The 72,089-nt window shown below is 39.8% G+C and overlaps 3 protein-coding genes across 3 annotated transcripts; 1 reads left to right on the forward strand and 2 right to left on the reverse strand.

Moving 5' to 3' along the window:
- Nucleotides 1-3,164: 3,164 nt before the first annotated feature.
- LOC127364577 (ankyrin repeat domain-containing protein SOWAHA-like) lies at nt 3,165-5,456 on the reverse strand. The gene has a single exon (XM_051402209.1). The coding sequence runs from the start codon at nt 5,168-5,170 to the stop codon at nt 3,737-3,739; it is 1,434 nt and encodes a 477-aa protein (XP_051258169.1). The 5' UTR covers nt 5,171-5,456; the 3' UTR covers nt 3,165-3,736.
- Nucleotides 5,457-6,683: 1,227 nt separating this feature from the next.
- On the forward strand, nt 6,684-43,862 carry septin8a (septin 8a). Its single transcript, XM_051400521.1, is given in 11 exon segments — nt 6,684-6,931; nt 17,370-17,484; nt 17,833-18,028; nt 20,900-21,086; nt 25,972-26,133; nt 27,532-27,579; nt 27,581-27,629; nt 33,999-34,167; nt 34,340-34,472; nt 35,476-35,645; nt 43,062-43,862. Coding segments are annotated over 11 exon segments (1,425 nt in total). The 5' UTR covers nt 6,684-6,901; the 3' UTR covers nt 43,228-43,862.
- Nucleotides 43,863-46,259: 2,397 nt separating this feature from the next.
- On the reverse strand, nt 46,260-49,556 carry ccni2 (cyclin I family, member 2). Its single transcript, XM_051402204.1, has 5 exons — nt 49,226-49,556; nt 48,315-48,471; nt 47,537-47,671; nt 46,816-46,890; nt 46,260-46,673 (listed from the first exon to the last, which is right to left on the reverse strand). The coding sequence occupies exons 2-5, from the start codon at nt 48,426-48,428 to the stop codon at nt 46,260-46,262; spliced, it is 738 nt and encodes a 245-aa protein (XP_051258164.1). The 5' UTR covers nt 48,429-48,471; nt 49,226-49,556.
- Between the last annotated feature and the right edge of the window lie 22,533 nt (nt 49,557-72,089).

A 72,089-nucleotide genomic window follows, 5' to 3' on the forward strand; every position in this document is an offset into this window, starting at 1 on the left:
GAAACAGCTGGTCTGGCTTTGTCCAAAGGTAACGAAATCTGCCTACCAGCCCCTCTACAGCTCTATATTTAACACTTTATAGCTTGTTAGTTTAATCTGCATTGTGGTTTTACAAGAGATTGTAAACTATCTTTTGGAGGGTTCTAGGAAGTCACTGCTGCCCAGCCAAGAAATTGTTTTGCACACAATTTGTTCTTACACCTAGCATTTGTACAGATTAAACAAACTAAATAAGTGTGAATTAGCAAGCTTTAGAATAGGGCGTATATTGGGCCTCAAGTCGGGAGTAAATCATGTATTGAGGGGGATATATTTTCAGCAGGGTGTCTTCCTCCTCTCTTTCATGCTTCTCTATCCTCGTTTGTTCAGCCTTGCAGTGGAATGCCGTCCAGTTTGTTTGTCAGCAACAACAAATGCTTATTAAAAAGGCATAGATATACTGAGAAGGAGAAGAAAAAAAAGATTTAATTTTGGCAAGCAGCAGAGGAAACCCCAGGAGGACAGTGAGAGACACCACACAGCACTTAGTGTACTTTACAAAGTAAAAAAACACTTTCAGTCAGATTCCCACTGAAGCCAGCAGGCACATAAAGCACAACTCAGGGAATTCTTAACAAGAAAGATCTTTGTCGGACACTAATTGCATGGTAATTAGGTTTAGCGTCATTACAAAGACGAGTGTAAGTGAAGGAGCATTTGGTGGTGTATGCTGCAGACAACAGACAGGAGGGAACAGGACAGCCTGAACACCGCAGCAGCAGTTCTGTCTCCGCTCTGGATAATGAGGAACTTGTTGATAATCACTGACTGTGTCCTTCTGTCTCAGGGAAAACAGAAAATGGTGGATGAAATAAGCTCCAGTGGGGAAGCAACATCTACACAACGGAGGGGCATAAAGGGAAATTTCTTCATGTCACCAAATAGCTGTTCAATTGACCACAATAATACATTCTCCACATATCGATGACTCAGCGATTACTGGGCCAGGTGCTCAGATTTGTGGCTTCAAAGCTTCACTTTTCAACCTGAACTCTGAACTCTCCCCGCCCACAGGAATGTCAGCACACCTTACGGTTTCCTCCCCTAACCTCTGGCAGTCATTACACAGCTCAGTTATGACGACTCTAACAAAGCCTTGTTCTCGAGCCAAAACACTCACTCGATTTATATCGCCATGATTTATAGTGTCTTTGTTACAGTATATGTTTCTGTTGGAGCTCCTCGCTAATTAGGCTAACTTAAGCCCTGTTCATAACTACCTGACACACGCATTTTACGATTAAAGTGCTTTCCCAGGCCCTCCTCGTTATATTTCTCTACCTCCAATTTTATGACAGAAATCATAAAAGTTATAATTACAAGTAAAATGTGTGTAAACCCACGTTCATGTGGACCTTCCGTGGCAGGCGGGCCTAATTTGTGCTGTGATTTTACTTTTACAAATGTAGAGATGACAGATTTACACTGGAGTGTGTCCAATACTTGAGTAAGAGGAGAAGGCAAGTTCAATCAAATGCTTTTCAACATTTGCAGATGTGAGGCGGATATTTCGACATGGGAAATAACCATATTTCCTTTCTTGCTGAGAGTTAGATATGAAGATTGATACGACTCTCGTGTCTGTAGGATGTGTATGAAGCAGCCAGTTCGCTTAACTTCAAATAAAGGGCTCTGTCCAGTGGTAACAAAGTCTGCCGGTTGCCTGGCAACGTCATGGTTCTAGAGGTGCTGGGAGGCATGCTAGCTGTTTCCCTTTACTTCCAGTCTTTAAGCTAAGCTAGGCTAATTGCCCCCGGGTCCAGGTCCATACTTAATGCACAGACATGAGAGTGGTATTGATCTTCTCATTGATCTATTGGCAAGAAAGTGAATAAGGGAACTATTATTTTACACCTGCATTTGTCTGATACTGCATATTATTGTGGTAGTGAGAAAAAAATTTTGTTTGGTTAACCTTCATTGCCAGTTCTAACTCAAAGAGACTAATAAACAAGTACCAATTTCAAAACAAGTATCTCTACTATTAGCACTGCAGTGTACCACTCACATTTTCATTTTTCAAACAAGCGGTTTCCTTTAATAACAAAAATTCAACATTATGCTCTTGCAGTTTCTTTTTTTTTAATCTAAAGCGAGTGCTCTTGTTTTGCTTGTTCCTGACCTTGTGCTGGCCTTTCCCCTCACAGCAGCAGCAGAAAAGAACATGTGCTAAATAAAACCCAGAGGCTCTGAAATGAAACATCGTCATCGTTGACGTACAGATAATGAATGCTGCTGGGGAAGTGACATCGTGAGACAGAGGGCGACGACTCGAGGCGGGGGACAGTAGGAGAATGAGACATTTCTTCACACTTCTTCCTCTTTTACTCATGATTCTTTTACCACTCAAACAAGTAACAACTGTACAATTCATCTTGAAATAATCACAACTTTACTTTTATTATACTCTTTTTAACATCTGTTGTCTTCAGGTCGCCGGGGGGCCGATGATGCCATTAACACACTACTTTCAGCCACACACATGCAAGCACAGACATTCCTAGTCAACTGCGTATCTGGCTGAACCACAGCTGTCTCAACAAGCCAGAAGATGGACCAGAGCCACAATTCAGAGAGGTTTTGGCACGCAGAGGGATTGTAATGATTTATAGAGCACCTGCACACTCCTTTGTGAATGACACACCCTTTATCTTTTCTAATAATTGTAATCCAGTGTTTGCTTTCTTCCAGGGCATTTTAGTGGGATATTTGCTTCTCCTAAATGCTTCACAGTGTTTAATAATTAATCTCTTACAAAGTGGAGCGATGATGAAGAGGCAAGTTCTCTAAATCCTCCTCGGAGGCAGAAACATTTCTTCAAAGTTTTGGTTTTATTTATTTAAGTTTAATTCACCCATAAGTCGGCAAGCACATCCTCGGTTTTTAGTTTGTCTGCCCCTGGAAGTCGAGAGGATGACCACTTCACGTCTTACTCAGAGGTGAAAAGACAGAGGAACACAAGTCAAATCTAAGTAACTGAGAGTAACAGTAAATCAATGGCAGACATTGATTTCCTATTAGTATTGATTCATTTTGACTAAAGGGGATTTAAAAGGGACATTTTTAAAAGAGAACAGACATTTAGAAATCAAGTTTTGGGTGTGTGCAAACTTTGTAAAAACAAGTAGTGTAGAGTCTGATTTATTCCTTATGTCATGGTGTACAGTTCATTTAAAATCACAGTTAATGGGAATATATGACATCTGTGCAGCTACCGTACTGGTTTAAGTGCTAGGTACAGTTTTTTTTTTAAAAACTGAAATGCAAATGGAAAATAAAAATGATTTTTCATTTAGAAAAAAAAACAAAACAGGAATTCATAACAAACCAGTGATTAAACATACATGGAATCTAAATAAACAATGTTTCAGTAATATTGTTAAGCTCAGTGTCGAGTTCCCCTGAAGGTGAACTGCAGAGAGACAGACTGATGAAGCCACAGACAGTGAGTAACAGGACGAGTCACAAGACCTGCCGGAAAATCTTCTGAATCATGTTTTATTCACACCTGCAAACATCTGAAACGCTCCGTCTCTTATCTCAGAATCAATCAATCTCCTTTGACCCCACACACTCAAACTCTGCATATCACATCTGATAAGAATTCAATCTTTTATGTCATCTGCCAAATATGAATGTCAGAAAACATAAAAACAGGAGGGACTTTTTTTCTCATTGTTGAAGAAGAGTTCTGAGTTTAGTTTGAGTTAAAAACATCTGATGCCAGTCTGGGTCTGCTGCTGCTGCTGTTGTTGTCTTCCCGTTCCTCGCTGGGGTCTTCGCCCACAGAGTAAAATCCTGGTCTCTGCTTGTGCTTCTTCTTGAGGCCCGTCACATGGGGCTGGAAGAGACGGCTTATCGAATGCAGGCTCTTGGAGAGATCCGGTAGCAGGTCCAGCTCTTCTTTCTCATGCAGGGCCCTCTCCTGGGCCCTTTCCTGAACCGGCTGGGCCTTGGGTTCACCCAGCATCTCTCTCATCATCCCAGAAGTGCCTTTGTGCAGATAGTGGTAGGCCCTTTTCCCGCAGTTGTCCCTGATGCTTGGATCGGCCCTGTACTCCCCCACCAGCATGGCCATGATGTACTCCTGGTTGTGCAGGGCGGCGATGTGTAAAGGAGTGTACCCGCCGTGCGTTTTTGCATTAATGTCAACGTCAACCCCTCCTTTTTTGGATAGGTCGATAATCTTCACGAGCATTTCTCTGTTTCCACATTTGGCTGCCCAGTGCAGGGCGGTGAACCCTGACATGAAGTCCCTCTTCTCAGCCAGCTGGTTGTCTCTCAGCAACAGGCCGTAAACCTGGCTCCACTTGCCAGCGGCACACTTGACCAGCCATTCATGCTCCGACTGCTCCAGGGGAACCAAGGAGGGCAACCTCGTCTCTTTTGGCTCCTCTGTCGCCTTGGTGCTCTTCACTGGCCTCCCCAGTTGGGGGGAGCTGATGCTGCTGCTTCTCTTGTTCCTGAAGGCGTCTGGTTTGGGGCTTCCAGGGAGGTCATCTGGGTCCCCTTTAAGTTTACGGGTCTCGACTTTGGTGGCGCTGGGCGGCATTCTCAGAGGTAAGGCGTAAGGTTTGCTCTGGTGGCCGGTGGGCTCATTTACTGCGCCCCTTCTCGGGCTGGTATCCCCCTGCGTGTCCTGCCTTTGGATCTCAAAATTCAGCATTCTTTTAACTTTCACATCCATAGATTTGCTCCTTTGCAGTGCCAGCTGTATGAGGGAAAGTGACTCTGCAGGGTTTTCACTGCTTTCACTGCTTGCCTGTTCTCTATCAGGCTCAGAAACAGCTGATCTCTCCCCTCCTGCATCGTCAGTCTCCTCCCTCCGCGCAGGTGGGCGCTGCTGCTCACCTGTCAGTGGGATCTCTTTGTTATCAGTCTTTTCCGCAGGGTGGACCCCGTCCAGCAAATGCTGATACATTTTCTTGACGACAACGTACCGGACACCGTCGATTTCTTTAACAAAGGCGACGTTGTTGACAAAAGTCTTGAAAAGCTCCCTGTTCCGTTCTTTCTGTGCGGGATCGTTGCAGTCTATTGAACCCTTGAACTTACCCACTAAGTCGGATTTCTTCACTTTGCCCCCCTCCGCTATCAGCAGGAACAGGACGGATTCCTGGGTCAAAGACATTGTGAAAGCTGTTAATTAAAGTTAAAACTTGTTAGCTTCCAACCGCCCGGCTGTATCCAGTTACACCTTTGTCCTGGTGACGGTACACTAGCCTTCACCTGGCCGCTCTCTTCTCTCCTCCCCACCTGGAGGAGTCTCTTTCCGGGGAGAGCGCAGACGTCGATGCAATTTGAATAATATATGCAGATGTTTTCCCCATAGGCAAAGTGGCTAGGACTTTTCATCCGAAAACATTAAGGCCACAATTTGTTTGTTTTCAGAATAAAAGTAAAAAACAAAAAGAAAATCAGTAATTCTGGCTGTTTTTTTTTTTTTTTTTTTAACTTTTAAAAGAAATAAAAACTATAACTCTCATTCCCATTGAGAGTAAAACCAAGCAGATTTAAATAAGATATAATTTTGGATAAGACACACACACACACACACACACAAAGAAGAAAGACATGCAAAATGTGTTTAAAATGTCCTGTTCCAATTATATTATGATCACTATTAATATCATTTTATTTTAATATGTTATTTATTGTATTCTATTTGATCTTTTATGTTTTTCTGTTAGTTTTATTATCTTTTTCTCTCTGTGTGTGTGTGTGTGTGTGTAAGTATGAATGAACTACAAACTTTAATTCCTATATATTTAAGGATTGTATAAAACGTTTGTTGGGTCGATCATGAACCACCAAACTCTAAAATATCAATATGACCTTCAAAATCCAGTATTAGGTTGGCCTGAGACACACACACACAGAAAGTTTATAAATGTTTCATGTAAACTGGATGCCAGCATAAAACTGCAAAAAGTACCAGTCCCCAGGGCATCAAAGCACGTTCAAACAACACCACACACACACACACACACACACACACACACACACACACACACACACACACACACACACACGCACAGTAAATCAGACACAATATTGCAACATCATCAGATGGCTTGCTCTGATTGGCTGAGTTACATCCTAGTAAAACCAATCTATCTCATTAATTCATTTAAATATTAATGTCCCATTGGGAAAAACACTTCCACGGTTGGCTACACTCAACCCATGAGCTGACACACATATTTCTGTCCCCCCCCCCTCTCTCTGTCGCTGTGGTACTGCTCACTCTTGTCCTGACTTGTAATATGTGCAGCATGACATTCCTGGACTGAATGGGAGTTCCCGAAAGTGGCCATATTGGAACGTATCTGTCCCGAGCCAAAGATGCAACCTGGACGTCAAGATAGTTCACGTCCCACTTTAAACGTAACGTAGAAAACGTTAACCATTACATTGCCTGGAGCGGCGCCGTTGCTACTCCGACCTCAGAATATATTGATATATCTTTGGCAAGCATTTTTATTAATTAATTAATTAATACATAAGTACATTTTAAGAAAAATCGTTTGTTTGAATTAAATGTATAACATCCGTACGCATGCGCTTAACAGGAGTATCTCCAAAGCCCACAGTCTCGTGCTACATACGTTAGTTGAGCTAGCTTAGCCCCGAGTGAGCGAAACAGTAGCGAAGCAGGAGTGAATGCTCTTGTCGCCTAGCTAGCAAGCCTTCCCTTGCCCAGTTAACTAACGTTAGCTCCTCTCCGTCTTGTGTCCCTCTCTTCCTATCTCTGTCACAGCTCGGCTCAGTAGTTTAGCAGGCTAGTACGGAGAGACGAGGGCTGCTCCCTTTCGCCTCTGCTCAGTCTGCCCCAGCACAGCAACACCATACATCCCGCACCATGGCTGCCACGGACGTTGACGTTTTTTCGGTGAGTAAAAACGTCCCTTGTTTTGTTTTTTTTCACCCCCCCCGTACTCCTTATTTGGACCCCGAAAACGTTGCAGCCGCGGGAATTACTTGGTTGTGATCAGTAAAAGTGTGTGTGTGTGTGTGTGTGTGTGTGTGTGTGTGTGTGTGTGTGTGTGTGTGTGTGTGTGTGTTAGCTGGATGTGAAGCTTAAGCCTCCCCCGCTTTTGGAGCCTATAATGTGGGCTCAGCCGAGATGGTGGAAGTGATTTCTGTGATGATGACTGGGTTTCTCTCAGTTAAGATAAATTGTAACAACGCTGCTGCTGCTGTGGACTGTTATATTTTTTATTTTTTTAATGTCGTGACTTGTAATGTGAACGGGGTGTGTGTGTGTGTGTGTGTGTGTGTGTGTGTGTGTGTGTGTGTGTGTGTGTGTGTGTGTTGCTCAACGTAAGGGTGTAACGTATGGCACCATTCAACTATTTACTGTTGACGTTATTAGAAGTGGCTGCAAACTTGAAATACAGTGGCTTGCCAGAAAATAAAAAATGCTACCCAGTGAGTTAACGTTGCTATATACTCCTTGTTTACCACAGACACACTTGAAGTGAATGTGTATTACTTGTGCTGTGTAAAACTTACAATGCTGTGATGAAATAACGTTATTAACTAACCTTTAGATAGCAGTAATAACACGATGAAGAACCTCTGCCCTTACAGAGTGTGGACATGTGGTTTTCGTTTTAACTTCCTGTTCAGGCTGTTCAAAATTAAAAGTTGTTGTTCACTTTCTTGACCCATAACGTGGTATTTACACATGAGGCCATGTCAGTTTTACCAGCCAGATGCTAAACAAGCATTACTAATGGCCTGTGTTTTCACTATACCGCACCCCTTGGATATCACAGTAGTAGGTACACAGCAGTAGGTTTGACATACTGTCAGGTGAGAGAGGAAGTTATCCATTGTTTTTATAATGACAAGCCTTGTATCTCAGGTGTGATCCTGTGTGTAGAGCAATGTGATGCTGCAATACAGGCTTAAGAGAATACCAATAACAACGTTACGGTAAGACAGTCAGCCCTCAAGAATTCACACAATGCCTGTCATGGACAACAAATATTACGGTGATGAAGTGAATGCACAGGAGGGGATTGGAAAAGGGTGATTAACTTTTTGGCAGATGCTTAAAGAGATCCTTGCGGTGGTGAATTGGACAGTAAGCAGCACTGAGTTGCAGGGATAAAGAGATTAAGAACACACTCCGGGCCGCTCCTACAACTTATTGGTGCAACACATGTCTGCAAAGAAAGGTAAAGACCCCCCCCCCCAAAAAAAAAGAGGTCACACAGGATAATGCACACTTAGCATTTCTTAATTTTAGGAGGATTTCCAACAGGGCAGGGGGGTGCAGGTTGCAGAACATATTGCAGACTTGCGATTTCTAAAATGTCTCTTTTGGAATAGACGAGTAAAGAATTGATTAATGAGAAAAGTGCTGAGATTGCAGTGAAACAGGCTAGGGGAGCGACAGCAGCACAGTGTTGGGCTGACTTCCTCCCTAACTTTTCGGAACTAAGTGAGACCATATTGAACAAACTAACAGTTTGTGCAAAGGGCACGCTGTTAATTATGTGCAGCTATTGATAGGGATGTGTGGTTGGGTTGCATTGTTGGCACACGTCAATCCCCATGATGCTTTGGGTAAACTTTCTAGGCCAGAGCCACGGGAGGCGATCAATGGAGCCAACTACCCATCTATTGTTTTCACCCATTGATTGCATTCGAGTGTGTAGCATATATAAAAGGATGCAGTTCATTTAAATGGTTACGTAATGAAATGCCCTGTAACATGTTCAGCATGTACAGTGCTTACTGACCCTGAAGAATATTGTCTCTCCCGTGAAGCCGGCATGCATAAAATGAAATTAGCTTCATAAAGTGCTTAAAGGCAAGTGATGAGGAATGAGGAATTATGGGGGCAAGTTGCTTGTACTTTTAAAACTGCAGCTTTTGCTTGTTTGTGCAGAGGGTGATGTTAACTTGTGAATACATTATCTACATATGTGCTCTAGTTACAGATTTATGTAGTGAATTCAGTCTGTATTTGTTCATTTTAAGGCACATTCTAGCGTGATAAACAACTTCCTCCTATCCTTAGCCACGGTCAGATTGCATTGGCGCATATACTGACTGTTGTGTGTCATCAGTGATGTTAGCTGTTTATAGAACATATAGGCCAGAACTGCCTAAAGGCGGGTTTGTCAAATCAAGTGTTGAAGATGAATAGTGACAGCTGAGCTGCAAGCTCTGTGGTAATGAGTCAATATCCATCTATAGAATAGGTCCGATTCAGAGCTGAATTGTGAGGCTTGAAGATTAAATTAGCTTTTCAAATAATGTTGGCAAAAGCTGAATGACTGATGATTATGAAGCAGTAATGTTTGTTTTGATGTTGTAATGTGGTCTGTGTTCTCTTTTAATGAAGGAACAAAAGTTTGATTCTTGTTGCAACCATTAAATCTGTCAGCAGCCATATGTTTAATTGAAAGTATGTGTCTACAGCTCAAGGTGCCCTAATTCTAATGTCTGATTTTCTACACATAAGGTATAGCTGTGTTTGTTAATCAGTATGAATAGTAAAAAGACTGCGGTTTGTTCGTGCTTGTTTGTACTTTACGTGCAAATGCAGTTGATTGTGAAGTCATAAAAAAAGAAGAATGCATTAGCTTACTGTTTTCTGAAGTCAAAACTGCATGTATGTGTACACACTGCAAGAAATCTCTCTCGCTTTTCCGATTAATCAGTCAAATAAAAACAGAATTTACGGCACCCAGAAAGGACTCAGAATAATATTTTCCATAGATGCCTTATAGTAACCCACATAAGAGTTTTTCTTACCTAGAGTCCACATTTTCAAAGTGTGTAGCCTGTGATTAAATCAAGTTTGGCTCCTTGATGTCATCTTTACCAATAGCAATAATAACATGCATAACTAGGCTGGATCTTGAAACAAGAATGCTTTTTATCTTTCTTTGCTTGTGTGAAAGCTTTGACTAAATGTGAGAACTAACCTGATCCAGATAAGTTTTAGCTCTAATCCATACAAAATAAAAAAAAAAAAAAAAAAAACAGCCAAAGATTTTGGGTTGTGGCAAATAACATGACAGCAGTATAACAATAATTGTTTCAGGATCAGCCATTTTCTTCCTCTGTTCTGGATAATGAGGAAACTGTATTTTTGAAAGGCTCTGTAAAGATGAGGGTGCTGTATATCTGCCTCATAAAATGGTTCCTGTCTCATCTGCCATCTGTCTCACAAATTTTTTTGTCTTTCCTGTTGGACATAGATGAGTCTGTTCAGTACTGTGGCCATACAGTTGTTGCGCTTGAGTGTGTACACACACACAGGCACACACACATCATCATATCTCAGCCATCAAACATTTTTACCATTACAACATCACCACTAGCACAAGTAGCAGCAGGAGAGTGGCTATAGAAGTACACAAATCTGTGGGTGTGGTTAGAGCTGACAGTGTTGCAAAATTATCTTATACAAGTATATTTCCTGTTTGATCACACTTTACAGTTGAAGGCATCAGGCACTTATGATCTACTTGACCGTTATTGGACAGGAAGCAGCAGCCACCCCCCTCCTCATCTAAAGAGTACTGAATGTGCGTGTGGGTTTGTCATTGAGGACATCGTGTGGTCTGCTCCTCTCGCAGATGCTAAATTGAAATAGGCCCGTGGTGTCTCCAGAAGCACCCAAACCGATATCCTCTCTTAAACGCTAAATTAAGTGCGTGTGTGCAGTGAGTACACTTCAACAAATATACACTTTTGTCAACCGACCACAGCAGGCTGCTGATGGGATGACTCATCCTTTAAAAAAGTATTTTTTACAGAAGTCATTTTTAGTCACAAAAGTAATGTCATTAGTTTCATATGTTGTTTTCATAATCCCTTTGACACTCATCTTATAGAGGTCTCTGTTTAAGTGCATATTCTGCAGTCAAGTAAAGTCTAGGATAAAAAGGCAGGTCAGTGCCACTGGTGTCAAGTTCAAGTGCTGAACTTGAAAAAGGTAAGTCAGAACAAGAAGCAATTCAGTAAACAAAAAACAAAAGACAAAATAGGATACCAGTACACATTTTACATGTACACACACACACATTAAACATATACTTTTATACATACACATCCAAACACATGCACATTTGCCGGATTAAACTACAATCACAAGAGCACTTGACAATAAAAGTAAGCTTTCAGGAACAACTTAAAAGAAGATATTGATTTGGAAAGTCTTTTCGGGCGGGTCATCCCATAGTAATGGTTCCCTGACAGAAAAAGCTCTGTCCCCTTTAGCCCTTAAGCTTGCCTTAGGAACAGCCAGGAGGTTCCTGGCAGTGTGTCACAGCCCTGATGTTTTAAATTGCATTTAGTCAGACTAAAAGTCCAAAACACAAAGATATTCAATTTACAATAATATGAAACCGAGAAAAGCAGCAAAACCACATATTTGATAAGCAGGAAGCAAGCAACCTTTTGTCATTTGTGCTTGATAAATAAGAGTAATTGGTGATTTCTTTTGATCAAATAATCAGTTAATTATTTGATTGTTTCAGCCCTACTTTCAGTCCAAGTCATGCCAACCCCCCCCTACTATTTCTATTGTAAATTCTTTACAGTCTTGTCCCAGGAGGTATAGAGTATATATGCCTTAAAACAATGCATGTAAATAATACATAATAGGAAGTGGAAAATGCCCAGTGAAACAACATTGTGAAAATATGGAATACCACCTAGCAGTTGATCTGGCCTCTTTTAAAATTTCATGTGAAAACACGACATTTAAGGGAAACCAGTTCTACACAAAGTGCACCTCAAGTTATTGTAAATATTTGAAGCCTTTTCAAAGGTCTTCCCTCAGTGTATTTCTGCACAAACATGCATCAGCTGCAGCGGTGTGTGTGTGTGTGTATCTCTGTCAGGTTGCTGCTGTCTGTCAGGTGGAGGCTCACTGAGGCAGACACAAGGTGCAAACACAAGGCAGACAAAACTCAAGTGGGAATGGCGGCCAGAAGGCGAGAGGGAAACTGAAGAGGGGTTAGAAAGACAGCAGGAGAGTATGACTGACTGATTTTTGAGGTCATATCAGGACTGGTAACCAAGAATGTTTCTGTGGAGTGATGGGAGCTTAAAACAGATCTTGGTTTTTCCCTCAGTTTACGTCAGGTTGGATCTGTGTCACATTTTTTAAAAACTTTCGGAAAGTTTGTGTCAAAGCTGATGTCTTACTTGCCTACTGCTGCGGCATTTACTAATTCTTGTGATGTTTGAAATGCTTCTGTTGGGATAGTGCTGAAACAAATAGTTTAGATCAGAGAGGTCCATGCTGGTGTTCTGAAAACAGGAAGTCAGTAACTGTAATTTAGCGCATTGATTTAGCCCACTTATTACTGTCAGCATTTGGAGCTGCAGCAGTAGCAGTTCCACACAGCCCATGGATGCAATTAAGGTACTTAAGCTACTTGTTCTTAGAGTCATAACTCACTTTCTGACACTGATTTTATTTACTTTATAGTGGAATTATAGAAAAGAGACTCCCCTTGCAACACCAGAACTTCCCTGAGAATCATCAAGTTTTTAAGTGTTCCTCAGTATCAAAGTAATCCAGTAATATTTGCCTATATATCCATGGGTAAACTGCAAACAGGAATGGCTAATAGCTAATTCGGCATACTTTTAATGGTGCCAATTTGCCAAAATAGTGGCAGCTGACATTGTATTAGTCTGTTTAGAGGGTGCGAGTATAGAAAGCCACACTGTGACCACACTGTGTCTTAAAACGTAATTGATCGACTGATAGATAGGCAAGGTCATACGATATGTGCTTCAGCAGAAAACTAGAAATTGTATTGTGACATTTTTTTTTCAGCTGCTTTATTGATGCAGGCCTTTTTCCATCATAGAAAAAGCACAGGTGTAACTACGGTAATAACATCGACAATCACTGTGTTCTATAAGTGTGCCAGTAAACCGTGACAGTGGGGCCAGCGTGCACTGCAATACCAGGAGGACGCTAAAACCGAAGCAGCTAAATGGAATTCAGCCATCATTGAGTCTATTAATTACACTTCTGCTTTTCCGTCTGTGAGATTTGAAATGTGCTCTGAGAGAAAGGTCTGTTGCTGACAGGAAAAAGTGGTTTACATCAGCCCACTACAAACGCACAGCATTGTGATCTAGCTTATATAGTTCATGCCTCATTTCACTTTGAGCCACCTGGGGCCCCTGTGCGCAGCCATTTCCTGTGGGCCTAGTGATACGGTGGCCTGGTAACTGTGTTGTTTCCTCACCCTGGGACAGTTAACCAGAAGCTTTTCATTCCTGTCATACTTTACGCTGCTGCTCTTCTCTTCTCTTCTCTGCTCTAGCTTGGACAGGCGGACAGACAGATGCCTCAGAGTGTCCCTAATAGCTCTCGTCTGCTCGTTATACTTTCTTAGCCGATGGGTGTTGTTGTGCTGTTGTCATTAAATGTTTTAGGAACTAAGACCATCAGGTTTATTTATAGCTTTGTGATGCATTGTGCATGTAATCTAGCTTCTTTTGAGTGGGACTTCATAAGATGGAAGGCTTTTTTATGGCGAACTAATCATTCAGCCAAAGTCAAAACCTTTGAAAAATGTTTTCACCTGACAATAGTGATTAGCTGTAGCTCGCATACTGTACATGCATGAATACATAGACTTAGATGCAAGCTAAGCTACTCAGTGTTTAATTTTCCTGCTACTTTATACCTCTGCTCTACTACATTTCAGCTCAACTCAGACATTTTACTTGACAGCTACAGTTTCTAGTTATTTTGCAGTTTTTTCATACAAAACATATGATCTGCACAAAATCTACTTATACAAGTCATCTAACTTTTTATTAAGGATAAAGAGTTAGATGACCTGATAAGGAGATTTAACTCTGAAATATCTGCCAGTGCAGCCAGAATATTTCAACTTTTTTTCTGTGCAAAACGTATTTCTAAACCATCTTTAAGCAATTGAACTTCAATAAAAAATACAAGTAACCTTACTGTGCTGATAGATTTGTCTTTAGATGTCATATATTTTATGCATATAATTATATAGGCTTATATTTAATAGACATATAAGATTTGATTTGATTTACAAAGATATATTTTTGTAAATGCAAAATTAGTACTTACTTTCAACTGAACGGACTTGCTGTTAATACTTACGTTTACTTTAGTAAGATTTGAATGGAGGAATTTTACATGTAGTGCAGTATTTTTAGGTAGTTGTTTTCCAGTCCACTACACACTCACACATTCAGTTTGTGAAGTCACAGCATGGCGAGTTTGTGTCCACGTCTGCACTTCTATTCTGTCTGATCCTTAAAGATAACACTGTTGGTCAGGTCTGCGTGCTCTTTTTGTCGCCCTCAGTCACAGACCCATCTGCCTCTTATGATTCACACACAGATTATGTGCTACTGACAGCTTGTCTGGTTCAGTGTAGGACGTCAACCTAGAATTATCTTATGTGACAGGATCTTTGTTATTTTTCACAATCCGAGAGCTTTGCCAATGTGGTTTGGTGAGTTTGGAGCAATTCCCACAGAAACAATGTTTATAAGAGTGTGTCACAGGCTTGCCCCTTGACTTTGGCCACGCTCCTCTGAGGGCCCAGATATGTAATGAATAGGCCCAATGAGTTTCCAGAGGTAAGCCTTTGACCTGAAGTGTAAATTTCCAGACTTGCGGCGTAAGACAAAAAAAAGAAAAGAAAATTCCTCACTCGCACAAAAAAAATGTTGTAAAGGTGCCCTTGAGCAAGACGCCTAATCACCCACTGTGTGCAGTGTAGTGCAGCTACCACATGTGAAACCGGAGTGTTGATGGAACATGAGCAGGCAGCCTTTATTTATCCTTCCCTGGATAAATAAAGGCTAATATTAATTGTCGACTTTTCCTATTTTAAACACAACTCATTGCACTGGTTTCCTTGCAGGCCCGATACCAGCAGTCACACCCTCGCCCTCCAGCAATCTATCCAAATATCTCCACAAGCCTCATTCAGCTAGCTGAATACCACAGGGAAGCATTAATGTTGTTTGACAAGCTCTGAGTTTACAGTGACTAAGAAACAACAAATTGACAGTACCGCTCCCTCTTTCCTTCTTCCCTGTAAACCTGCTACTGATCAACATTACATTCATTTGGCAATGAGCGCATTCAAAAAGGAACAAGAGTGGAATGTCATCAACAACTGGATGTACAGCGCTCAAACATTTCACTTAAAGGACATGTTCACAATTTGTCTTCAAACAGTAGTCAGCTGCTTATATGAACACTGAAACAGATGTTGCTGGCTGTAATCATTCCTCCTCTTCGTACTAGCCATCTTCTCTTAAGATGCTTTCAGTGTAAGTAACGGGGGACAAAATCCACAGTCCTCACTCCATAAAAATACATTCCACCGTTTATCTGAAGTTAATATGAGGCTGTAGCAGTCTGTATATTCCAAATTTAGTCTAATTCCCCCTTTGTGTTTCCCTTGACAGTGTTTCCTTGCTGAGCTGCATAGAGGGGTACTAACACAAAGACAGATTTTTGTACTAAAAGACTGCTGCAGCCTCATATTAACTACAGATGAAGGTCCAGTTTTTAACATTTAGGGAATATAATATGTTTAGGGAATAATAGGTAATAAGTATGTTTTCATAATCATCCGACTATAGGAATCAGTGTGTTTTTGTTCAAGGCATGGAGTCTGCCATGTCGAACCACCATGTTTCTACAGTAGCCTAGAACAGACCAACCAAACACCGGCTGTAGATAGGGGCTTTTGCATTCTTCACAAGTTTCGCCATCATGGTTTCTCCTTTACACTCACTTCACAGCCTGTTCTCACTCCCAGGTCATCAAATACAGACGTGAGCAGTTTTAAATTACCGTAGTTGCAATCTGCAATTTCATGCAATTAGATGCCACTAAATCCTACACACTGGTCCTTTAATATTATTTGGGGGACAGATCAGAAATGATTACAGTGTATTACAGTCTTCATATGGACACCTCCTATGAACACAACAGTAACAGTTAAGTTTTTGCTGCTACCTGGCTTGCCATTAAACACGTTTCCTCAGTTGGCTGAAGAACATCACATTTAAAAACACTTAAAGCATATTTACCGCTTGTATTGATTTTTGAACACGAGTGTGAATGTAATGTAATAAGCTCCCAGTGCGATGCAGCTCAGCTCAATATTGCCTAGCTCAGCTCACGTCAGCTTACTCCAGTGGTGTTGCTTGATACATTAAGCCCCATTTCTCTTCTTTCCCCTTATACTTGCACACACACATACTCGCAGTGCTCATATTTTATTGTTCTGTTCAGTCAAGTTTATAACCCATCTGCGTAGGTATGCAGAGCCTGTCTCCACGTCTGAGTTTAGTACAGTCGGGTTGCATTCAGCTGAGCTCTGCTCTGCCTTGTGTTCGGTGACATCAGCCTTCAAATATGCAGTCCTTCGTGGCTGAGCCAGACGAGCTCGGGTGGCCCCATTCATCTCAAGGTGCTGTCTGTCTCCCCCTCCTCTACAGCTCTAACACGCTCTCACTTCTCACTGACTGTCTCTCCTTCAGACAAGATGGGTTAGATAAGGGAGATCAAAGGTGAAAACGCTTACAGCCCAATAGTTTTGTCTGTCTGTCTTGTTGTTGTGTATCGGTAATCTTTGTGCTTTTAGGTCCAGGGTGCTCTCTTCAAAATGCACATTGATTACAGAGTGGTTGTGCACGGTCTCTGCAATGAATTACTTTAGCAGTGTTGAGTGGACATCATGTTTTGTTTTGTTTTGTTTACAAGTTTGCATAGTGCAGCTTGCTGTGCTCAATTTTATTGTACTGAAAAAAATAATCGATATGGGGGGTAAATTAAGATTATTTAAATGGTTTTATATCATGTATTCATCCATCAGTGCCAAAGAAATGAAGCAGTAGCTTTGAATGTTTATGTTCTTGATGTAAATATTCCAAATAACTGCTTAATTCACTAGTAACTTGCAGTATATTCCCAATTGGGGATATTCTCATTTTTCATCCTCCGTATTCAATCTCTGAATGAGTTAATTTCTCTGGCTGCCACTTATGAAGTGCACCTTCTCTGGGTGTGGAAATGTATTTAGTTCATCATGCTTGTGAAGGATTAGTCTTAATGCTCATCCTCACTGTAGGCCCCGATAACCTAAATCATAATGTTAGACGATTGGTTTTGCATCTGCAGAATGTACACAGGGTCTTTGATGGTCATTTGCATAGGCATGTGAAGGCTTCAGCAACCAGCTCTTCCTACCTCTGTCTAATGTCTTCCCCATGTGTGTTTTCCTCTCATGCAAACAGGCTTTTAATGTTTTTGTTTTGTTTTGCAGAATGAAGAGAAGCGTAACCTGAGTTTGGGTGGACATGTTGGATTTGACAGCCTCCCTGACCAACTGGTCAGTAAATCGGTCACACAGGGATTTTGTTTTAACATTCTCTGTGTAGGTGAGTACCAAGTGACAATGTGTGTGCAAAGTGCATGACAGACTGTGTGTGTAAAACAAGAACTCTGTCTTGTGTACAATTAGCAACTCACGGATGTGACAGGTCATGCCATAACTACTGAACATTTCCCCTCAATCTTTACTTGATTTATTTTCTGCAAAACAACATGTTTAACTACAACAAAACAGCAACAATCTGTTGTTTTTCCTGACATGAAAGAAATGCACAAGCCTCCCACTTGTGTTGCTGGAATAAAAACCTCATGTCTGAAAGCTGATGAATCGCTCCCCAGTGACCAAGTTGTTTAACTCTCTCTCTCTCTCTCTCTCTACTTCCTACCATCCACAGGGGAGACTGGTATCGGCAAGTCAACATTAATGAACACCCTCTTCAATACCATGTTCGAGAACGAAGAGGCAAGCCATTATCAGAATGGGGTTTATCTGCGGCCGCGAACATACGACCTGCAAGAAAGCAACGTCCACCTCAAACTGACGATTGTTGACACGGTCGGCTTTGGTGATCAGATCAACAAAGAGGATAGGTGAGGATAGAGAAATGACGGTGACATGATTAGATGGTTAATGCAGGTCAAAAGATACTACATCTACATCTTTTGGTTAAAACTGGCCTCAATTTAGATAAGAAGCGAACATTTTTCAGGATGCATTCAGGATGTAAATAATCTGTTTTGACTGCATTTCAGTGTGAATCTGGTCTTTATTACACGTTGAACAATAGTTACTGCAGTAGTGGAAGAAGCACGCAGATCCTATGTAAAAAGTCCCTCATTCAATATTATTAGCAAATTATACTTCAAGTATCAAAGGTAAAATAACTTGTTCTGCAGAAAAAAAGGCCCCTGTGAGCTATGTATGATTATACTGTGTATGACAGATTGTTATTATTCATGCTGGATTTTACTGTTTAACTGGTTTAGGTGAAATAGAAATACTAATGTCAAGTATAAGTACATTCTACTTGGGTACAGTGCTTGAGTAGGGATGCTTAGTTACATTCCACAACTGAGTCCCAGACCTTGGTAAATCTTACCAACAGTGCCATTTATTGTATCAGGACAGCTTGCTGTACTCTGATAAACACTACTTATTGTATTGACCTATGAGTGAAATTCCATTCATCTGGTAGTCGGAGCACATGCGTGAAACAGAGGAGCTTCAGAGCGTTTTCCATTTGACTCCTGACTGTTGTAACGACAGATTTTCCTGACAATCCTTATCCAAAACCTCCTTTTCTATTTGCAAGATGACAACACCATAGTTATGCCCAAATTTGGTCAATGTTGCCAGGGATACAAATGAGAGAAACAGACACAAACTAATATCAGTCCAGGTTTTCTGCACATTTTGGTTTTCTCTGTGGGATGGAAATAGGACGAGGTGGGACAGCAATAAAGAGGAAATAGTTGATTTTTTTTTTTTTTTTTTAACATTCAGCTGTGGAATGGAGTGTTCTTGTTGTGACCTAGCCAGCAAGCAGCACTCTCACGCCCTTTGATAGCAGCTTTCTCTGTAGGCTGTATAAACCAACATGCCGAAGGACAGACTCTGCAGCAGACTGTAAATGCACACAGAGAGCCTCAAAAGGTCAGAGTTGGTGCATTCCACAGAGAAGATTGAAGATAGATGTGAAGGGAGAGGACAGATGACTGGAAACATGGTGCTTGCTGAGGATATAGAATTTTTTTTTTTTTTAGCTAACTCTGGGTTGTAAAATAGGATGAGGGAAGACTTGCTGTTGAAAATTTGACAAGATTACCAGTATAGCCTGTAAGGATGTAACGATACACTTGTGCGATCAGTTAATGGTACCAGGTTCACCATATGATTGTCTCTAGATTTTTTAGAACAAAATAAGATTAAAAATTATTATTATATCTCACACAAAAATCTTAAAAACAACGAGAAGAACTCTGCATACTGTCTTGCTTACTGCTGAAAATCTATTGCATTATTTTCGATGTTTTTGTTCTGTGTGACGTGATGAAGAAGTCTGTACATCTACTGACGCGACTGATGTAGGGCATTAGACAAGCAAGGTCTAGAGCAGACACATTTTCAAACACGTTAAAACACAAGTAACACTAGCTGTAACCAATGAGGCGGTCATGTAGTGTCCAAGTATAGCAACATAGCAATGTCTGTTTAAAACATTTTTGTGGCCTAAATTGGAGGCGAGGCTGGTGGAATTATGGAAAGCGAACAAATTTCTTAGACACAGATTATTGCAACCAAATTACCAAATTATCCAAATAGCAGAGATATGTAGTCTGAAAATGTCAAGTGGCATCACAAGAACTAAACTGCGATTGTAAGACTAATGAACCACAGCCTCCCTTGAGAGAGACTTGCATTTCAGGCCGCTATGATGCAGTTTATTAAATATGTGGCTGGCTTCTGATGGTCTTGTTCTCATCTCTTCCAAATGAACTGAACTAAATGAATTAAAGCTGCAGATTGTTGCAAACAAGCTCGCAGAGAATGTGGCTTAAATTATCTTCAAACTGTCTCATGACCTAATGTTGTCAGGCTGGTAACCATTTTGGGGTTGAAAGACATTAAAAATAGCTTGCAGAGACGAACCGTAGTGCTGCATTAAAAAAAACATAATGATTTTAATAAAGGACATTTCACATTTCTTGACATTTAACTTGACAATCCATGCAGTGAGGAAATAGTGCAGAATCATTGGCACTTGTTTTGATTCCTCATTGCTACTAAGTATGTGCACCCAATGGAAACACTCTCCATGAAACACAAGCTATGGTAGTTGAAATGTGTTAATGTCATGTTTGTAAATATGATTGTATTTACCTAATTTGTGCTGGTGGATAATATTTTCCAGTGCAGCAATCTGGGTTTGTTTCAGCAAGAAAACATTTTTTTTGGATAAGTTCTAAACTCTAGTCAGTTAGACAAATCTGCTTCAGAAAAATCAGTGGTATCTAAAATGTTAGTTTTGTGTTGTGGTATCGCAGCCAAAAAAACATGGACCTGTGTTGAATTTTCCTTATCTTTCTGGTCTTGTTTGTTTAGCTTTGCTACCACATTGTTCATTTCTTTGATTTACTTGTGACACTGTAGGCTGTGGAGGCCATCACAGCTCTGTGAGAAAGGACAGGACGTTTTGCAGCCTCTGTGATTTGTTTCGACCAGACTCCCATAAGCTGAGCACAAATTTCATGCAGCACTAAGCTGTACAGCTCTAAGCTGAGATCTTGGCATAGAATCAGATCGCACAGTTACTGAAAACATAACAGTCTTGGTTCATTTCCCCAGTGACAAGTCCGCATTTCCTTTTATATTCATTACCAGTGTCTGAATAAGAAGACAAATATTTATGCTTTTGCCCACAGACATAAATCCTTACAGTTTCTCTTTGGCTGTCTCCACAGCTACAAGCCCATCGTTGACTACATTGACACTCAATTTGAAAACTATCTCCAGGAAGAGCTGAAGATCAAACGCTCGCTGTTTAACTACCACGACACCAGGATTCACATCTGCCTTTATTTCATCGCCCCGACAGGACACTCTCTCAAATCCCTGGATCTTGTAACGATGAAGAAATTGGACAGCAAGGTAGGCACAATTTACACACAAACACCACATTCATATACAAGCTGTGGCCTTCCCCTTCGCACAAAAAGCACACACTCGCAGGCCTGTCCCATTGTCTGTGAATAGCTATCAGTTTTGCCGAAATCTGACCTCCCTTTCACCGTGAGTGGTGTGCCTTTCACTGAGACGTGGAGGTCCCTGATCTTTTTGCTGGGGTGTGGACTCTCAGCGTCCCAAAAGAATAAAGTGAAAAGAAAAATGTTGCAAAGACAGTGCACACTTACATTTCAGCGTATAGAATTTCAAGAAAAGTTCACATGGCATTATTTGGGGTGAAGTTCTTTGGCTGTTCCTATGTAAAAGGTTTAAGGTTTAGACTTTAACAGCCCAGAGTTTTGGGAAGGCCGGCCCTATATGAGTAGTTTCACTCTTAAAAGCCAACATATTGCATGTTTTTGCAAGAGAAAATGTTTGATTTGCTGTGTTGGATGTCCGTCCCATTTACTGAATTGCACATCTGTAATACAGAAACGGTTGTTTACAGGTCAGCCGTACACTAGTCAATAGTCACATTCAGAACCACATTGATTTGTGGCTTTTTCATTGCTCTCGTGAGAGTATTTACTACATGGATTGATTGGTAAGTTGATCTGTGCTTTGCCATACATCCAATGAGTGCGGCTCAGTGGAGACACAATCGCTGGCTTGGCCTCAATGAGACAACTGGTGGAAAGAAAATCTCATCACAACAGCACTTGGACCGTGAAAGAAGGGGAGAGGGGAGGGAGTGAGGTTTAGTGGGGAAGAACAGTCTGAAAGGGCAAGTAAGTGGATTCTAACAACTAAGTTGCAGCCATGTTGTGTTTTTCAAGATTTTATTATTTGTATTTTCATTTTTGGAAAATCTTTGGAGTTAAGTCATTGCTGGGGTTTTCTTTGAATTTTTGAGTCTATGAGTAAGTCTTCAGTTACTCTAGTCTTCAGTCATTTCTATACATATAAGGTATTGATAATGATGATTTATTTCTGCTTGATACCATCCACACTTGGATAAATTCAACCTGACATTTTTATCAGATAGTTTTCGAAAACTCCTCAGTGATGAACACAGCAGAAACCATTCAGTGGTTTTTGATCTTAAATCTTGGTTTCTAAGTATGAGAAGTGTGGAATTTCTGGAAGAGAAAAGACATGTCAAAGCACATGTTCACAAAGCCCAGAAGAGAAGGAAGGACGGAGAAAGAGGCAGTTAAAATGCAAAAGTGAAGGTTTGTGTCTTGAACTCTGTTTCGTTGTTTGACCTGAGGCTAAGAAGGATTATAGCGACGTTTTGGATCTCTACTAGTAAACTGAGAAAGCTGCATCATGTAGATGACAAACTTCCATTAATGTGTTTACATTTGCTTGTATGATTTCAGCGGTGCGTATATGCTTACTTACATCCTGACACATCATCTTAACATTCGCTGAGGAAGTTTTGGTACATCAGTCAAACTGATTTACAGCACCATGACCTTTGAGGAACTCATACATATTAATACTGATAGCACTGCTGTTCTGTAGGAAAGACAAAGAGGCAGCGTTTGGCCCTGCTTGTGTCTGTTGATGCAATGATAATGAATCCAGAACAAAGCAGATGGTCAGCTTGTGACCGAAACCTGCTGGCTTACCTCTGCCAGCTATCAACGCGCGGCCGCGCATCTCTGCCAGATCGCCCCTGATACTATTCAAAACAATGACCGGATACCAACTGTCACACTCATGGAAGATTTAATAGTTTTATGAAGACCTCAGAACAAAGATTTGTTTGTCTTGATGAAGTTTAAATCTACTAAATGTAAATCAATAAAATTAGTGTTTTGATTTATTTTTAGACTTTGTAATTGATTTAACCCATCCTTACTACTTTGGAAAACAAGGTTTTATCTGAGGACCAACTGTATAAAGGCCAATGTCATGGAGCAACAGTAGTACTTTTGTTTTTTTACTTATTTCTTTGAGGAAACCAGAATAGTGTTCTGGAAACGCACACAAGTAATAAGGGAAGACTTTACATACAAAGGGCCAAGATCCAAATTCAACACCTTTCTTGCTGTGAAGTGACAGCGCTGACCACTGACCCTCTGTGCTGTGTTTACCAGCCAACAGAGTGATCAAAAGCTGGCAGCCTGCTATTGCCAACTGTCTCTTGATACCATCCAAACCACCACGGCATACACAGCCAACTCTGTGTACCCACTCCTTTTTGAAGCATGGCAGAGAAGCTCACCTGAGCTAAATGTATTATCTTTATCCCTGTGTATGAACCACAGCAAAACGGTCAGCAGCTTACCAGCTATACTCTGTCCTAATATGAGTGAAAGCAAAGCCGCTTGCCTCACCTAAATCTCCCAATCTACTCATATGAACCAAACTCCACTGTGGCTGTGATGGGCTTTTTGGTTGCTCGCAGGCCTTTTCCAGTTTTGCATAAACAGAAAGTGTCCAAAGTGCAAAATAACAGCAATGTTGGTGCTTCTATTCAAAATGATTTACATCATTGTGAGTGCACCAGTGGGTGGCCACAGGGAACACCACTCTGACCTCAGTGGCCCTGTCCCAGCAATCTTTCCACTATGTGAAATATGGCCGCTGTTTTATCTGAGAGCAAGCCAGTGTTGAGTGACCACGGTGTAGATGTGACACTGTTTTGCTTTACAGGCTTGATGGGATTGATTATGCAGTGGTCTCTTTCTATATAGAATAAATATTTGCAGCAGCTACTCACCACCGCTGTCAGCGTTTGCACATTTAGCAGTTTTATTTTTGTAATATCTAGAGGTCTACAGGTTAACCAGAAAAAATAAACCTGCTGAGTCTGACAGTCACAAATAACTTCTTTTAACTTATTATCATCAGATGGGTTAGTTTTTAGTGAACTGATTTACTGTTAAGTATATATAATGTCCTCAAGTCATCATCATGCTATCAAGAATCACATTTGTTGTTGTTATTGCCATTAGAGGTATTTCAAGAGTGGCTTCATCTTCATCAGAGTATAATTAGGTTCCACAGTCACAGTTTTGATTTCTGTGCCCAGTTCTATCCACGTCAAGATGATTGGTGTTCCTGTGTGTGTGACCATTAACTTTAATCTGGAAACAAAAGATAAATGAACAGCGCTATCATGTCTGCCAGATAGTCTTGTCACAGGAAAAACCAGGGAGGCAGACCTGAAACAACTTCAGACTGTAGAGTTTGCTGTCAAGGCGAGACAATGGTGTTATTCTTGTAAATGGGGTAAGGATCACCCCTCCCTACAAAAGGATGGTTGACGGCCCACCAGAGTGCATGTGGTTCGTGGTAGATGAAGGCAGGAAGAGAGATAAGGGGGAATGTGTTCTTTGTTTTAAATGAACATGTTTTTATTCAATAGGAGGAAATCATTACCAGTTAATTATCTAATATTAGGATGAAGAGGTCAACTAAGATTGATATTTCCTACTAAAGTGTCTCATAATTTCCCCTATAATCAGTCAAATGAACATGTTTTTTATCTTTACTTCTATTTTATTCTCAATCTTGGGTGTTTATAGTATTTTTGGTTAGATTTTATTCGCCCATTTGCACCAAATCAAAGTTTTTCAACTGAGAGTTGACGGGGAGGTTCACTCATGGAGAGACTTGAGGCAAAGATACTGCTTGAGATGAAAATCACAGGTACAAGTGTGTGTGTTCTAGAAACATGGAAGAAGTTGGTTATTGTAGTTTGGCCTGCTGATTTGGCCCATTTGGCAGCATGGTCAGCAGTTGGAGCTGCGTTAAAAATCACACTCCTTCTCTGAGTCATAACACAGTCAAATCTAAACACACAGGCATGATACACCTATTTTTAGGTTCATTGTCACTTGAACTCTGAGAGGTCCAAATTTACTTTACATATAAACTGCTTTTATGTGGTTACAGCTACCCATCTGGTGCTCCTAGTTGTTCAGAACAAACAGTGAGAACTATTTGGAAATACTCTTTGGCCAGCTGGGAAAAACCGGTTGTGGGAAGTGAACAAATATCACTGTCCCCTCCCTCCTCACTGACCATGACAAGACACTCCCATCTGCTTCAGCAGCCACACAAGGCTGTTGTCAGCACTGGATAGTGATTAAATAAGAGTTAAAACATGATACTGGCCACCCTGCTGTAAATTAATGATCCAATAAAGTACAATGAGCCTGTAATTTGACTCCTAACAAGCTCTGGCTCTTGCTCTGAGGCACACTATGGAATTGATGAGGGAATCTGTGGGGATCCTCCTCGTCCTCCCGGTTAGTGATTTGGGTTATGCAGCCGTACAGAGGAATGCAGAAAAACTGTGTGTTTATTTCTGCACATCTGCTGCTGATTGGAGATGGAGCCTTGTTTGTTTTCGTAATCACTGTTTGTTTTATGTATCTGTCGGGGTTCTGACTGAGATTATTCATTGTACAGTTTTGCTGCATATGGTCTTGTCTGCTTCTTCCGCCATATTTAGCAATGTATTTAGTTTGGTTTATGTTTTAAATCAAGCTATCAATATGTTTAATTTAGCTTTATTGTCAGTGTTTGTTTATGACCCGCTGACAAAGAGAAGGTAATTGCTGTAATCTGTAATTCTCTGGAAACATTGGGTTGATTCTCTGTGCATCTTCTCTCATACTGAGGCACATTTTGTCCTGTAGTGATGATGCATGTCAGACCAGCCTAAACCAAACCATTACATAATATACTGTATGTATACTCTAATGCTTTAACACAAAGCAGCTTTCAGTAGAGGAATGTGTATCATCTTTTGTCAGACTCAGCCATCAAAACAAAGACAATGCTCTACACTTTCAATATCATTGTTTAAATGAGTACAATCCCCCCTCTCTTTTTCTCATCCTTTCCTCAGGTCAATATAATACCGATAATTGCAAAAGCTGACACAATCTCCAAGAGTGAGCTCCATAAGTTCAAAATAAAGATTATGAGTGAGCTGGTGAGCAACGGTGTCCAGATATATCAGTTTCCAACGGACGACGAAGCGGTCAGCGAGATCAACGCCTCCATGAACGTAAGTCATGTTGGGACACTCCAATACACACTCAAGAAGTCTCACACGTCTTTCTGTCTTTTTACCTTTCCTTAATTTGTGCACTGTAAGTGTTTAATGTAGATAATAAGATATACTCAAACTTCCCTTGTTGAAGACAGGTTTTGTGAATATAGAAATGATAGCATTGTTCCTAGGACTTTTGACACATCTGTGTGCCTGCTGATTTGTAACAGCATGTCTTCACTAGCTTATGTGTTACACATCTGGTAACATCAGCATATGTTAACACAATTTAACTGCTTTTAACACATGCAAAAGTAATGTTGTCTTCTTATTAAGACACTTTGCAATCCCACAAATCTGTGACTGTATAACGGGAAAAACCCTACAAATATTTGCAAATACTAGCTCACCCCGGGCATGTGCTTGGACATGGAGTATATACAACATAGTTTTACACAGAATTGTATGAACACTAGCTCTGTTTGATTGCACTATTCCTCAGTTTTGTCCGTTATTAAAAATGATTTATGAACTTGATGGCCGCACATGTTTTCATAAAATAGGCTCTATGTCCATTTGTACATTTTCCATTGTCCAAAAATACAAATACTGACAAAATATGCATATAGCAATATAATTGAACATATACTTTTGCTCAGGCAGCAAGTACAGATACATTTCTTCAGCCTTTTTAGTTTCAATTTTATAGTGGGGATGATGCATAATCACGTGGCTCAAACACACACCCACACATGTTCAAATGCACAAACAGTAAATTCTCTTATGGATAAATAAGACTGCATTTGGTTCTCCCCGGCACAGTCCTTGTACAGTATCCCCATCTATTCATAGTCGGTTACATCAGCGCCCACACTCACCAGCTTGTTCCTCTGAGCTGCAACCAGCCAGCTGGTTTCAACTCTCCACCTAATTTTTGAGGTTGCGTATCGGGCATATTTTTTGCCTTTGCTGTCGACCCTAAATGAGGCATAGTAGCTATGAGAGCAATAGGAAAGTGTGTACAACAAAATAGTCCTCTGAGCCCCAACTGAGCCACATATTAAAATTAAAAGAGCTCTGGTGCAACTCATATGTCAACATGGTTCCACTTCTCTCTAGTGCGGTCTAATTGTGAAAGATAAAGGAGACAACAGGCACAGTGGCATAGGTTTTATCTGAAATTAAACCCTCAATATACATTATGTTAATGTATAATAATATACGTTATATGTATGTAGCATGGTTGTGTGTAGTGGAATCTAATTTGGGAAATGGTTGCTGTGTTGTAAAGAAACTAGGAAAAAAAACTCTTTAAGAAAGTGTAACCCAGGCGAAAGAAGGAGCTGGCAATGGCTCCAGTTACATTTTTGCCCTCTTGACCTTTTTAACACTCTAATGTCTTTTCCTGTGCAGGCCCATCTGCCGTTTGCTGTGGTTGGGAGCGTGGAAGAGGTCAAAGTGGGGAAACAAAACCGTGAGGGCCAGACAGTACCCCTGGGGTGTCGTGCAAGGTGAGAACCATTTACAAGCAAGTTAATCTGTATTGGTGGGAGTTCTCAAGCGAACAAAACAATGAGTACATGAAGGAGTCAGTGGATGTTTAACGCTTTTCTCTAGACTGCCACAGAATGGATGTTTTAAGTAATAACACAGAGAGAGTGCCAAACTGTGATAGTGGTGCTACGATCATAAGCACAAGTATTAAGTCTGAAGTATATTATTGGTAAGATACCACAGTTTCATTAACATAGTCAGTTGGACAACTATGTAAAAAATAATAACTCAGCCACTTCCTGCCAGTCACGAGTAACAGTCGAGAATTGTGCTGATCTCTGTGTGGTTTCAGTCATGACTTCCCTTGCCTCTAATGAAGCAACAGAAAGGCCGTGAACAGTAGTTGTTATGTTTGACAGCTAAACAGGATTTGCAAATTAAAAAAAACAACATATTTGTTGTGATAAATAGTTGTAATTAATTTTTGCCCTAAATAAATCTGATGATCCCAATTAGTTTCTATATCTACTAGCTGTTTATTAGGTTGCTGGGTTACAAGTATTAAATGAGGCGGAGCGATACATGTGGAAATGTGGGAGGAGTGCTATATCACGAGATATTGACATTCATTCATTGGCCACTCAACACATAGAGGAGCAATGTCAGCACTTAAGCTGTGGTACAGTCTTTATTATACCAAAATTGATTAATTATTAATTATAATAATTGTAAATGTGTCTGAAAGTGGTCATGGGTGGATCATTCTTGAGGAAGTACATGGCTCAGTCTTTCTCCGGCCCTGCAGCCTTGCTGTGTTCTCTGTGCAGCTATTTTGACAATTGATTATTCATTTCAGTAATTTTTAAAGAAGAATTGCAAACATTTGCTGGTATTTCTTTTTATCAGTTATGATAGTAAAGGAAATCAAGCAATTTGAAGACATCACCTCGGGTTGTGGGAATGTTTCATGGGTGCTTTTCACTACTTTTTGATCTTTCATAGACTAAATGATTAATCAAGCACACATGCAGGAGAATGGAGTAAACTTATATAATTTAACTTCCCTACATATGTCAATTTTAATGCTATGGATGTTTTGCGCTTGGAGGAAATGGCACATAATATAATTCAGCAAGGCGTCTGTCAGTGTCCATTGTAAAAGATGTTTTTCTGCTCATGGCAGTGTGGCGCAGGCGCCCCACAGTTCGCCCCTTTATTTAAACCCTCCCTTTTAATGCGCGAGTGCCCAGCCGCAGCTGTGAGTGTGACTTCATGCTGAGTGACACTGCAAAATTAAGGGCGAGTGGGTGAGATTGTTTTGGGAGGTCGCCAGTGTGAGTCCGTGCGTGCTTGTGGTGCGTATGGTGTTGTATGTCCTTCTTCGTGTGCATGTACTCTATGTTTCTTTGCCTTTGTGTCTGCGTGCATGCGTTGACCATGTAGACTTATTGTGTCAGGGATCCTGGGATCTTTGTTTCCCACAGCTCATTCCCCTGTGCCTTGTCAATTAGAGTAAACATTTTAATTCAATAATGTCACAAAGAGTTGTGCTTTGAGAATATTACCACTTAGATGGGAGTTATACTCTCAGAGAAGCTCTTTCTCTCTCTCGGTCTTGGGCCAGCTCTCTCTCTTCCTTCCTTTCTTCGGTTTACTGCTCTTGTGTCCTCACCCTCTCTTCCTTCCCTCTCTCCATTATCCACTGACCACTCTCATTCCCCAACCCTCAGAGGACATGCTATGGTTATTTATAAAGCCTTCTGTGTGTCTCCAGGGTACAGATTCCTCTGGACTCCATCAGTCACCATCAAGCTATAGTCCAGTCCGGACTATACAGAATAGTGCCAGCTGCAAAACGTTATCTCAGCTTTACTGTAAACTCAGTTCAAATGATGTATTCCTTATTTTGTTGTTCTTCTGTATGAATTAACAGGAAGTAGATAATAAAGAAGAAACTGACATTGTGGGTGTAAACACCTAATGTACACTGTATTTTAGTTTTTCTTAGTTTTTTGGTTTTGTTATTGTCTGCATCTAATTATCTTATCAACCATGTCCATTTCTGCCTAACAACAAAAATCTGGACTGATGACAGGTAATACTACAAACTACTTTGCTGTTAGTCAGGCCTGCTTGCAAACTGATGGCTCACCATTCATACAACCACAACCACTTTGTCACAGTATCTGAGGATAGGGGCAGAGGAGGACAGATGTCTCAGTGCTTTACTACACTTGGCAAGCTGAAAGGAAGGCCTGTGTCAGTGGAAACAGTTTGTAGATGCCAGATGTCATATAGATGGGTTATGGTAACCTCTCGAACAGCCATGGGAAATTTCCATCGACTTGAAGGAAGACAGAGGGAGGACTGTCTACTAATAAAAAGACTAATTGAAGGAGGCTCTCTCTCTCTCTCTGTGTGTGTGTGTGTGTGTGTGTGTGTGTGTGTGTGTGTGTGTGTGTGTGTGTGTGTGTGTGTGTGTGTGTGTGTGTGTGTGTGTGTGTGTGTGTGTGTGTGTGTGTGTGTGTGTGTTTGTTTATCTTCCCTCAGGATCTTGATGCTCTGTTATCTCTCCAGACATCTGTGACATATAGCAGACCCCTGATATTTATACTCTGCAGCCTACTGTTAGTTCAACTGTGCACACATATTGTAGTTTGTATGTGAACATGGATGTTGTTACACTTACTTTGAATCTGACTCTCAGTTGTAGATTACATTTTTTTCTTCAAATATCAATGTCAAGACAATATGTCAGTTATGTAAAATCACCTAAAATGAATTGATGTTCAGTACAATGAACGATTATTTACTATTACACTTCACATATCCAAAAGTTTTTTATGAGTAATTTAGACAATAGAACTGTGGTAAACAATGACTTATAACTTTCTTTCACTGAAAGCTAATAAATTATACTGAATTATCACTCAACCTTAGGTTTAGTTTATTGGTCATGTTGTTATTAATTCATAAGAATCCAACATCATCTATGTGTCCTCACTGGCTCTTACGTATGAGTCAAAGTCATTCCTGGAGTTTTCCCTTAGACTGTCCCACCAAAACCCATCTTGAGATACACTGCAAACCATACAGCCACACTTAACAATGATAATATCTATAAATTCATGAATAAAAAAAGATGTGAAAATCAAGATATTGAGCTCCTTTGGCTCTGTCAAGGGCAATATTGGTCTGTCAGTGGGCTGGTCATTTGGTCTGCCACTTGACTATCTCAACAACTATTTGATTTATTGCTATCAAATATTGTATAAACATTCATGGCCTCCAGATGGTGAATGGTGATTTTACACCATGTACCACCTCAGATAACCTCTAATAAGAATGTATTGTTGTGAATCCTGAACGGAACCAGTTCTACTAGTTCAACTGGAGATCATTTGGTGGAAGAGAGGTCCTCTGGTCCACACTTCTCTTCCCATAGTTCCCACCTGGAGCCACAATTGCAGTGTTTCTTGAACCATTGATTTTCCATCCACTTACTACCTTGCCATCAAATTTTTGCTCGTCATTAATTGTGACGCATGAGTGTGCTACGTTCATGGATGTTCGTAGCAGGCTGATATTGAGACAAAATATTACCGCAATTGCAAAACTTATTTTAAATGACACTAAAGTGATCTTGTAGTTTAAGTAGTTTCATTCTAAATTGTGTAGTATTTAGGGACTTGCGTACCACATAATTCGAGGACCAGGGTCTACCACATATGTTAACTCTATTCACCATGCTATTTGTCTACCACTCTGTCTGCAACATGGTGTTTTAAAATGTATACTGAAGATTTATTTGCAACCATTCATCTATTTTCCTCCATTTCTGTATGTTTCCGTTCTCATGCTTCTGTGTGTGTGTATTTGTGTGAGTGTGTGTCTGCAGAGCCCTGTGCTCCGATATCTTGAGGGCTCAGTGCTGCAGTCAGTCAGAGGATTGGCCCTCATTCAACCCTCAGCGGGGGGCCAGTACAGAGAGGCTATTAGATGCCAAATGAAAAGGCAATTTCAGTAGCCTGGATGCAGCCCCAGAGAACACTTCATTTCTGTTTTTAACTCGTATATTCCCACTAATGATGTGTGGTCAACCAGCAAATTTGTGTAAAAATAAACCAGCTGCATCACGGCTCCTATTTCACATCTTTTAAAAAATGTATTTTTTATATTTTTTTTGTTCTCTTCTAATGAAAGAAAGTCTTATTTCTTTGGGTTGAATGTTTGGGTTGTTTAGGCACTTTGACTGGTGCATTTTTTTTGTTCAATTTCATGCACTGCAGGCTGCTTTCCCAGCATTTTCCACCAGGAGAAGCTAAATGCCATCCTAATTGGACTTTTTCAATATAGTTGTTGCTGTCTTAACATCCACAGAGCTCACAGCTTGTGATGGTATTTAAACACAACTTACATCTTATTCTGCACCACTGCTACCCAAGGGGATCACGGCATATGTTCCTGGAAGGCATCTTTAGCATCTTTCTGAGGATTGCTAACAGGTTGACCACATTAACTTCCTGAAAGGGGAAAGTTGTTTTTCCCCTCTGACAGCGCACTCCCATTTTAATGAGCCATTCTAGTTTGTCCTCGATTAGCTGGCTGATGTATCAAGTTATACACCGGATCAAAGCTGCTTTAGGTGGTGCTCCAGGTTTTTAGTACTTTGCATTCAAAAGTTTGGGGGGGATTGGGCATATCAAATGATTATCAGCTTTCCAAGTTTCCACATAGACTATAGACGAAGGTATTATCAAGTCGATGAATGGAAGGAAAATAACGTCACAAAGGGAAAACTTTATTTTATAAAGGGAGGAGTGATTTAAAAAAAAAAAAAAATTCTACAGAAGGGGAGAGCCAGTAGAAATGATTCTGGCTGCAGGGTATCTGCAGGTCTTGAAGTCTTAATTTGCAAAAGGCATCTTGCCTGCCGTAGAAAAAATGTGATACAAGTAAGAAATAATGGCCGATGAGGTGTACCCCACTGCGCGTCTGACAGTTCTTGCTTCCCTGTTGTCCATTAATTCCTCATTAAGGACTCCTTGAAGGGCATTATTCCACTTTTCATTATTTAGAATTCCTACCATGGTCACTTGATATGTTCACTGCTCCAGTAAATATAATTTGACCATATGTTTAACAACAAGACTAGCTAGCTATCCAGCCATGTCATTGTCATCAATCTCAAGACTTTCACTAACAAAATAGGGCATGTGTCACTTACTGTCGGCTGCACTGAATAAGGAATGGGATATGAGATGATTGCTTATTCATACCGGTAGTATCAGTAAGTTCAGACGGGGAGTGTGATTGTTGTAGCTTGTGTGTTACAGTAGCCGTCCAGTGGTGTTCAGCGATAGGGCACTGAAAGACTACAATCAGTTCTGTGATCTTCAGGGTTTTTGTTTCATTTAATTTATTTCAGTGCATTCATCAACAATGAGCAGACTTAACTACTAATTGAGTATTCACTCAATTACCGTTAGTAGTCAAGACCATGATGTAGCAATAAATAGTTCCCAACTTTTCCATCATACTTTTACACTTTGGCTTTAATAATAATCATTTATATGATATTAAAAATGTTTTAAAAAGTCTTAAATTTAACTTGGTGAATCCTGCAGAAACCCTGTGGCTGACTAGCAGCGTATGCAGTGCCATATTATTTCCCACTTGTTTTATCCAGACCACATTTGACCGGTGGTTGATTCACAGTAGAGACGGGTTCAGTCCACATTCACGCGCCCCTGTCCATTTGCCCTTCCCACATCGACAAAAAAAATAAATAAATCGTTTTTAGCCCATATTGTGGCGATGGAGTAAATGAGGTGACCTATGAGTAAAAGGGCTTCATCAGAACGGAAATGACGCCCAGGGCTTCCCTGCTGTCAGTGTGTCAGGCAGGAAACGCTTCCTGCCCTTTCCCCACCATGAATTCATTTAAGTGTGAGAGTCACTCAGACGTGAAAGTAAAGTGAAGTTGTTAAAATCACTTACCACAAAAAGTGCAGAATATTTTCAATTTAACAACTGGCTTGATTTAATGGATTCCAAATGTGATTTCTCCAGTGACTACTTCACATTCCTGTAGAGATGTGGTATGATTTCCTGCTTTCGAGAGAGAAATGGAGAGGAAGGGAGGGTAACTGGTTGACAGATGGGGTGTTAAAATAAGTTGAAAGCAATGAAAAAGACAGCCAGGCACAGAATAAAAGCGAGTAGCAAAGACTCAGAACTTGAAACAAGACATGGCTGCATATTTGTAGCATAATCATAAACAAAACTAACTTTTACATTCTAATACATACGTTTATTGGAAGTAACTAAGATGATCACCTGATCCGCAGCTGCTGTACTAATTCTGGTGTGTATTCTTCCTTCAGTTGAGAACGAGAGTCACTGCGACTTTGTAAAACTCCGAGAGATGCTGATCAGAGTCAACATGGAGGATCTGAGGGAGCAGACCCACGCCCGCCACTATGAACTGTACCGACGCTGTAAGCTGGAGGAGATGGGCTTTAAGGATACGGATCCTGACAGCCAGCCATTCAGGTAGAGTGCTTGAAGAGTGAAAGAGCATACACGCGCACACAAAATCCAAAACCACAGAGCGCGGTTGACAGAGTGTCAACCGCAGGGAGAGTCTGTATTGTTTAGAGACAATGCCTAATCCTTTCCTGTCTATTTTCACTCTCTCTTCTATCCTGTCTATTCTTCTCTCCAGTCTTCAAGAGACATATGAGGCCAAGAGGAAAGAGTTCTTGGGGGACCTGCAGCGTAAAGAGGAAGAAATGCGACAAATGTTTGTCAACAAAGTAAAAGAGACGGAAGCAGAACTGAAAGAAAAGGAGAGAGAGGTCAGTCACAAGTGTGTGTGTGTATATGATAATGTGGCACAATAGCAGCACTGAGGACAGAAGGTCAGAAAATATTGATCAGTAGTGCTGGGCAATATGCTCGATGAACCGCTTTTGTTAGTTGAGTGAGTGCATGGTTAATACAATTGCTGCAACTAATTGATTTCTTGTGCAACAGAACATTTAAATAATTTGAAAATGAAGCAATATTTTCTGATTCCTTTACATATTGTATCATTTTGTGGGACCAAAAAAACCCTATAGTAATGAAAGCCTTCAGTATATACTATATATTCTATGTACTCCTGACAATAGCATAAGCCACTATAAACCTATATAAAGGGCCAGTCATGCAAAATAAATACATTTTGAAATAGACTGTGATAAACCGCCAGAATCTTAAAAAAATACCATGATATAAATTTTTGTCATGCCGCCTAGCACTACAGTCCAAATCAAATCTTTATTTATTTATTTTATTGAACCTTTATTTAGCCAGGGAAAACTCATTGAGACAGAGGTTTCATTTTCAATGGTGCCCTGCATACACAACGTACATGCAATAAATCACAAAACAATAAAAATACATGCTTAAATAAAGGTAAAAACAATCATCAAAAGTCATAAAGTGCAAGAAAAGGTATGCATCAATTGTAACATAATAAATAAGAACATATTCAAGTTAAAAGACGCCATGGTAACACTCTTTAAAGCATTTACAGGCCTCTACATCTAAATCATTTGACCATTTGAATTTGAGATTTGTAGCATTCAACTTGATGGTTCCTTGAAACTTATTCCAGACTCTAGAAGCACAATAATTAAAAGCAGTTGTTTCCAGTACAGTATTTACTTGAGGGACGACATGAGGGATGTGGGTAATTAGGAATTTTTCATAACATCCCTATGAAATAAAATTCAGAAAGGGTGTTCATGTCCCTGTTCTAACTTCCGAATATCTTTTCTTTCACCTGTCTGTCCCATCACCACTGTTCCCTCTCAGCTGCACGACAAGTTCGAGCAGCTGAAGCGGATGCACCAGGAGGAGAAGAGGAAGGTGGAGGAGAAGCGGAGAGACCTGGAGGAGGAGATGAACGCCTTCAATAGGAAGAAGGTGGCAGCCGAGACGCTCTCCTTATCTCAGCCCCTCAAGAAAGACAAGGACAAGAAAAAGTAAGTCAGTCCCTTCTCTCTATCACTCTCACTCACTCACTCACTCACTCACCTTGGCATGGGACGATATGGAAATGTCACGATTATCTTGGCCAAAATAATCACAAAACACAATATTATCGTGATAATCATGAAAATATATTTGTTGTGTTCTTTTATTTTGGAATCTATACCATTTCTTTTGGTGGGAGATTAAACAGGCAAGCCAAGCCTTCATCCACGGTGACAGGATTTGGATTTTGGAATGACTGGAAAGACGTGAGCTAGACAGCCTTTTAAAGTCTGGCCATGTCAAGATATTCACCATTATCACGATAGTGTTGTTTATTGCGTTATGCACTAATATCGTCCCATCCCTACACTCACCTCATTCTATTCTCCATAACAGAAAGCTGCTTTTTCCAACCCTGCTCCTTTCTTTCGACTAACCCTGTTGTTTCTTAATCTGGGCCTTAAATCCTGAAATGATTCGCCTTTCTGTACACCAGCTTCTCTCGTCTCTTCTCTGTTTGCTCTCTAACCCCTGTCACAAGTTCTTTTAGCAGGAGGTTTGCATTCTGCTGCAACCAACCTTTAATTGAATGTGCTGCGCAGTTGTCGACCTATCTCCAACACACAAGCATTTAAGCTATTATAAATGCCTGGCATGTGTTAAGGAAACTTCCTCCCCTTTTTGTCCTGCCCAAGCTTAACATTTCCTGTCCTTTCACTCTTTCCTTTTGCCTTGCTCTAATTATTCAGGATATTCAGGGAGGAGTCAGTGAACTCACTCGCCGAGGCAATCGAAAGCTTGGCTCATAAATAGGTGATGCAGAATGCAGCTCACACAGCGCTAAACTGATTTTCAGTCAGGGGTATGCTGATGGTGCTTACACACACACACAAACACACACACACACACACACACACACACACACACACACACACACACACACACACACACACGCAGGTGTAACTAGAATTCAGGCTTTTTATTTCACTGCACTGGAGACCATTTTCTTTATTTTTCCAGACAGCCATTGGTTCCTGTTCATTTCAGTATAGTGTGACACCGACAGACATGTCGCAGGCTCATTATTCAATAACCCATTAAAGTCATGTCACCTTCACTTTCTTATCTTTAGTACATAGAGTAGTAGCAGTAGTTTAAAAAATCCTTGTATGCACCTTCAAGGAACCCGCAGCTTCTTCTGGTTTTGTTTTACCAACAATGTACACTATGTGGCCAAAACTATGTAGACAGACCTGTTCATCAGACCTGACGGCCATAAAGAAATGTGTAAGAACTTGACTGCTTCCTGACCTCAATACTTTCCAACACTTTTTTTTGGAAAAATTGAAGTGCAGACAGAAGGCCTGGCCTCATCAGCCAACATCAACACTAAAGATCTTGTGGCTGAATGGGTGCAAATCCCTGCCGTCACAGCATCATCAATTACAGCATATATACCCGTCACATATGGTTCAGGTTCAGGTAGCCACTTTGTAGCTAACGTATGCAGTGTTTCCCATCACCGCACCACCAAAGAAGTGTTTTCAGAAGAAATCCTAGAAAAAATTAGACAACTGTAAATACAGTTTTGTATCTGTGAGTTCAGCTTCAAGCTGTGCTGAGAATAACTGAAGCTGATGGCTGTCTGGGAGGTTGGAAAATGATCTGAAAACGTACACTAAGCTTTGGACAAATGATGTGACAGTGAAGTGTACTGGACGTAGTTTATGTCTGAGGCCTGAAATGTGAGAACTCATGTGAGGACATGTGGCTCCATCTTGTGGCTGCTCACACACTTTGTTATCAGTGCGGCTGTAGGAAACTGATCTTCCATTTTGTGGTTTAGTGAAAGCGATTCCACAGATCCTTAGTCTGCTTGTTATGCGATTGATTTACTCTCTTTTCTGACACACTTGAGGAAACGTATTACGTATATTAAACTTTATTGCAGATGAAATGTAGCATTCAGGAGTGATGTTTGAGAAGAAGAACTTAGAGCTCCCCCCACTGACAGATTAACTACATCATATTGAATGTAGTGGTGATGGCTCACACTTCTGTTTTCTCTTCACTAACACAAGCACTGGTATTTACTTTAACTGCACCACCTCTTTGCTTCAGTGCTACTTTATTAGTTGTCTGTAAAGCTTGAAATCTTTTTATTACGCATTTATTATTTCCATAAAGTAGTTGTTTATTCATTCAATTTATTTTGTTTATTGTTTGTCATTGTTTTTCAGTTAATTTATGGGCGCTGTATACCCTCCCACACACGACCATGGATTTGTCCTCCATCACCATACAACGACAACACCTGTTTATTTTGTCTGTTTGTTTGTTTTTTGTTTTGACATTCCATCTTGACATTGTGCACATGGACCAAAGACACTGAGGATAATGATGATGGTGATGATGATGGTGATGAAGCCACAGGGGAGAAAAGAGGGAAAGATGGTGAGAGATAAAGAGGAAATTGCCAACAGTGGCCATCTCATTTATTCAGGATCTTTCATTCTCTGTTTTTTGTTGTTTTGTTGTTTTGTTGTTGTTTTTTTGGACACTTTTTATATATATATGCATTTTGTTTTTCTATGTTGTGATTTAAAGATTTTCTGGTTTTTTTTGCCATCAACTATTCACACAGAAACGAGAAGCCCTTCAAACCTTTTGGGTACTACAGTGTAACACAGCGGCAAGTCATTTGAAACCATTCAAGATGTATTTAAAAAAAAATTCTAATTATGCTTAATTTTATAGGACTGGCATTCAAATTAATAATTGAAGATATCAGTAAAAAAAGCCTTTCCTTAAGTTTTTTTTAAATACACGAGCTGTTTGAAATGTTGTCCAGTTGTGGTATGTCTGTTAACCTTTCTATAATCTTTAGAATTTATGTTAAGTACGGTTCACAGTAGAATAAATCCTGTATCAAATGAGCCCAAATAATACATTTAAATAGCATTATGTCAAGCAATAAAACTGAGTACCTGTATACTGTGTATATATCACTGCATATACATAGGTACTGACAACTTAAAACTTAGTCTTAAGTCTTAATAAAAACGTATGCAATATTCTGGTGCTGTTTCATATTAACTCAATACATGTATGTGAATATTTTCTAGAGCTTTCCCAGCTTAATATGCAAAATGTACTAGTTTTTGAATATGATATTATTGTAAGAAGCACATATGACAGTGTACATTGTCCATAAGTAATGTAACTTTATTGTAAACCATGAGTGATCGCCTTGATGTGAGTGTTGTGACAATGGACACAAACATGAAGCCAGTATGCGCGCACAAACACACACACACACACACACACACAGAGGATTCAGGAAAACATAGAAGCCTCAGCTCGCTGTAGAAGAGTTTACACTCAGAGATGGAGAGAAGAGAGCAGCTGTATTTACTGTCTGTCGTTGGAAATAAATGCAACCCCCCCCTCCCAACTTTGATGTGTCTCTCTGCCATGATTTGTTTGACGATATTCATCCGGGGGGAGATGAAAGGGAAACACAGGCAGGTGAAGACACTTATTCCCTCACACACAAAGGCAACACGCAGAGGCTGTCAGCCTCAACTGTAACCCAAACAGCTGTCAGCTTGAGAATGCCGTTTCCTGTTTAGCGATCCCTGACTGAAGAGCCGAGGGAGGTGAGCTCAGTCTGCACACAATCCTCCCCGTGCTGCTGACCTAAGCTTGGGGGTGTGAGTGTGAGTGTGCAAAACGGCACGTTTACAGAGTGTTTGCCAGAGGTGGAGAAAAAGAAATATGTAAAATGTATTGACTTTGCATGTCAGTGGATGAAGTGTGTGTGAAAGGGGGCTGATGTTGGTTGACTGTGTGTGTAGGTGTGTATACAGTTTGTGTGTTAACACAAACTGTAGCCAGCTGTTGCTTTTGTTTAAAACTGCTTAAAATGGCTGAATTTCAACACTCAGTAACAGCTTCATCTCCCTGGCAGCTTTTCTTCATTCTATGAAAATGCTAAAGGTTTGCAACATCGAGTGGAGGATGTAGGTTGTGTTAGGACATTCTAGCTGAGTACTTGCTCATTTAAATACTAAACACGGTTGTATTGACGTGACACACAAACAGTACTGTTTTTGCTTGATTGGGTCGGTAATAATCTGGAATAATTAGAATCTATTCGGCCTGCAACTAAAGATTGTTTTCATTATCAGTTCATCTGTAAATTTTTTCCCTCAGTCAAATGATTCATGGCTTGGTTGGTAAAACATCAGAAAACAGCTTAAAAAAAGCCACCCACCACAGTTTGATAGAGCCCAAGGTGACTACTTCAACCACTGCTCAGTTATTGAGTCATTTCCTGCATTATGTTTATTTAACAACACAGAGCATGTGATTTATTGAAAACAGACAGAGGAAGTTGCAGCATATTACTATAAGATCTTCGCCATGTAATGGTTTTTGTGTTTACTGTGAAGGCCCTGCCAGCACTATCATTATTCTGTCCACCACCTGCAGGGCTCACTGGATCTCATCCAGCGGTACAGTCTGTTCAGAGCTCTCTGTTCTCTATCCTTAAGTACACCAACGCAGTCAAGTGATAATGGCTCTCCGACAGTCTGTTCTACATATAGGACATGGTTGCACACCTTGGTGATTTCAGTCATTTGGGAGGTTTACTCAAGGTTTTAAGAGATGAAGGCTGAGAAGTTGAGGTTGACAGACCAGAAAACGACACTTTAGACTTTTGAAGTCATAGCTTTATTTCTGTGTTTGACTAGACGATAAGATTAGCTGCCTCAGTAAATGAAGGAATATGTGAAGAAAAAAAAAAAAACACCTTTAAATTGGTCACCGGTGTTGCATCCAGCTTGACTGGTTGAACCAAAGCAGACTTTTACAGTGGAGAAAACTGACAGTAACCAGTTCACATTGAAGATAACATTGCTGGTTTTCCTCCTGAACACAGTAACAATTTCAGCAGTCTAGAGTCAAAGAATGAAAATAAAAAAAGTCTGTTTAATGTCTTCAGGCTTCAACTGTTTGGACACTACCTGTTCATGTATGAGCCAACGTTAAATACACTTTTAAATCGAAACATATGTTCAGCTTACATGTCTTACATGATGAGACTGACATCTGACAGAACTAGGAGGTATTTACAAAAACAAAACAACAAAAAAAAGGATAATTTTATCCCGATACTTCATTATCAATAATATGACAAATATTTGTGGTATGATTATTGGTGCTCTCATACAGTATTTAATAAGAAAATATATTGAACATTTAAATGAGAACATTGATGCTGGATCTGGTAATCTCTTGATGTCAAAGCAACCAATTAATTTTGTCATTCTGCTCTAGTGTTGAACTAATCCCACCAAAAGGTACACTTGCTTGATATGTAACAACAGTTGCATAAAGTAAAAAAATCAACACAGGCGGAAGCGTTCATGAAATAAAATCATTTGCAGCATTTAGTCATGAAATTAAAGCTTTTTTTTGTCAAATGCAACTTCTGTAAATAACTGGTAAATAAAAACACAGCACAAGAATGTTTAGTACAAGTAAGAGATTAAAAGAATAAAAAAGGTTGTGAAAAAATATAATTATTTGCATTAAAAAAAAAAAAAAAAAAAGAAGAAAAAAGCTTGTCTTAATCTCAAAGTGCTATGTAGCTCTGGGTGGAACCTGAGCACCAAGATACCCTCCGAACAAAATCAGGATCAACTCTCAAACAAAAAAAAAAAAAAGCCATTCTTGGCCTCAACCACACTCATAATAAAAACACACACACACACACACACATACACAACTTAACCCTTCAACTTGTTAGACAAAACTTGCGGTGGATATAAAGTACAGGTAGGTTAAAAAGTAGAAAACAAATATGTAGAAAAAAAAGGTAGAGAACTTAATGGACCAATAACTATGGAGAAACATTCAAATCTTGATTCAGTCAGGCTCAACAAGTCCCCACATTTTCTCCTTAACTGCGCATCAACACAAAAGAACCAGTTATGGCATCAGAATAAGAGGCTGACGCGAACACTGACGCATACACACCTCCAGATTCACATTTGGGTGCAGACAACTGCACAAAAGAGACTAAAACAATATTTAAATCTGACCCCAGCCAGGCCGTAGAGAAATTTTTTTTCCTGCCTTTTCTTAAATCTTTAGTATCAGTTCCTAAATGTCATGGCAGGTGAGTAACATCTGGATTAAAGTCAGAGTGCCCAGTGAAACTTACAATATTGAGGCCGTAAAATGTGCCGAGTTACAGTACTCATTACATTCTCACTGTGATTTGGGAGCACTGTGCACTTGTAAAGAGGTGGTCGGTGTGAATAAATGTCTGATTAGTTGACGGCGGGGTGCAGCGGCGGGCAGGGTGAGGCGTTTTTCTGCTGGGAAGCGAACAAGCTGTCGGCGCCTTTCCCCTCTGCCCCTGGAGTCGTCTCCTCGTTGTACAGACACCAAAAACCGTCGTAATACTCATCAGAGTCCCCCTGCTCTCCGCCGCCCCGCGCCCTCCTGGCGTGCCTGAGGCGCTGCGTGGGGCTCGGGGCTCGCTCCTCGTCTTGGATCTGGGCGCTGTCGAAGATGTAGACCGCGTTGGTCGGGAGGGAGAACTCCAGGCTGTGTAGGTACTCGTCCACCATCTCTTTGCAGTGGATGAACTCGCTACTGTCAATCTGGGAAGAGCAGAGGCATCAAAATGGGTCAAATGCTACAAGCAGGAACGAGAGGTTTATTAAAGAAAGAATTTGATGTTGCAGTGGCAAGGTTTCTGTATTTGAGGACGCAGGACTGCGTATATTGACAACGTTTTTGCAGGTTTGTGCTGTAGTATTTTAAGTTCACTAAAATATCCTCTCCTTGGGATTTTTTTCCTGACAGTGGTGGTCCCATGCAAGCAGCTGCTTTTACCAAAGATGTATCCTGAATGTGCCTTTTATTGTGATGCATTCATCCAAAGCGCCGTCCAATATGAATTCAAATAAATGCTAAAGAAGGTGCACAAGTTTGTAAAATAAACAGACGAAAATTACTCAAGGTTTTTGAAAAATAGCATGGGACGTTAAATATAAAACAAGGACTGCTAGCTAATAGAACATTAAAAATCCATGGTGCCTTGGCTGTCAGGAGAGTGTAAATACTTGAAAACCTCCTTTCCAGCTCCAATTAATCAATACATAAATCCCTCTAGTGATTGGAGGCACAGCGATGACTCAAATATTTTTAAGCCGTGCAGTCATTTATTTAAAAAAATAATAAAAAATAAACTATAAATCCAAATTACATAAAATGTGTTTATTGTCAGTGCTCTCTGGTGGACGACCTAATGTTTCCTAAATGCAGATTCCAATATATCTGGCCATAATGGAGATAAACTCTTCAGCAGGCCTGTGCATTTCTCTTACTTGTGCTCTCTTCAGCAGATCGGTGAAGACCGAGAACCAGTCGGGCGTGAGCACCTCCAGCTCCAAAGTGATGATGGCCAAGGCCAACGTGGAGCCCTTGAACTGCCAAAGCTGGTGGCAGGCCATACAGTGCTGCACCTGCCTGGTCCACAGCGCCGCCTGGAAGCCCGGGGGCCTCTTCTGATGCCCCGGCCCGGCGCCAAGCGAACCGGGGTCTGTTGTCAAGTCCCAGCCGACGCCGGAGCCGAGCCCAATGGACGGAACGAGGTGAGGGTGGCCCGAGACGAGCAGAGCGTGGAACTGGACCAGAGATGAGCAGAGAAGCGAAAAGGAACGAGACCAAAACCTTTAGCGTAATGATGTCATTGTCGTCTTATTAGTCATCATCCCTTAACCCCCTCCATTACTTCATTGTTCTTAACATGAAATATACCAGTGCATTTAACGTCCAAACATGCATATCTGACCAAAAAAAAAAAAAAAAAAAAAGTCAACACATTGTTCATCCCTTCAACCACACAGGACACCATCACTTCGCTGATTCTCTACTCGTCTCAAGTGTTCATTGCTGCATTAAAAGCTACGTCCGAAGCTGGGGCTCTGTGCAGGAAGACACTTTGAGCAGCAGGTAGTGAATCCCGCTATCAGGTTTTACTAATGGAGACCCTCCCGTTTTGCCTGAGGAATCATAGTAATCTTGTTCGTATTGTATCGTACGTGCAGTGCTTTTCTGTGTTCCCATTTGTAGGCAGGAACTGTAAACCACAACCTGAGTGGGGGCTCTGTGTTAAAAAAAAAAAAAAAAAAAAAAAAGAGGACGCCTTGACTTTTCTCCAGCTAACAGCTTTTTTGCTAACTTCATTGAAACCAAAGGAGCTCTGTCCCTTGGTTTCAATGAAGAACGCTAAAGTGATTTTCTGGTTTTCCTTTTGAAAAATATCAAAGCATTCTTCTTATGTTTGTCACAGTTTTCACTCACGTTGTGTTCGGCACATTTGCTTTAGTTTGTCTCTTACTCTGTAGCAAAATTAAGCTGTGGGTTTTTTAAAAAGGAAGTGGAATTTACTGGGAGGTAGACTCAGCAATGTGGTGCCAAAGTGAACACCTTTTTGCTGAAAAAAAAAGAAACAGCTGCTCTTTCTAAAAATCCCTTCCTCCTCCTCAAGTTTTCCCTCTTCACTCCATTTTGGAAACGTCGGGAATTCAGGGTAATGTAGCAAACAAAGAAAATTGTGTGTTTAGTTTTCGACAGTCCTGATACGGTCTGAAATATCTGAGCATCACATAGCTGACTGCCTTTCAAAATAAAAAAGAATTTTACTCGGATGTTGAAGCATATTGAGACATAATGACAAAAGGCATCTCTGTAAATCGTCTTGTTTAAGTCATATCAAAGTGTCATGGTGGACAAATAGATTTTATGGATTGCTGTTTTATAGACAATGGAGAATAACACTTTATTAAGGAAAGGGGAATTCTTCAGTGCAGGGGGAAATGTAATTACAGTATACTTACAATATAGTTACAAAGTATTTATTTGAATAGTATAAAAAAGAGAAAATGTCTTTATTTTATTATAGTTTTTATTAATACATTACGTCTCTTTATTTTAAAAGAAAAAGTCTTGGATTTTTGTAATACCTAATGTGAAGTGCTAGGACAATAATAGACACAATAACACACACTGTAAACCTATGGACACTAATATTACTCAGTTCCACAAACCGTAATAGAAGGGGAAAGTGCCATTTCTAGTTTTGCAGAAGACACTAAAAATCAGTCCAAATGTGCCAAGCTGTTTTTCTTTTTTTTTTTTTTTTGGGGGGCAGTTTATGGTTTGTGGCTTTAAGAAAATGCATTGGTCCTCCGCCAATTTCAATATCAAAAACAAATCTAAACGCTGTTATTTATTTGCTGTGGGAACGTAGGTTGTCCTTTGGCCCGGGACAACATTACTGATCAGAATGGATGACAAGACGTCAACTGAAGGGATTTCTTGAGCGAGTAAATCAATATCTTCTGGAAATATCACTGTCAGATTTATTTGAGATGTGTGTGTATCTGGAATTATCGTATCCCTACACAAACTGAGGAAGTCGTCCCAGTTGAAATCCTTTTGAATAGTGTGGATCAATACAATGTGTAAACTATTTGTCAAGAATGTTTTGGGCTGCATTCATCAAAATAAAAGCCCTGGGCCCCAACAGCATGAAGGGACCTCAATAATGTGTGTGTTTGTTGACAGTTCAGTCAGTGGTGAAGACTTTAGGCAATTAGGTGTGAGGGTTTTAATGATTAAACTACAGTGAACAGGTCTGTGCTGTGAAACCAATATTATGCCATAAGCTGGTTAACAGCATGGGATTTTTTTTTTTTTTTTTTTAAATGGTGACAAACCTTGCTTTGACATTACAATTCACAGCATGTTATAGACACGCTAATGACCCGCATCGTCTGTTACTGGAGGGTTTGGGTTCCCGCTGTGGGGGCTGCAGGTAGAGTTAGTCAGAAGTGCCTTGGCCTGATGTGCAACACGCCTGTTATTTTGCTGGCAGCTTGCAAAACGCAGACTTAACATGGTTCGAGGAATCTCACACAGCTCTATTCAGACCGCGTGCTGAAAATGTGTCTTTGTTGCTTTTTTTTTTTTGGTCCGCTAACACAGATTTCTGGTAATTGGCCTGGGTTTGTACTGTAACTTGGGTTTGTTTAGTGTGCCGTTTTCAGGTCCAATATTGTTACTGTTGCACTGAAGCTGCAGATTGCTGGCAATGTAGAACTTTGAAATTGGCCTTTGTTTAGCATTTAAATGAAGATATGGCACTAAAAGCAGTGACTTTTAGAGTTAGCAGTTAATTAAGGAGAGGTGATTTATTCTGTTAGAATAGATCTTTAAAAACAACTGGGTGAAGTGTACAAAGACAATAAAATGTCTTTTCAGGTTTAGCAGACTGTTTTTATTATTATTTCAACCAATATTTAATGATATTTTATTCTGAAGCATTAGAAAACCAAATATAAATTTAACATATACTCTAATAAGACTCTGAATTTGATTACTTGCATTAGAGAGGAATTTTTTTTATGTTCCCTTCTTGGCCACAGTGATTATAAAAAGGAAAAGGACACACTCCAATCAGTACTGACTGGAGTTTATAATAATCATGGGCACAATGAGTGAAATCTTATAACGCACAATCTGTACTAGGACCAATTCTAAAATGTGTGTGTGTGTTTGGGGGGAGGGGGGTGTGAGGGTTCATAAACACCATCTTGAAGCAAACATGAAGCAAGCATGATGGTTATAAATGTGTGCTTTTGTACTGCTGTGTTTCTAGGCAAGACCAGGGACCTGAGTTCAGAAGGCATCTCAAAGTCCAGCCGGCGCACTATGAGATGCTCTGATCGCTCACGTCCAGTAAAAAACAAAAAACTAAAAAACAAAAACCCAGTTACGTTTGCCTGTCTTTCTGCTGAATTCTGACTTACTATGTGAATGAAGTCGACTGGTGTTGCGGTGTACAAGTCCCAGTGCAGCTTGTCTAGAATGATCCTCTCCATGCGAAGAATCTCCGCTGTTGAAAAGTTGCATCCGCTCTGCACAACCAGGTCTTTAACAGAGCCTATTACCTGTTTAAACAGACACCAACAAAAAGGGAAGCAAATAAATGTATTGTTTTGAAGTAGCATTGACGTGGGTGTCTCTTTTTTTGTTATCTGACATGTTCTGCTTTTTGAATCCTAAAAAAAAAAAAATAAGAAAATATCTTACCTCATCTTCTTCATTGATTTTGGCAGCCAGGATCAACGAGGTAAAAGCGATGCATTTCAGGTATTTTGGTTGGGCCTGAAAAAGAAAAAGGCTCCATTTAATTCTTATGAAGCACAAAATTGCATGAATAGAAGAAACAAACATCAGAAATCAGATGCTTTTTTTTTTTTTTACTGCTTTAACAGATTCTGACCATCAGTAAGGGAATTTAGGAAATGAGCACATTTAGTTTGGCATTTCTCATCAACGATCAATTCTAGTGGTGATCAGAAATATGTGTCCTTTAACAGGACAATTATACTTCTTTTAGGTCATAGTGAGAGGACATATTTTGCACTACCATCATCTCTGTCTCCCCAAAGCAAAAGGTAGCAAAAGTAGCTCAGTTTATAAAAAAAAAGTATGAAAATCTGTTAGAGGTTTTGATTTGTGCAGCTGCTGAGTCAAACTAAATTTAAATGCACTTTATACAGTCAAATTTGCATGTAAATGGACCAAAGTAAAGAGATTATTTACAATTCACTGTGCAGCCCTATTCAGAGTACAATTTGACATCAAATACAGATAAAATGTGTTTTCTTTGAATACAGATTTGGACCATTAGCTCAGGGGTCAGTGGACCAAAGAAGAAGAATAAAATGCTGGGTGAAAACCTCTATTATTTTTTTTATTCTGAAAGGACGCTAGTTGGAAACCATTATCATGCTTTGCAGCCGTCTACCTTGACAGTAGATAGCAGTCGGTTGAGGACACAGACCCCCAGTGCAAAGGTCTCTGGACAGAACTGGAACAGCCTGCTCATCTCTCCGAGCCAGAGGATCATTTCTTGGTGTTGGGATAAAGAGATGTCAGCGCCCTGAGCAGTCAGAAGAGACAACCATCGGTTAATGAATGAAGGATTAGACGTCAGGCGTTATTAAAAGCAAATACTTAACCTGTTTTCAGATTAGCATTTTTTCCACAATGGACTATTTACGACCAGTAACAAGGAGATTCCCATAACCTGAACTTCAGTTCTGCTGCACAATATGGTTTTGAAAAGAAAAATAAAAAGCCAAAAATCATGTGATTATTTTGACAGATATTGTGTTATGATTCATGATTAGTGGGAATAATAATTTTTGCATTACAATTTTTATTTTCTCTGAAAAATCTATTTAAAAAATCATGTTGATGTGACATTTGTTGGAGTCTGTACCATGTTTTTTTTTTTTTTTCCTTTTTACATCAGGACGACAAGATTTGTAGGCCAGGGCATCTCTTAAGAACTACAGTACCTCATTATAATGCTGGGTTTTTTTGCTGTTTTACCAAAAATTACTTTGATTAATCGACAATATTTCGAATAATTGTGCAGTCTTAATTCCGTATATGGTTGTTTATTCAGAGTTACTAAAACTACATCTGAAAATGACTTAACCATTTACTAACTAAACATAGCACCTCTAAACAAGCTAGAAATGCATCTTCTATATGTACACACATGTGCACAGTCTCACCTGGATGCATCCATTCTTGAAGACAGGTACCTTCCAGAGGCGAGCCTCCCTCACCAGAGCAGCGTCCAGCAGGATGGCGAGCCGACCGCTCTCTGCAGCTCCTGGGTTCTTCATCGCCACCACAGCACAGGCCAGGCTGCACCCAGGGCACGCACACCTGATGGAGAGGAGGAAACAAGATTAGAGGTTGCAATGGGGGCAGATTGGCCTACACTGAACTAAAAAAGGTCCCCTAAAAAGTTAAGCAGTGCACACACACCATTCAAAATAGGTCCCTTGAATTCACTCAGAGGTCAAACAATAAGAAGCATATATTCAACCAGCTGTTATATATTAAAAATGGCTTATTTAATGCACATTTCACCATCATATGAAAGATCTGATGAGGTATAACACAAGGGAGGCTGTTTTAAGAGGTAAGACAACACAAAAGGGTTAAATAAACACAAATGTTCAGGAGTCTAAAACAGATCCAGATCAAAACCTTTAAGTTTTGGAGGGGGGGGTTGAACTAGTTTTACTGTGCATATTTACTCAGTTTTGGGCGCCAGTTCGTATAATCCTCTGAACAGTTGATCAAAGAGCTGAGTCTGCAGCAGGAAATAGGTTATCGCTCAGTTTTTACAAACAACATCGCCATTTTTTCAGACTTTGCAGGCAGGCAGCGCGGGATTGAGCAACAACACTTAAATGCAAAATAAACAAAAAAACATTTATATGTGACCTCTTTCTCCCCCCCTTCAATCCGCTGTGGGTGAAATACACACACAGGATCCAGGCGGGATAATGGGCTGCAGCTGCTGCAGCCTCTTGCACAGTTGCTGGCTGCAGTCGAAAGCATTTGTCTTCCTCTTTTTTTTTGTTGTTGTTGTTGTTGTTTTTGTTTTCCCTTTTTGCTCGGGCAGTCTTACCTCTTCGATGGTCAAAAGCGGGATGCGTCTTGGACGGCAGGTGCATTTATACTGGTTTTCCCAATTAGTCCATATTCACCGAAAGCAGCAAACAAACAAAACAACAGTCGGATGCTGTTAGAGAATACAATCTCGGTAGGAATGTGTTTTGGAGTGAATGTACGGAAAGCAGCCGCATTATATATATGTGGAAAAAAACGCAAACACAACAAGAAAATGTTTAAAAAAGCGCGGATTATTCCAAGTAACTGGGGCAGTGGCACAAATAAGCGCAACAAAAAAAAAAAACCCCAAGGCAGGAAGCAAAGAATCAGGGAGGATTGAGGGCAGGCTGTGTTTTGAACGCTCCTGGCTCCGCCCCTCCGTGACGTCACCCCGTCTATTAAACAGAAATGTGTTAGTGGGTCAGACATACGGGACCCCTCGCACAAAATGGTCGGGCTCTTCATTGGAAATGGAAGATTTGTGCTGTGTGCGTCCCAGTGATGTGTTTGTTCAGGTGCTCGGGGGTTTGATGTGAGTTCATCCTGCTGAGAGACAGACTGCATGTACAGCTGCAGCTCCCTTTTTCTCTCTGCTGCAAGCAAGCAACCAGGCATCATGTTTAATGCATTCATGGCTTAAAGACGGAAGTGATTCCTTCATCCACTGCAAAGATATCAGATCTTGAAGGTTGATCATTTCTGGTGTTGTGCAGGAAATGGCATTTTTGTTATATTTGTTTAAATTATCTTTACATTCTGACAGCAATCAATAAATAAAATGCTATTAAATCCACTATCTGTAGCAGTCACATGTCTGTAATAAGCCCCAGCCAATCATTTCATTCGGGGCGGATAAAATGATTGGCTGGTCAACCTGCCTGTCTACCTTCCTTCCTACCTGCCTACCTCTGCGCACTCATTGCGCATGAGCAGAGTCTTCCATAAGTCTGCCAGGCAGGTACTGCAAAGATGGCAGAGGAAGACCAACCAAAATGTATAGTTCCACCCTTACCTACAACAGTGTGCACTGCTACACAAAGCAGGAAAAGAAACACAAGTAACAAGTAGAAAAAGCTACAAATCAAAAGTTTGGATGAAGCAACAGGTCAAACCAGAGTGAACAGTGGTGTGGCTTTTTCAAGGATGGCGAGAACTGATGGACAGGTAGGCCTAATGATCTGATTTGTTTGGTTTTGGGGGGGTTGGGGGTTGTTATTTTCCTTAACTATTTCATATATAAAACTATGTATGAATGACTTCTGACATGATTTACTAGCTCAGTGAACATTTTCATAATGAGTTTATGGCCTCAATCTCTAGTTTCAAGTCTTCTTCCAAACAACAGGATGTGCATTTAGTAAATTGTGGCCCAGTTTAGAGTAGGGTGCAATTTTTTCAGTTGAATACTTTTAAAATCTAGCTGTCTCTTAAAGTCTATTTAAAATCTATTAAATAAAAACACATTTATATTGGAGCGTAGAAATTTGTTAGTCTTTTGATAAATTACTATTTTGTTTGGTTATACTTAATGGACCACCAAAGAACAATATAAACTGAAAGGATAGGGGCTTTAGTGCAGGTCCTGCATGTTTATCTAATCTGGACAACCATGTCAGAATTAGTTTTATATGTATTATTTAAAATAATTACATAATTGATTACGTAATTGATACATGGAAAATCTGGGGCTAGGTAGTAGCCCTATTCCAGCTCAGGATTAGCGTTTGGTTTCACGCATTGCACAGATAAACAGCCGTGCCTTAGGCTGACCATTCTTTCATTCCTATAAAAGCTTCCCAGTGGCGCAGTGTCACTTTCTATTGTAAAACAATTCCCCAGATGAATGCATACCAGAGATCTCCACTGGCAGGGCTGGCTAACTGTTGATTCAGCCCTCCGCTAACTTGAATAGAGATATAATTATTCAATCATGTTGCTCTTGTAGACTTTCCAAATGTTATCGGATTGAATGGATCAAATTCTGGTATTAGTCAGTTTGCTGGGGTTGTGAAGCCCAAGAAATTATCCACCATTTACAGCTGCTTATTTCACATTGTAAGCGTATGAAAATGTGTTTTTTGGGCCAGTGTGCAACATGTGACTGACGCCGTTGTTGTAATGGTTTGGCCACTGTGTCAAACTGGCTTCAAATCCTGGCGCTCTTCCTGGGGGCTTGGACTGACAAAGTAACCTACGGTGTTGCCTGGTGAAAGTTGAGTGTGACCATGTAGATCTGAGCCCAACAAACTGTTTTCAGGACACCACAGTCCCAACAAAACCGGTTGTTTTTCCTGTAGCATGGTGACCTGCAGCTCCAAGTTTTTAATATGGGTGTCAAGGGTGTTGCAGTTAAATTCAATGCCATCTCAACTGATAATGAAACTAAACCTCAAACTTTCACCACCTTCAGAATAACAAACCAAATACCAGGGCAGAGATTGCAGCACTGGAGAATGTTGCAATCCTTACTCAGTATTGCTCAATGGCATTTTTGTTTTTGAATACAGTGGCTTATTTTCCCTTTTCCTCCCCAAAATCTGTTTGCACACTTGGTTTTAGGAATTCATGGACAAAAAACAACTAGTGATTGTAGTCTCGACTCTTGTAAATAGTCACTTTTACCCAGTTTTATTCTGTTTTCATGTATCAAACCAATACATTATATCAGACTTTTTAAAACAAGTGATGGATTAATGTCAAATATCCTGACAGATATTCATTTAAATACTTAGATAGATATTATTTCTGTATTTATTAACTATTCTGGGCTTAACCACTGAAAACCAGAGAGCACTCAATGCCAACAAGCATTTCATATGATCCTCTCACTAGTGATGGTTATTTGCAATGTTATTTTGTGACAGTTAACCTATGAGCTCCCATTTAGTCTGTAAGGTTTCTGAACGTAAGTGCTTCTTTGTTTGTAGGGTGAGTGGGTTTTCTCTTCTTTTTTTAGAAAACCAGAGAAGGCAAGCACACCTCCTTAAGTGAATCACTACTTTATCTGCACCCTTCTGAAATGACTTTGAGGTAGTCTAAAGATCTATAGAAGTGGGGCGCCTTGACCTCTGACCTCCTTGTAGAAAGGAGAGGATGAACAAAGAACAGAAATGGCAGTGATATGATCAATTTACTGTAATAAAATGTACTGTAGTTTAAGTTATTTGACTAGAAACTTGAGTTTAAGGTGCTACAAATACTATTCTAGAGCACAAAATGACCAATACACAAAGCAGGCTGTTAGTATTACAATAGTGACATGTTTATTTGCGGTGTTGGCCTTTGCTATAGCACATTGGTGTATGTTTGAGGGTGTCTGCATTTACATCAGATGAGATGGATTTTAGCCCTATCTATAGTATTGTTAGTATAGAAACACACACATGAAGTTATCATATTTGCAGACAATGACTGTTTGCAGGTTTCAGGCGTTTTTTTTAGCCTTAGTCTGGTCTTCAGTAAGTGAATCAGTGGGATTGAAGTCAGGTGACTGATGTGCTTACTCAAGCATATTCCACTTTTTAGTTGCTTTAGCTTTAGGTATATCATATTTGAGATCACATGTTTTTCACATTCACCCTGTATGGATTAGGGATGGAAATCTAGAACTGGTTCCAAATTAAAAAGTGGAAATTTTTCACGCCTGAGTATGAGTATTAGTATTAGTATTAGTAGACACTGGTATCAATTAAATCTCCCTAGTATGGATGCAAACACCCTCAAACAACCTAAAATTTAACTGATATGGTGTAGAACATTTATGGACAGCTCATATTATAGAAAGTTACATTCATTTACAGTTGAGCTTCCATGGAGCCCCTGACTCTTGTCTTTCTGGTTCCTGTGGTTGTTTAAAAAACGCAAAATAATCAAACTTTAAGCATGACTAAACCTTAAACACCTCATGGTGTGAGCACTGTTTAAATACTCACAACCTACAGTGTGGCAGTAACCTAATAGCCCGGTGGTATGATAACCTCTTAAGTATTAATTCATGTTAATGTCAATGTTAGATCTTTGCTCTAATTGGCTAGCATACTCATTGTTATTGTTGAAATATGAATGTATTATTTATGTCCATTACAGCCCTTTACGCTGTGCCAGAGACCTGTCAGTGTTTCTGTCCCTGCAATGGAGGTCAGCAGTAGGTAATGGATTGCTCCATGCCACTTTTTACTGATTGGCCTTTAGGGATCGGACAGCTTGGTGGACATAGACGTTGCATTTCTGGTGCAAATGCTTGGAAAATGAAACAGCACACATAACGACAGAAGGAAAAAAAAAAATACAGATTTTCCCTGTGCTGTCAGGAAACCTCAGAAATTAACTTTCAGACGTGCTGGACTTTCTCTCTCCATACAGTCAACAAACGTTACCGAACACCAGTCAACAGACGTCAGCTGCGGGTGGAAAATGTTTACTTTCTACACTCTGTCAGCTCACACAGCTGACTGATAAAAATACAAAGTTGACCAATGTGTCTGAGCCGAGGTCACAACTGGAATGCTGTTAAGGAAAGATGGTCAGAGTGAACGGCATATCTGCATGTTGACAGAGTGTAACAAGCAGTGGGAACACAGTGGTTGTACTCTATCAAGGCAGGTTGTGTTTGACTTACACATCTTGTTTGTTCTGTGGGAGTTGTTTTTTTTTGTGTTATTTTCACATAATTATTCTAGGGCTTGAACTCTACACATACAGTAACTCTCCTTCTCTTTATCCTCCTGTCTCTCTTCATCTCCGTCCTCTACGGTCTGAACTGTATCATACAGAATTCTTGCTGATCAGACATTTTAGACGTTTGCGTGGTGGCGTGTTTGTTTACATTTCACCACTCTCCAGTTAGCAGTGGGAATATGACTGTGTGGAAAACTGTTGCTATTCAGGGTTTTGAGTGTTTACCTGCACCCTGTTGGTACACAGTAGCAACATCTGTATCACTTGGGTGAGGTTGTTTTTTAGGGTGGTTTTGTATAATTATGAGAGAAAGGGCATGGCAATAACACTGCTAAATCCCATAGGAGCCAGGCTAAAAAAAGAATACACTAATGGCATTATGCAGTGCTTAGAGTGGAAAAAACAAAAACAGCAGCTAATATACCTGTCAATTAAAGGATAAAGTTGGCAATATTCAATATTTTTTTTAACTGTCAACAAATCCCATTAAAAGACTAAAACCAACAACGTGCAAGTGCTCAGGAACTTCCTACAAAAGCTGGGAACTGTTGTTAGCACATGTTACTCTAACAGGTGTAAACAGTGAATTTGTTGTGGACTATTTACAGCCACAGATTAGATGTGTTGGTGAATATTTTACACACAGCAGGATATGTATGTGCCCATGTTTCAGGTTAATGAAGTAACATGTCAGTGCAACAGTGCGGCTCATTGATGTGTATATGTGTAATAAGCCATATAAGACTTATACACAGACAATAGTGTTATGTTAGTAGATCATTTCTCCTTTTGGTCTTTTCATGGGATTCGTTGTCAATAAGAAAAACGTAGAATGCCACCAGACTTGTTTCACATTATCCTTTAAGGGATCTTTACCCTGCACATCTGTCAATAGTGTTAACACTTTGGGGCCATGTTGGATTGATGTGTTTTGTAAATCAAATCAGAATCAACACTGATCAGGAGACAGGTTAGCAAAACCTAATTTTTATAATTCACAGAACACAATAATTCAATATGATCATTATTAATATTATTATTATTATTATTATTCCAATTATAACTCAATTTGCTGACTAATAGGGAGTTGGACAGGTAAAAACATCATAAGGGGACCTTGAATCCAGCTATTATTTTATTTTGGTCAAGTTCTAAGTTTGTTAATTAATCTGGTTTGGCATTTAGTAGAAATATGAAATACCTGCTGGACAAAGCTTAACATTTCTCTTTATCATTGTACTTACTTTGGAGGCTCTTCTTGACTTGTCAGATTAAGTAAGACATTTTCAGTGATAATGTTTGAACATTTTACTAAATCTGAAATATTTAATATAAATTAAGTTGGTTTAACATTTAACAATTGAATAGTTGTTAAATAGTTGAATCCATAATTATGATCAACTTTTTTCCAAAGAGATAACATGGTGCATAAATATTTCCTTAAGCACATTTTGTCTTATTGTATGAAATGGTAATGAGAAATCCAGTCAAAAAATTCACACATGCAAAGTTGGGAAAAAAAGATAAAACATTAAGCATGAATTACCCAAAAGGAATAATACATATATAATCAGGTACAGTGCTACAGTATATTCACAAGGGAGCCAAGCCGGACTGCTTGTAGAAGAGATTAAAACACTCACAGAGCCTTGGGGAAACACTGGCTTCAACTTCTTGGATCCTAAGTATGAACAGAGAAGGAGACTCTACATGTTTAGCTTGATATCTCAGTGATGGTTTGAACACAGTCTGCTCTGATCACTTTTACAAGAATTTACAATGTGTCTGCAGACCCCCTGTGTCTCCCCTCTACCCCCGTAGCCGAAGAATGCTCAGCACCACTCTGTAAATCAATGTCAACCCTGAACCAACTTTGTCCTGTCAGGAAGGCTTTGTGCACTTGGCTGAGCACATTATGTTCTCAGAGTCACATCTGATCTCTGACTTTGATCACTGCCTGTCGGGCCAACTGAAATGGTTTTTCTTTTCTTTTTATCTTTTGAGGCCCCTCTTGAGCATTGTCGCCTCTGCATTGGCTTAGCTAAACTTACGTACGTGTGTGCATACAGTCCACAGAGGGCTGTTCACTTTTTCAGGAATTCACAGTTTGAACATAATGTTCTGATTATGCTACTCATGGTACAGATACCCATAAATAACTACAGAGAAAGAGAAAGCCTTCATCCCATGTTCTTGGATCACATCCTACTGTAGTTTTATATTGCCAGTGTACCAAATCTATGTTTTAAAAATAGATTTTTAGCAGCAGCAGTGTGGCACAAAGGATGGTAATGTCGGCCTGTTTGTCTGGCTACTACTGTGGGGAAGACTGAAATGTCTTAACAACTATTGGATGCATTACCATGAAATTTGGTCCACTCGTTCATGACCCTCCTGGATGAATTGTAATAACTTTGGTGATCCCTTAATGTTTAATTTATATTCATCATCAGGTCAGAGCTTTTCCAATTTTATTTCAGCTGTTAAAAAGCATCTTTTGTGTCTAGTTAACATGACATCTCACCTGCAATACAATTAACCCCTGCGAAGGTTATAGAGCTAAAACATAATTTAACTAACACCTTCTTGCAAGCGAAAGGTCGGTGCATGGGAGTCTTCTCTTCTGTAACCTCATTATGCTAAAGTAATAGAGAAGCAAAAATCATTTGCAGTGTTTTGCAACCAAGTGTACAGGGTTATTTTAAAGTACAGAGTGACTTATGTCTTTCAGTTGCTTTGCCAAAATCAGTATTCCATTGAACAAAATCAATTAGGGCTACAACTACCAATTGTTTTCATATATTAATCAGATTTTCATTTAAAGGACCAGTGTATAGGATTTAGTGCCATCTAGTGGTGGAGTTACAGATTACAGCTCTCTCTCTCTTTACCCTCCTTTTTGAAGAATGAAACTATGGTGTCCAAGAAATGCATGAAAAACACAAAAGGCCATATCTGTAGAACCAGTGTTAGTTTTATCTGCTCTGGGCTACTGTAGAAACATGGCGGCTCAACATAGCGGCCTCAATGGAAGGTGACCCGCAGTGTCTGTGGATAAAATGGCCTATCCAGGTGATACACTAATGAAAACATTTCTATGAAATGTTACACACTGGACTTTTAATTTAATTTTTTTTTATTCTTACATGTTTTGATATTGTGGATTACTCATATGTCAACCTTGTAGTCAAGACCAAATTTAGCCCATTTTTAAATTAGATGTCAGGTCTTTAAACCTAATTAATGAGTGCTTATTGAGCAGTTTTCACAACTGACAGAATGGAATAAACAGTTGTATCCAAAAGAAACTACACAGGTGTTAAATAACATTTTTTTGCCTATGAGCCCAGAGCCCATGATGTTTTTTTCAGCAACGTATACGTAATATTTTAAAATATTAAACCTTCCTGTTCTGCTGTAAGGCATCTGTTGTAGAAATACAGTAAAACCATTTAAGTCGATTAGCAGATGGTTCCTGGCCAACAGACCTGACTGTGTATTCTACACTTATCCATCAACCCCTTATAGTGCATATACAAGACGAGTGACTGGAAGTTGGCCATCAAAACGCTACTAAAATCATTAGAGGTAGATAGTCTTCCTTCCTCCCAGCTATGATCATTAGCATAAATAGTTTAAAGATTGTTGGATCTACTACCCACCACTGGAGGGAGACAGAGGCCAGATCATAGACGTTGAGACACGTGGGTGCTGACCGTCCAGCAGCTTCCCTTAACCCAAGTCATGTCTTATTCTTCATTTTCTTCATTGTCCTTTGATAGGAAGATGAAATGTTGAACTTCACACCCATTTGTTGCTCATTTTAAAAAAAAAGAATTTCCCTTTTTTCTTTGTTCCTCCTCTGAAGCACCCTGCTGTGGTTGGCTCTCAGATGCCAGATTTCACCCCTGCCTTTCTTGAAAAGCTTTCGTGGAGAATTTCCAGAGGGGGTAGACTTCACATCGTTAGGGTTAGAGAAGAAAGAAAGTGGTGAAGACGTGGGAGCAGGGAGAGCAGTGTGTCTGAATAGTAAAAAAACACGGTGCTCCTTTCTCCCTGCCTTCATGTCATTATTAAAGGTTGTACGCTGAAGGTGGAAAACATCGAGATAATAACATTGACGCCGGCTCAATCAATTTCATGGTCTGTTTAATGGAAAAGTGGCAGGTTGTCCTATTACTTTGTACAGTCAGTGTGTCTGATGTGGCATAATGGATGGAGATAAAACAGTGTAAGGTTACATCACCAATTCTCATGTCTTATTAAATCTCGAGCAACAGGGACTTAAAACAAATTTAAATCTCAGCACAAAACAGGCAAGTCATCAGTTGGGATTCTTGCCCCCCTTTTTTTGGTGATTATTAATTTGACTGCTGCTCACAAGAAAAGTACATCAAAGAGCAAAAGAAAGGGGGGAGCAGCAACATTTGCAAATGTTCCATGGTGTTATTACATTTCAGCTTTTTCAATTAAATTGGAAATAGTGCTTCCAATCTTGAATGATAGATGGTTTAGGTTTTGTTTACCTATGTGGATTTTCTGAAAAAAATAGAGTCCTCCCTTTGGTGGCTATAAAACCAAACATTTGCACTCTTTTATATCGAATCGTCATTACATAAAACTAAAATAAGCAGTCTCATGTCATGCTACTCATAGCCTGTAGTGTGCTCTGCATGCCCTTGCATATATTCCTGTCTTATTCCCTCTAATGAGCACTCACGTTCTCCTTCTCACAGAGCTGAACAAGTGTCACATTTTCTTTTCTGGAGGGTAAATGTTGAATAGACACTTACTAGAAACATACTGCGACAGGGAACGGTTTAGCACAGGAAACGTCCAGGTTCTGGTCACTTGTTTTTTGGCAACAGGCAGGGAAGCACCCAATTGTGATGTTGTAGTTTTTTATCGATAGGGGGCAGTGTGGTTACACAGGAGCTGTGCTGCTTTCAATATCATCTGCACAAAAGCTCTCGAGTACAGAGAGAGGAAAATATATAATAAAATCATCTTGGAAGCAGAGCAGCAGTCGCCTAGGAATTTGTGGGAACTCAATATCTTTCAATGTCTGAGTTATAGTTTCTATATCTGATTCTTATGTTGCCTTTTGCCTTTCAAGCTCATATTATAACTATCTTGATACAACAAAAACCTTTTCATTTTAGTCTGGATATTGAGTTTAGTTTGTGGATGCCTCTCTCTTGGTATTTGATTCTATAATTGGAGAGTAGGCCTTGGATGCTCACTTTTTAGAGTTTGATTGTGACCTTGGCCGAGCGCTCCCCAAGTGTATCAAACATACGTCTTTCTTGCTGTTAAATTCAAGGGTGAATAATTTATTCTGTAAAAGCAGTTAATTTTGGTTCTGTACAAATACCCACTTTTACATGGACTTATTTTTGTAATTATAGTGTAAAACCAACAAATATTTGGTTCCAGCTCCGTTTCTGATTGGCTGAGCTACACTTGCAGCCTTTTGTTAGATACCTCGTAACTTTGAAATTAAATTCTAATCACCAGCCTCATGCAAGTGCTTAAAATGGAATAAGCAAATTTCCATTTAAATCACTTCTCTGTTGTATAGCACCTTGGGTGAAGAATTAAATTTAGGCCTAATCAGTATTGAGTGTGGGTTTACTTCAGGCATTAAACAAATTAAGATTTATGGCATCAGATTGCTTGGCTGAAACCACCCACTGTATAATAATCATTATTGCACAGCTAATTGTCCACCATTGTACATATCATTATGGCAGTAATACCTACGAGGGCATTCTTTACTGTTATCCTGAGTTCACTGGAGATTAGGGAAGAAATTCTGCTCATTATGGGAATTATTAGCAGTTTCATAATCCACACTGAACAATGGAATCATGTGGGCAAAATGACCCGTTAATGTATGAAATCTACATTGTTGAGCCCTCAAAACAAATCGCTGTATAATGTTCTTTCCCTTCAAGAATCCGGCAGTGCATACATGCTGAAATATCAAAGAACCTTCTGATCTAATTTCACCAAGGTGAAGGAGGAGTTGCAGCTGCTGATTTTTCATGCCGCACTGCAACCCTTTCCAACTGTTTCTCATCTGCTTGCTTTGCCTCTTCGTCTTATATAAGGAGTCGGCTGCACTCATACACAGCCGTGGAAATGTGAGAAATGGTTTCTTGATTGACTGACTTTCGGGGCTGTTTCTGAATCTCATGACATTTTGGCCTTGGCAGCAGAGATCGAGAATGGCATGGTCGGTCCGTCGATCGGTCCACTACTTTGGTCTCGACTGAAATATCTGAACAACTATTGGATGTACTGAATCTTAATGACTTTAATGATCTTTTGACTTCTCTTCTAGCGCCACCATGAGGTTTACATTTGTAGCTTGGAGTGAAATGTCTCCACCACTGTCAAATGGGTTTCCACAGCATTTGGTGCAGACATTCATGTTGCCCTCAGAAAGAATTCAAGTAACTTTGGTGATCCCTCAACTTCTACATCAGCCCCATCATCAGGTCAAATGAATTAAACTGTCCAGTATGTCAGGTTATGACCAAATACCTGCATAACCGATGACCTTCCCATCAGCCTCAGCTGTACTTTGTGTTAACATGCTAACAGGCTATAGTAAAATGGCATGATATCTACTTAACAACAGCATGTTGGCGTTGTCACTGTGAGTGTGCTAGCATGCTGATGTTAGCATTTCACTCAAGCAGGTTTTGAGTACTGCATGTAGAGTGTTCACATTGGAAAACTGCCAAAACAAAGTATACTCAAAGTCAGTATTGAAACTATACAAACCTTAATTTTTTGAGTCTGCTGTTGATTGACACTATTGTCTATCAAACAAAGAGTTTATCACAGCTGGAGAACAAATCAAAATTGTGGATGGTAATGACACAGTTCCAGGAGCCCCACAGAAGACAAAAAAATAACCATAGAATTTTTGGAAAAAACATTTTGCTGTGACTTTGTTAAGTCTAATTGGCAGTAGCACTCTGTCTTAGTTTGTCTTAGTTTGATTGCCTTTGCACAATGCACCAATCGCAGGATATTCTTTTTGCATCCATCAGTTAAGTATGTTGATTTTTTGCAAAACCGGTATACACGAAGGTTATTGTATAGTATATACTGAATATAGTTAGTATGCACTGTAGTATGTAATTGGGATACACTGCTAGTCTTGTTTTCTTAACTGCAGCTGGGTCATAGTTGTGACTATTCTGTAGTCTACTATGCCTCATCACATGCTATGGCCTTTTGTTTTGAGCTGTTGAAGGAAAGGGTGGTTTTTACTCCTCAGATTATTTTATTTTAAGGATTTTAATCATGTTGTGACCCCTTCAATTAATCTTTGGACCCCTTGGCGAGTCCTGAACTTTGGGGGGCCACAGTCAGTTCATGGTAAGGTGCTCCCAACAAAGTGCATGTGATGTGCCGTCCTGAGAACTTTTACTCTAGGTGGGAGTCTGAAGGAACATTCAGTACTTCATTACTACGCAATGAACAAACATCCACCCACATGCATTTTAAAGAATAGATCCAACAGCATCTCAAAGTCTTGTTGCTACAGTTTAATAACCATGACAACCCTGTTGGCCATGTCATTACTTCTTGGAAAAGAAGACACTGGGGGAGTTGAATCGAAGAGAGCGGCCATTGTGTAGGTGTAGGTGGAGGTGGAAGAGGAGGAGGAAGAGGAGGCACAAGAAAAAGCAACCATCACCTTCCTGAGGAAGCAAAACGAATGAAAAGGGAAAATCCAGGTCTATTCTCCTTAGAGGCATTACGCTGTGAGAGACATATGAACGGCTGGTTTGTTAGGCTCACTTTATAATTAGACTTTGGGCTGCCACCATCATTTCTCATCTCTGTGGAAAGGAGAGCACCAGTCCTCATCACAGCAACCTGCCTGGAAGGTGCTCATTAATGAAGTGACGGACACACACACACGCACACAAACTTCACATCTAACACTCAGGAGCCCTTTCTACTTTATTTACTCCAACAGCTCAAATAATTGTTTTTCATCCCATTTTAAAACGGGTACAGGTTTTTAACAGCTGGGAGATAATGCGTGTCTCACAGATCTGAGCATGACCACACACACTCATACACACACACACACACACACACACACACACACACACACACACACACACACACACACACACACACACACACGCGGAAAGCTCGACATCTTAATTATCACGATGAAGTCAGTTTTAAGGATGCTATCATCCATTTCATTTGCCTCTCTTCAGCATCTTTTCTGAAAAACAGAGCATAGTCAGTGTAAATGATGATATCTAACCACCAATCATGTTTCATTATTTTAGTGTTTATTTGAAGGTAGAAACACAGCGCCGCTTATTCACTGACCAGGGTTGCTTCCAGGCTAGGTTGTACTAGTTTATAAGGCCAGCTTCTTCCATCCTCCTTTCCCTTGTTTTAGGGAGTTTAGGGTGGCTATATGTATTTTTGGTTATATTTTTGGCTAAATATAATTTGATTTAGTTACATTTTATTTGTTGCTTTGCTGAAGTTTATGAAGAAAAGTCTAGAAATGACAATATTATGGCTTATGCAGGTAACATGGTGGTAAGCCAGCACTGCGAACAATAATGTATAAGCATTATAATGTTGTTAAAAAAGCAATTTGCTCCTATCTCAGACCAGCTGCTTCTTTGTTTAATTATACTGTATGACCAACATGTATGTATACATGTCATAATTTGCTCTTCTTAGATTTTTATACAATGCAATAATAGTGATGAAGCAGCTTCTCAGTGCAGCTTAAAGTGCACAATCCCATTGTTTTATAAGATCAATGCATTTAGCCATGGTGGGTATAATTTCCTATTCTATTGCTTAATATATAAAAAATATTATTTCATATTCGAATATTAATGTAAAACACTGTCAGAATTAAAAGTACGAGATATTAGAAGCATTCATAATGTGGATAGATGTGCACATTTTCTCATACCTGTCAGTATAACTGCTAATACAATATTGTACTGTGACATTTTGCATATTGCCTGGCTTTTTTATGACTGGAGCACCTCATAGGAGCTAAAGTATTATTAGCATTCCTCATTGAAACCATGGGGGCACTGACTGCTTCAACCTTGGTGTGTACCTGTGGGTTTAAAAGGTCTACTAACAAAGAATTTTGGCTGGTAAATATACACACATGAACACACTGTGTTGTGTAGCTATGAGGATGCCAACCTCTTCTCAAGTGACTACTTCAATGTGTTTGAGTTCTTCTCAAATCCTCTTTTATACAATCTCTTATTGTTCTTTTGCTCCTCCCACGCAACACAACGGTTGATATGTGAGGATTGGAAGAATCAACTCATCATGTATGTGACAAATGGGACATCCTTGAGTGTCATTTTGTAGCAGTGTCAGTTACCTGTGAGATGTTGCACAGCTGTACCATCTGCCACTGGACACAAAACAAGACAAGACAAGACACGACATGCAGCAAAGGGCCGCAGGTTGGAATCAAAACCACAACGCTGCAGTAAGGACTCACATGGGGCACGTGCTCTACCAGGTGAGTTACCGTGCGCCCCACTTAATACAATATTAAGGTGCTTTTTTACTTAAACTTATAGCTACTACTTTATACTTCAACTCCACATTCCAGAGAGGAATATTCTACTTTTACTCCACTGCATTTTTGTGACAGCTGGAGTTTCTAGTTAATTTGCATGTCCAGAGTTTGGATACAGAATACATGATCAACAAATAAAATATAATGCATGCCCATCTGTATATAAAGTAGTTAAAACTAACCCCACAACGACCACCCACAACGTTAATGCTGCTCACATAATTAATGCATCAATAATAAAATCACAATAATGTAATACATATGATAATAAAACACATGCTGACAGGATTAGCACTTTTCTTTTTCATACTTTAAGTATATTTTGCTCGGTCACTTTCTCTTTTTTTCTCTCTTCCTCTTCCTGCATGATGTCCATAGTGGCTCCTGAGACCGGATACGTTGCTCACTTGCCTGGGTCCAGTTTTGGCAGGCATTGACCCCAATGTTACATATAGTGTGAGAACAGTTGTATGAGATGGGTATAGTATAAGTATATAGAATTGGGAATAACAGAGGCACTATTCCCCCTATTACAAGTCAGTGTAGCATCAAAATAATTTTGAAGGTATTCATTTAGGGTAGAAGATACATTATGTTGCTGTAAAGGTCCAATGTTTAATACTTAGGAGGATCTATTGGTAGAAATGGAATAAAATATGCATAACTACATGTTACATAAAAATGAGCTGTGGGTCACCTCACATGTAGGCCACCATGTTGAACCACCATGTTTCTACAGTAGCCTAGAATGAACAAACCAAACACCAGATAGGGCTGTTCACATTTTTCACGCCACTGTAGTTTCTCCTTCTTGCTTTGAAGTGGAGGGTGAAGCAAGGGAGTTGTAATCTGCAACTACACCACCACTAAATCCTAAAACACTGGTCCTTCAAGTAAAGGATCCAAGTACTTATTCCATCGACTATTGTGTTGGATACTTTTCTGTGAAAATATTCACAATCTTGTTTAATAATTGCCTCCCGAAATGCAAGTCCGTTGTAAAAATAGGATGTGAAATACTCTGCATCCTGTCTCTTTAAATTGAACCATGAGATGCTGCATCCCATAAATCCACATATGAACAGCACGCCCAGATGATCATAAGCTATCACACCAGCTTCTAACATTTCATTAATAAGCTTTCCAAATAGACATGTTGTTTTATTAAAATTCAAGCACATTAAAAAGGTTATTGATTTTGCTGGATCTATATCATCATTTTACTGTCCCGTCAGATCAGCCCCAGTATCCAATTACTGAACACTTTCCAGCTCATAGGCCAGCTGATGCCTTTGAACCAAGTCATAAAACATACATGGTCCAAACTCCACGCACACTGTTTATGACGCAGGCTTTCTGTCAAAAGTTCTCCAAGCTCAAACTGAGGTTATTCAAATGACGTCACTTGAATCATTTTCTCAGACTTTTACAAGGTCCTCCATAGCCACGTGAGACATTATACAGCTGTTTTCACAGGTTGTGTAATACTCTCTGTGACTAGTAAATGGACTTGACATGTAAAATAAGTGGAGTGCCACTTTAAGTGTGATGTACTTGTGTATCCTCAGCAGCATAGCAGAATGGCGGACCTCAATCGATGTCTGTGTCATGTGGACTACAAAGGAACAAGGCAGAGAAAAATACTTGTTACCAGAGGACATGGGACTGAGTGTGAGTAGGGCTAAAAGGGAGGTAATAGGACATGTGTTGGGCTGGGGAATTACCTTTGGTAATTGGGGAACAGGAAAGGCAGCAAGCAGATTGTATTACCTGAGGGATTACACACATACTAGATACACAGAAACACACATGGATATAAGACAACTCAGACTAGAAGCTCAGGCAGCTTTGTCTATGTGTTTGTGTTAGAGCTGATAAGTTTAGTTTGATCCGTTCACGTTACAATAAACAATGCTATAAAAGATGGTGGGTGGATTGTATTTCGTGTCACAGATTTTACAGGTGAAGATCATGTTATCATCCAGATTGTATAATGTCTTCTGTGGCTCTGAAGGGGGCTTTGTAAAGCCTGTTGATGATGTCTTTAGCATTAACTCAAATTGGGCTTGAGATTCTGATTTTATGCTCGGGAACTTGGGGCTTGGAGTTCGAAAGACATGGGACATTTTTCTGGAGCTGGATCCATACTAGTGACTTAAAGCCAGGATCCTCTGCTGTTTCAGTGTGTTTTTGTGAGACCCATAACTTCATTGAAGTGTAATACTGAATTGCCGGAGTACTCCCTGTCAGCTATTGTGGCCTGAAAGGTGAATGTATCCAGTTTTTCAAAAGAAAAGAAAGAAATATGACAGAAAACACTATTAATCTTCATATGGGAATCGTAGAATCAACTGTTTTTGGAGCTAAATTGGGGTGGTGAGAGATAGTGATCACAAATCAGGAAACAATTCAGTTCAGATCAATTACATCAACAAGAGTTCGATCAAAAGTGGTGTAAAGAATTAAGCTTCACCAGTGAAAGACATATACATACATACAGTCCATAAAATATATTTCAGTTAACATTATCCCAACAGTAATTCAACATATCAGCTCCAGGCAGCTAGTAAAGTGGCTAGCTTGATTAGCAGTCAGCTGATCATAGAACAACTATTAAATAACAAATCAACAATCAGGAAACAGATATAATGAATAGAGTACCAACTGATAATGTTTCAAAAAGGGCATTTGACAAGAAGATAAAAGATGCCTGCCAATATTTGCTTGGACACAGATCTGACAAAATGGTGGATGTAACAATGTCAGTTGAGCCAGAGCCCGTCTACGGAGAGCCTGGCCACTCTCTATTAAGTCCCATTGTACCGAATACTGGTTGCAGTTCCACCAGAGTTCCACTGGGGGCGATCGCCCATGAGTGCAGAATGAATGGGAGCAGATGGAGCTAGACGGCTAAATTAGTCTCTTTCACCTGATTGTCGTTGAGAAATCTCAGATTTGATTGTAGTTTTTGCAAGTTCAACATGGGTTATAGGTCGAAAGTTGAATGAACGAGTACTTATGTCCTTTCGATTTCTTACAGGACGAGTTGTTGTTGCCCATAACACGCTAGCATTCTGCTAATGAACGCTGATTGGTCAGTGAAGGACTGATTACGACCAGAGATCCCGCTTGATGGCATCGTGGCATCCGAAGCGGGACCAGAATGTTAAGGCGTATTTTTTCGCCCAAGTTCTTTTTTTTTAACACAGCAACTTTTTTTGGGTTGCTGGCACTTTTATCTGCCTATCGTTATGTCTGTGTTGTCGATGCCTCGAGAGAAAAGGAAGTGCCGAGCGCGGAAGCACAAAATGACTCGAGGCTTGCCGTAAAGCAGTATCTCTGGCCGTACGATGTGTATGACGTCATTGACATTTTAAAAGACTTTTAAAGGAAATAAGTGACTCTAAAAAATCTAACACCCAGCAATGTGTAATTTCTTTGCATCCCCTTTCGAATGCAACATTCAAATTACTAGACAAAAAATGACATCCTGAGAAAAGTGGATTTTGAGGGGTATAGCTCCATAGACCGCCATTCATTCTGCACTCATCCTGTGAGCGCCCTCATATGGAGCCAGAGTGGAACTGCAACAGTTCAGAAGCCGGAAGTTTACAGAGAGTGGAACTTCTCTCCTTATTAGACATTCTCTGGTTGAGCCGTTATGGAGCTGTGCCAGCAGTGGTTGCTACTAGCAACCGGACACCCAGCTGAAGCCAACTGTCAGTGGGAAAATATTTAAAATCTGTGATGTTTAGCTCTATAAATAAACTGCACTTGATTTAGGGATGTTCCAGTCTAACTAAAATTAAATAACTTTTTTGTCTGCTGCAGCATACATATCTGCTCTGTAAATCACTATCCTGTTTTTTTTTCTTTGAGAAAAGAATAACAGACTAAAAGGGATACAGAGCAGACGGTCACACTGAGCCAGACCTGTTACACAAGAGCCACACTTTACACAACCACATTAGTTTTCCTGCTCAAGTGTCCTTCTTATCTAACTCACAAGCATGAACAGACGTCTTGTCCTGCACCTGAGCTTGTTGAACAAATTAACCAGGGAAAATTGCACCGCTGGCATCAGTTTGCAGGCTCGATAGCTACTTAGCTGCTCAGCTGCAGCACATTGATGCATATGTCACTTTGGTCAGGTTAGATGCTGGTGTGCTCCTTATTCTTTAATACCACTAACAGTAACTCGTAGGCTACAGCACAAGTTTGTTTACTTTGTCTCTCATTACTACACTTTAACAGTGGCAGCCTGCAAACTGCTGTCAATCAAACACTGACACCGATACTGACACGTCCCTCCAGCCACATTTCTCATATTTACCAAAATACCCCTTTTCTTCGTTTTTAATATTAAAAATATTTTGTTTTTCTTTTTGAAAATACATTTCAAAACATGTTGACAATATTTTACCCTACAAAACGGGATCACTAAATATGATTTCAGTCTTTTTTACAAAGTAGACTAATGAAAATAAATCCACATAAACACGACGATACTGATTTGTGGTTAGTGATTAACCAGGAAATGTAAGAAAGATAAACACCTGCAATGAAAAAGTGCTGAATGAAGAAAGATGTGCTATGGAAGGAGTAAACTTTGAGACACCAAGGCAAGGGAATTTTATTAGCATAGCACATTTCATCAACAATTCAAAGTGCTTTACATAAGACAACAACTGAAAAATGTAGAAAATGGGAAACAAGGCCACCATAGTGTATATAGTATAGTATACAGGTCATCCCCACACAGCCTGTGCACAGCGCTGTGCCATAATGTGTACATTAGAATTAAGTCTCCGGCATTACTGTTTAATGGCTCTGAACCAAATTAAACATTTAAAAGGCTCCACCATCAAAGTGATGTAAAGGGAAATAAATATTAATGAATGAACCAACACTTGGTTCAAAGGGTTGGAAGCTAGGAAAATTAAATAGGGAGCAAGGGTCTGCATAAGGAAGGATGCTCAGCGGGGAGAACGCAGTAGGCTACTGAAGGGGTTTGATTCCTCTTAGAGAACACACATACAACAAAATGCATGAATTCACGTTACTGCAAGGCATGTTCCTTTCAAATACATCTTACTGTGCAGCAAACAGCATAAACTGTATATGTTCGCTATATGTTGAGATCACGTAAGGCATGAAGTCATTAATACATAGCAGCCTTTCTCCTGTAACAAACACATTAGCATATCTGTGGCTTGCTACAGGCAAGTGCAGTCCTACTGATTTGGTCATTTGTAATGATCCTGTTGCCTACGCATGTGCATTTCTGCTAAATATGTTTTCAAGCTGACCAGAACCTGCTTGAGAGCAGATATATTGTATGTATAGTTTGTTTTCTAATTTTAACTTACAACTCTCATTTCTTTTGAAAATGTTATACCTTTTGTTATGCTTTTTAATGTGTAACTACAGTTCCATGCATGCAAATTATGAATTTGTTGTGAATGTGTGTGTTTTTGTCCATGCTCATACTCTTTTCTTGTTTACAGTTGTTTCTTGAAATAGATTTTGATCCCACTATACCTGTTGAAATAAATGATTAAAAAAACCCTAAAAAACGTACAGTAAATTCAAACTTTTGCATTTTTAAACTGCAATGTATAATTTTAATTACATCATGTATTACTATATTTATGGCCTGCCAAAACCATATAAGGCTACATTTTAGTGTAGCCTGATATACATTGACATAAGAGGGAATATTAGTTTATTGTTATTCAGTTTTATAACAATTCCCTTCCACAAATCACACTTAGATAGCTCGAAAAGGGTTTTATAAAGCTAAAACTTCTATCAGCTAAATTGTATAGATGCAATGTGTTTCATTTTGTAATCTACCTCCTTTTTTTTACATTAAAATAATACATTTATTGGACATATAATCAGTGTGTATGTGGCTGTGGTGCAGGGTGAACAGGTCACTGAACATGTGGTAGAAATAGCGAGGTCAAGAACAAGGGGCAACACCGGCATTACTTTTCTTCTTGAAGATTCCCTTCTTCAACATTTGCAGCTGCATTAAGGATGCCATAGGCAAGGTGGACAGCTCATCACAATGAATGACAACTGTGGGGGCGTGAACCTGACCAAATGAGGGGAAGAGGTGATGACTAATGATTCATTTTCCTGACTCGAGGCAAAAAGTTACATTTTGGTGTGCAAGAAGCCTCCATGTTCCGTGCAAGCAAAAATAGTGATATTCTCCTGTGAGTTAGAAGAGTTAAAGTTTTCAGTGACAGGGTGTCAGAAAGTCTCAGCTCGACCTTAACATTGTTGTCATTGTTTTAAACTGTCTGGGTCAGCTAATATAAACCCCCATTAATTCCTGTCTATCATTTCAATCAGTTATACTTCACTAAAAGTTAAGTTATATAAAGAAAATGGAGTTTATCTAAATGCATGCATAAACTTATTTTATCCTGTCCATTTATCAGGAAATTGATATTACTTTATTATATCTATGATTGTTAATTCAACATCTTACTCATAGCAGACCCAATTTTTGTCTCTGAAGGAGTAGACGTGTTTTTTGACATGTGACAAACATCATCACTGTAATCAATGTGGGAGATCTAACACAGGTCGACTGACCGCCGAGATCTTTACATTTTAATGTTGATATTGCGGCTATATGTTAAATTTTTTTGTCCCTGCTGCAGGTGCCTAATGCTTGTTTTGTGCATGCCCACTGGCAGCAAAAATAAAAGATTGCTGTGAAGTGAGCATTGAAAGAAAGCAAGAGTTCATCATGATGCATCAGGACAAATTAAGACATTAATTATTTAGCATTAATTATAACAGCATGTGTGTTGTCAGAGGACACTCAGCTACGCTCCACATCAAAACAGCCTCCCATACATCTCTTAAGTATTTTATCTGATTTAAACTTGCAAATCCCTTTTGGTAAATGTTTAATTCATCTCTTGCCTCAAAGTTTCAGGCTCACATGAGTTAAAGATATGCAAAAGAACTCACGGTGACTTCCCTGTCCATTAACTCACAATGCCCTGCTGGATTTGTCCTCATGCTAACCCCATGTGAGGTGAGTGGGAAAATAATCCTTCCAGGTTCTATCCTTTAATGACCCTCTATTTTGCCTCTATCTTAGCTTGAACAGAAAGACCCCCTGTTTATCTTTTCCGGTAGACATTTGAAAAGGGATGTCTCCTTAGGCATAGATACTACTTCCTAAAATAATTTATGCTTTCTGGAGCTGATTATGTAAGAACACTGAAGATTTTTGGAATAAATTTAATGTTTTGTATTCTTAGGGGTTAAGATTCCTTTCCTACACCCTGGAAAGCTTGGAATAGCTTGAGCCTTTGCTGATTAATTCATTTGAATTGTTTTTCTATTATCTGTAGAGAAACAGGCACTGTGCCTGTTGAAGTCATGCTTCATGCTGTGTTCATACAGTATACACTGCTTCTCTAGTCACAGAAGAACGTCATTTTTGTAGTTGTAGAGAGCTGGGGGCAGTGGATGGTGGGTGTACAAAGGACTTTGACACTGGAGACTTTGACTTTGGTCAAGGTAACTTTGGTTAGGGAAATATCATAGTTTTGATAATCAATACGCTTTTATTGACAATGCATCACAGGCGTAGCAGGCAACTGATTCCGCAAAACAGCTATGTTCAACACCTGAAGTGGCAAATAAATCAGGTATTGCAGGTTTAAATGATAAAAAAAGTAAACATATGCTGCTTCAAATCACTGTTAACTTTTTCTTTTCACAAAGCATATGCAATCAATACCACTTTCCCAATCCTTAACCAAGGGGCTTCAGTGCCCTGTATATACCTGTACCTAAAAAAACACTTCATGCTTTAGCTGCTACAAGCTAATATTGTATGACAAGAGCAGATATTGTGGGGAAAACTAATGAAACACACAGTCAGTTAACCTTTTCCTGTTAATTTCAGTACAAACATTTCACGACTTGGCATATATGTTCATTAAAATTGTTAATTATGTTAATGAGTAACATTAACTCAAAATGAGTAACAGAATGTGACATTATGTTTCTCTCCAAATTAATCATAGTTTATAGGAGACAGGGTTGGAATTCTGTTGGTATGGTAGTTTTATAATTGTGGCATTTCACCTTAAAACATGCCGGATGTATTTTGTTGGAGGAAAACACATACAAGGTCAAGTTTGATGAATGCAAGTTCACACTGTATTAAAAACAAGAAATGGGACATTGCACTAGCTTAACCATACCGTAACCTCCGGAGGAAATAAAAAAACATGGCCAGTAAACTTAATGTCATCTTCATGGGGCAGAATACATTATTTAACAACACTGGTTAAACTGCATTTTATGTCAGTGGAACCCCATCTGTCCTATGTACACTTATTTGATGATTTGTTCACTTGATGCTGACCTATTAGTTGTCGACACATCTGCAATCGTCCATGCATGGCATCCAGCTTGTGTGGAATTTGTGGTGGTGTTGGGGGGGAAATGAGTGTGTGGTTTCATCATGACCTTGTGAACAGGCATTTGTTTTGCTGTCAGAGCCACAAGCGTTGTCAGTGCACTTCAGGTTGAGGTTAAAAGCCGT

This window comes from Dicentrarchus labrax, unplaced genomic scaffold, assembly GCF_905237075.1.
Source record: "Dicentrarchus labrax unplaced genomic scaffold, dlabrax2021, whole genome shotgun sequence".
NCBI classification, from domain to species: domain Eukaryota; kingdom Metazoa; phylum Chordata; class Actinopteri; family Moronidae; genus Dicentrarchus; species Dicentrarchus labrax.

Excerpts from the sequence above, each read along its gene's own strand:
- LOC127364577 (XM_051402209.1), bottom strand. The coding sequence starts at position 5,170 with ATGTCTTTGACCCAGGAATCCGTCCTGTTCCTGCTGATAGCGGAGGGG.
- ccni2 (XM_051402204.1), bottom strand. The coding sequence starts at position 48,428 with ATGAAGAACCCAGGAGCTGCAGAGAGCGGTCGGCTCGCCATCCTGCTG. Across the intron at positions 47,672-48,314 it reads TCAAGAATGGATGCATCCAG|GGCGCTGACATCTCTTTATC; the intron begins GTGAGACTGTGC and ends CTGACTGCTCAG. Across the intron at positions 46,891-47,536 it reads GACTGCTATCTACTGTCAAG|GCCCAACCAAAATACCTGAA; the intron begins GTAGACGGCTGC and ends TTTCTTTTTCAG.